The 59,164-nt window shown below is 49.0% G+C and overlaps 2 protein-coding genes across 4 annotated transcripts; both read right to left on the reverse strand.

Moving 5' to 3' along the window:
• Positions 1 to 23,827: 23,827 nt before the first annotated feature.
• On the reverse strand, positions 23,828 to 35,624 carry TMEM268 (transmembrane protein 268). 3 transcript variants are annotated; one of them, XM_061476550.1, is made up of 9 exons: positions 34,709 to 35,621; positions 32,318 to 32,640; positions 30,635 to 30,744; positions 30,014 to 30,121; positions 28,214 to 28,363; positions 27,215 to 27,325; positions 25,984 to 26,064; positions 24,929 to 25,114; positions 23,828 to 24,157 (listed from the first exon to the last, which is right to left on the reverse strand). In XM_061476550.1, exons 2-9 carry the CDS (start codon positions 32,421 to 32,423, stop codon positions 23,978 to 23,980), a joined length of 1,032 nt encoding a protein of 343 aa, XP_061332534.1. In that variant the 5' UTR covers positions 32,424 to 32,640; positions 34,709 to 35,621; the 3' UTR covers positions 23,828 to 23,977. The 3 variants fall into 3 exon arrangements, with proteins under 3 accessions (XP_061332534.1, XP_061332535.1, XP_061332536.1); XM_061476551.1 differs by lacking the exon at positions 34,709 to 35,621 and adding an exon at positions 34,190 to 34,209; XM_061476552.1 differs by lacking the exons at positions 25,984 to 26,064; positions 27,215 to 27,325 and having other exon boundaries at positions 34,709 to 35,624.
• Positions 35,625 to 42,715: 7,091 nt separating this feature from the next.
• ATP6V1G1 (ATPase H+ transporting V1 subunit G1) lies at positions 42,716 to 46,544 on the reverse strand. The gene is made up of 3 exons (XM_061476533.1): positions 46,390 to 46,544; positions 45,194 to 45,294; positions 42,716 to 43,468 (listed from the first exon to the last, which is right to left on the reverse strand). The coding sequence occupies exons 1-3, from the start codon at positions 46,469 to 46,471 to the stop codon at positions 43,295 to 43,297; spliced, it is 357 nt and encodes a 118-aa protein (XP_061332517.1). The 5' UTR covers positions 46,472 to 46,544; the 3' UTR covers positions 42,716 to 43,294.
• Between the last annotated feature and the right edge of the window lie 12,620 nt (positions 46,545 to 59,164).

Genomic DNA, 59,164 nt, shown 5'->3' on the forward strand with positions numbered 1-59,164 from the left:
GCCCTGGGGCAGCTTGAGGCCGTTTCCTCTTGTCCCATCCCTTGTTCCTTGGGAGCAGAGCCCAGCCCCTCCTGGCTCCATCCCCCTCTTGGGCACTTGTAGGCAGCGATCAGGTCCCCCCTGAGCCTTCTCTTCTCCAGACTGAACCCCCAGGTCCCTCAGCCCTTCCCCATCACACTTGGGCTCCAGGCCCTGCACCAGCTCCGCTGTCCATCTCTGGACCTGCTCCAGCACCCATAGTAGTAAGGGGCCCAGAACTAAACACAGAACATAGCCCGAGGGTTTGCAAACACCTTCAGATCATCCAGTTCCAACCCACTGCCAGGCTCTGATCAGCCTGACCTTGAACACTGCTAAGGATGGCACGTTTACCACTTCTCTGGGCAACCCTGCAAGACACAGGCAGCAAGTCCCTTGCTACAGAGCCTTTGGGCTTGCTGAGGTACCAAAGGCTGCACTGCTCTCACTTCATCGTTGGTCATCAGCTGGAAGACAGTCAAAAAACACCTGTGGATGACCCCTGTTTGACTTGCATCACCCTTCTTTTGCTTTAGTTTAAGTGAATGTCATTGAACCCCAGTTAAACCAATCAAAACCAAGGAAGCTATAAGCCAGTTTGAAATGGGAGCTGGGAACTGACTCCAGAGAAGCAGCTGGAAATTGCAGATGCCTGGAAACTTTCAGAGCACCAATAAAGGTGGCTCTGGGGCTGGTTAACAGTGTTCATCTAAAGCAGTTCACAGGGACATGCTGAGTGGGATTCAAGAGAAGGCAATAGCAACTGCTGAGTGAAATCCCACACTAGGTGTGCAGGACAGCTACAGGACTGTCCCAAGGGAAAAAGAGTAAATGTTCCTTACCAAAGTGATGCTGTCTAGCTTCCATTCCCACCTTTAAAGGAATTAATCTGAACACAGATGCACTCTGTCAGCCACATGGGGCTATTCCTTCCCATGATGATTTGCAGTGGTGCTTCTGGTGCTTGCTCCTGGCTACTGTGAGATGAAGTTAGTTAGATCAGACCTGTGCCAGTCCAAATATCCCTCCTTTTTTTCCCAAGCCATTGCCAAGCTCTCCCGAAGTTGCTCAAGACAAGACAGCAATAGGAGCGCTCCAGGCCTTGCATCTGCTCAGCCTCCTTCTAAAAGCACGATCTTAGATGAAAGACTGATCCTTATCACCAGGATGTCTGATAACAGATAGGAAACGAACCAGAGCCGGATTTTCTCCAGGGAAGAGTGATGGGGATAGCCTGAGCGCATTCCATCCACATTGCTATGGTGGATGTATGCAGGCACGAGGAATGCATTCAGGTGAGATATGCCTGAATTTATACCAGTTTTACTCTCTGCAAACACTCTAGGGGCAGCTGTTTGGCCAGGTCTGTTTAATGCAGGACAGTGTGCTGCATGAAGAATCCCCCAGTCATCCTTGCTAACCATTCACAAGGCATTCAGTCTGATTTTCTCAAACTTAGCTTTGGATTTTACATCTATTTATAATATAAATTAAATACATCATATGGCATAAAGGAGGTAAATACCCTCAGTTAACTGCTGTCTACTTTGAGAGTAAATCTGTGTTCTTAATTGAAACTTCCATATTGTTATCAGCAATGGTATCTCTCCTATCTCAACAGTTCTAGCACTAACTTTTGTTTTCCAGCATGACACATCTCACAAGCTCACCTTAAAAAGTCTTTTCAAAGAGACTATAATTTATTACTTGCTCATCTCCCCAGTGTCTTGGGGGAAGAAAACCCTTCCTGCTCCTGCTTAGACAATCAAAGAAGTCTGGCTCACAGTCCAAAGCCAGAATTCGGATGCAAAGACCAGCTTGCAGAGATCAAACACTGACCGGACACCCTGGAAAATTATCTTCACACCTTTGTTTAAGCTGACGAACCCAAACCCAGAGCACCTAGAACCGGTGCTCACACTGGCTGAGAAGGGAAAACGAAGTTGTTAATGGAAGCAACCAAGCAGTGGCCTCAGGAGCTCACGCTCAGGGACCTGCTGCTGTGTGAATAATACCCACAGAGCAAGAAACCACAGAGCAAACCTCTCCCAAGCCTGACCGAGAGCCTTGCTTGGTTTACTACCATCGTTTCATGCACCACTGGTTGAGTCACCAGGAGTTGGGATGCTCCGTGAGAAGACAGCTCAGCTCATTTACCAGCCTGGAGGGAGAAATGGAGATAACCTCTGAAGAAACATCTTTAGAAAGGAAGGCAAGATGCTGAAGGTGAATTACATACACAGAGATCAAGTCCTGAAAGCTTCACTCGGTCTGCACAACACCAGGAGAAGCTGTGTGAGGAGACAGTAGTGGTATTTCTGTTCTAACTATGGGATTTTGGAAGCAGGGCTGGCTAAACATTTTACTTTCAAGAGCTGGTTTTGCACCTCTGCATAGCCTTCAGAAGAAATGCATCTTTGCAAAACCAGTGTGAATTGATACCAAATTAGAGCTTTCCACTTCCACTGGTAGAAATGCATTCACTTTCTGCTGGTACCATTCATAGCAGACAGGAACTTAATTCAGACTTAATTTTCACTTTGGTAACGATAATTCACCTCCAGATCTGTCTAGATCTCAGCTAGCCTATTCCAAATGCATACCTACTATTTGGGTTGTGTGGATGACTGTATGAGTAAGTGTTTCTGCTCCCTGAATATGTGATGGAAAGCATGTAAGGAAGCTACACTGAAATAGATGAGAGGATGGTAATTTATGCTAATGTTTGTAAAGTATTTCCAATCTGCAAAGAGCACATCGCTGTGCTGCACAAATACATATTGCCTATCACAGAAAAATGCCGGTTTAGTTTGTGGAGTTTGAGTATTGCATTTTCCTTCTAATCATAGAAAGAAGACAGGTGTGAGACACAAGAAAAATCACTGTTCTTGAATCTACACTATTCTGTGTATTTCAAGGAAAGGCATTAGCAAACTTTCCTTCCACCCTCCTGGTCAACAGCTTGGGCATAGCAAGGTGTGAGCTATTCCCTGCAACTCTTTGAAGGAGCTTTCTTCCCTTTAGAAGAAAATTGGAATATATTTCTAAATATCATTGAGAGAAAGAACAACCAGTGAGGAGAAACAGAGATGGCTTTCCTTGCACATATATAGGTGTATTCCAGGAAATCAAAACAATAAAAACAGGGAATCTTGCAAAAGCAGGTATTGGAACTAGATGATCTTCCAGTCCTAATCATTGCAGTTTTATACTTTGCTTCCACTGAAAACAGCATTTGCAAATGGTTAAAATATGGCTGAAGGCAGCAGCAACACTGGGGTTTACAGCTGAAAAGGTTGGCAGAAGGGGAACAATCAGAATAAAGGTTAGCCAAAGTTCAAAATAAAGAAGCTGAATATTAGTCTGGGAGCTTTATCCCAGCACAACCCCAGTTCCCTTTCTGACGGTCATGACAGGTAACGCAGGAATATAACTGGTCACTGTGGAGCCATAGAGCAAAAAAAGCAGCATCTTGCCCACTGGAAGCTCCACCGGCATGTGGAGGAGGGTGCCCACAGGACAGTCAGCACTGAAGATGGAAGAAGCTGTTAATCTTGCAGAAACATTCATGGTAGGGGGAAAAAAGCAAGAGAACAACAGGTTTGAGCTGCTTCTGATGGGTTTGGTTTAAAGGAGGGACAGGTTCATGGTGCAAGAGCAGTAGAAGAAGCTCTAAATCATGGTAGACATCATAAAAACATATATGAAGAAAAAATGGTACAAAAGCTAAAGAAAAAATTTTCAGACTCCTTAGGATGGGTTTTTCCATTTTCATCCTGCTGTATGGTACCACCTGGATCATCAGAGCTAAAGAGGCAGTCGTTTGTAGGGATGCTCACCTGCAAAGAGCATCCAAACTGACATTTCACTGCTCGCAGCCTCTGGGCATCTTAGCTCCAAAGTTAAACAGCTCAGTTGAAGTGCAAAGTGGGGCACGGCCATTAAGAGAGTTATGAGTCAAGTGAATGGTGGATGCATCTTGTAATGGAAAGTGTATTGCTCTAATTGAGTTTCCTGGCTTTGATGTTACTGGGAGAAGTATTTCTCTATGTGTCAGCTTTACTGTCAAGCTGCAGCTGCATGTTCATTGTAAAGGCTCAAACTTGTCTTTGCACAGTAAGATTGACAGCTATTTCTAGCTGGCATTCACACAGCACCACTCCCACAGTACCTGCTCCTACATCCTCCATCAGGGATGGAGGGACAAAGTGGTTAACCTCTTGTCCTAACCATGGTAAATTAGTTATCCCCATGCCAGCCACTTAAATCCCAAATGACTGCCTTAGCTTTTCGAGTCTATTTGCTGTGGTTTAAGGTAGACAGAAGTGATGGGAAATAATAAAGAGGTGCTAAGGTTGGGGCAGTTGCATGCTTCCTTGAGCAACAGAATCTTCTAGACCTTTCGAGTCTGGAAATTGCTCAGTTACAACATTTCTTCTTGCTTTCTACTTCCAGTCAGGCTAAAATCAAAGTCTTGTGACAGGCTCCTTTCTGCTGTAACTGTGCTCATTTCATCAGAGTTAAATGGGGTCAAGGATGGGCCACTACCATGTTGGTTTTCAGCAGTATAACTTCCAGTTACAAGCAGAAGAGGGAAATGGAGGGAAATGGAAACCAGCATCACTCTATTGTGCTGCTCACTGCCAGGTCTCCACATCCTCAAAACTCACCCTCAGCATCAATTCCAAGGTGTCTCCAAGGCAGCTATTAGCAAGACCCAGCTCAACCCCATTCCTATAAGGTCCCAGCTTTCTCTTTAGTCAGGGGCTGCATGCAGCTTAAGGAGGTTTCAAGCTGTCTTGGTTTTGAAGGGCTCTGTCCTGTCCTTCCCTGTCTTCTACAAAATCAGCATATTATTCTGCTCTTGTTTGCTTGGACATGATTCATTTCTACTGGAAATGGTGTATGTGGTGCAGGGCTTCTGTCTGCATGATCTTTTTCCAGGTATTTCTCCATTCCAATAAAATGAGCCCTCCCACAGTGGTATTTTTAGCATCTATGGTACCCGTCCCAGTAACCTCCATCATCAGAGCTCAGGGGAAAGCCCACAGTGTGGGGATGGTTTGCTGCAGCAAATAGTGATAAGAAGGAGACCTCCCACTCTACCTTCTAACACAAGCAGCACAGGGAAAGATGAGCTCTCCAGTTTGGAAGCTGTGTACATTAACAGAAGCCACAAAAGGCCCTTAAATACCTCCTAAAAGAGGTTTCTGTTTTGCTGAGAGCTTGCTGCATCACTGCTTGCTCTTGTGAGACCTCACCTGGAGTACTGTGTGCAGTTCTGGTGTCCTCAACATAAAAAGGGCATGGAAATGTTGGAACAAGTCCAGAGGAGGCCATGAGGATGATCAGGGGACTGGAGCACCTCCTGTATGAAGACAGGCTGAGGAAGTTGGGGTTGTTCAGCCTGGAGAAGAGAAGCTGTGTGGAGACCTCAGAGCAGCTTCCAGTATCTGAAGGGGGCTACAAGGATGCAGGAGAGGGACTCTTTGCCAGGGACTGGAGTGATGGGACAAGGGGTGATGGGTTCAAACTTAAACAGGGGAAGTTTAGATTGGATATAAGGAGGAAATTCTTTCCTGTTAGGGTGGTGAGGCACTGGAATGGGTTGCCCAGGGAGGTTGTGAATGCTCCATCCCTGGCAGTGTTCAAGGCCAGGTTGGACAGAGCCTTGGGTGCCATGGTTTAGTGTGAGGTGTCCCTGCCCATGGCAGGGGGGTTGGAACTGGATGATCTTAAGCTCCTTTCCAACCCAAACTGTTCTATGATTCTATGATGGAAGAGGAGAAAGGAACAGGTCCCAGCTTGGGTGTTTAAGAAACCGGTGAGTCAAGTACCTTTGCTGAGCTGCTTGGGTATGGCCATAATCCAGGATATGGCTTTTCACCTGGAGCATTTGGTGAGTTCCTTCCTAACCCCACACTGCCTCCCCATCCTTCAGGCATTTTCCTGTACATCTGAGGAATGTCAGAGAGCTACACTCAAACACAAACCCTTACAGACATACTCAAGACACTCCCTTTGGGGCCTTCTTGCATGCAGGAGAAGATGCTCCCATGGAGAAGCCACACCACTCCAGCCTCATTTGACATCCGCAGCACACCTCCACTCACAGAAACAACCTTTACCATAGCAAAAGTGAAACCTCTACCAGCATAAACAGCACTCCAGCCTGTTTTGAATTGAATCCTCGCCACCCTCCACCAGGTGATGGATGGCTTCAGCCAAATGGAGGTGGTTTTGGTCTCTCTTTCCCAGCTATCCATGTCAGCATGGACCTGCACAGGAAAGATGCACGCTGAGCTTTTCCCTGTGGCCAAGGGCTAAAGTCGAATGTGAATTAGTCAAGCAAAAGACATCAGCAGTTGACAGTTTCTGACCTAGTGAAACCTATCACTGTAAACCTTAAATAATTGCCACCTAAACCTCATCCAGTTTGGTAGAGGCAACTGTTTTCCTTCTGCTTTTAAAATAATGTGAAACCACCAACATCTGGTATTGAAGTCAAGCTCAGAAATAAGAGTAGCCCCACCAGACCAGCCTGATTTAGATTAGATATTTGGAAGTTCTGTTCTGTGAGGGTGCTGAGGCGCTGGCACAGGGTGCCCAGAGAAGCTGTGGCTGCCCCATCCCTGGCAGTGTTCAAGGCCAGGTTGGACACAGGGGCTTGGAGCAAGCTGCTCTAGTGGAAGGGGTCCCTGTCCGTGGCAGGGGTTGGAGCTGGAGGAGCTTTAAGGTCCCTTCCAACACAAACCATTCCATGACTATGACTCAACATACCCTAATTTCTCTTTCGAATGTGGACTTTCTGCTCTAAGCTTAGACCAAACAAGAGAGATGTGCTGAAACAGGACTGACCTTTCACTCTTTAACAAGCATTTTGCCAGGATTTTATGGCTCTGCACTCTGTGACAGCAGAGCAAGACCTGAGTCAATTAAGTGGCAAGCAAATTCCTAACAAATAAATGGGAAGAAGCCTACATGGGCTGTGTTGTCAGCACAGGAAGGAGATAAGGCTCAGCTCCTTCGTGCAGGGATTTCATGAGAATTGATGATTTTAAACCCTGGCAATGTCTAGCAGCAGTAATTACATTTCACACCTTAGATGAATAGAAAATATCCTGCAGTATCACCTGGTTTCTCTGACAGGGTGAATATGGAGCCCTGCATTCCCCTGGGAAAGGACATGCAGATCAGCAGGAAGAGAAAATATCAGTTTAGAATGCACGCAGGAGCTGAAATATCTCCACATTTTACCTATTTTTCTAAACAGTTCTGAGCTGGACAAATAAAAAATAAAAATTATAATAAACAAAAATCAATCCTTTCAAGCCATGGCTGGGAAACGTTCCAAAATATAAGCAGAAACCCTTGGATCTGATCTTGTCCTTGTGCACTTTCCTGCAGACAGCCCCGTGCACTTCAACTGGGCAATGATTTCTAAGCTGCACCACAGGTATCAGTGGACACTCCATCATCAGGACATCAGAAGGACACTTCGCTTATGCATCCCAAACATCAGCGTCAGGACCTTGGGACATAAAGGGCCAGTTTCTCAGTCTGCTGGCTCTTTCTTGTTTACTGCAAATGACTTCAGCAGCCACCTATTAAATCATTTCAGAAACGCATGGAAATATTACGCAACCAAAAAGCATTCCACATGCATAAGTAAACACAGACAAACACATTTGGGGCTGAACGTCATTTGTACCCTTGCGTTCCTGGTAAAAGTCGCCTGTTATGTCTTCGGCTGCAAGTTCCCAGGGAACAGGTAGAGGGGCCAAAGCTTAATGAGGAAATCAGAGATTGGGTAGGAGGGAAATGCAACAAACAAGGTTTGTTCTGAGGTTAGGTTCATCACCCAGCCTTGGGACCGCTTCCCAGCACATCGCGCCACTGTGACCTTCAAGACAACCACACGAGAAAGGGCTTTTCAGCCCTCTGAATCCTGAAATGACTGACTGCCTACCCAGGCAGCAGCCTCCTGGGCACATTACTCACTTTGTCACTCCTGGTTTCTTTGCAGTCTCTCTGCAGCGTGGCACCAGAAGGCACCTCTGGGTCAGGCCCATCTTCAATGCCATCGTGTTGCTGTCTGCTCAAAGGGCATGTTAGTCACTCGGGTACAGGAAGGATTAAGATCGAGACTCTGCAGGACAGATTTGTGCACACCGGAGTGCTTTTGCTCGTACAGGGGTTTTCTTTAATGATGCTTTGTTTTCCTGGCTATCCTTAGCAATTTGCACCCATCCATCCTTTCCCAGAAATCCACCTACTACTAAATTTATCTCTTCTGCACCTCTGTAAAGTGCCAGGGTCTCAAAGAGCAGGAATAAGCATTTTACCAGATATGCCATCCAGCCCATCTGCGGCATTGATGCTAAAGCACTTCGTGGATCTCAGCTGGGACCCCCAATGACACTGCAGGGAGTATTCCTACTGCAGTATGAAGTGGACCCGCAACTGTTTGCACAACTGGATTTTGACACAGATGTTTCTTTCATGCAACTGGGAACCTCAGAGCTTCAGTGCATGGATATCTCCAGCTTGACAGGGACAAGGAGCCTCCTGCCACCAAGCTCCATCACCATAGGAGACTGCAGTGCTGAGCCTTGCCCTGGTACAGTCTGTGCTCTGCTGGCCTATCCCTAGAGACCTTCCCCTTCTCCTGACACCTCTCTTCTGCACGGCCCCGGAATGCTTCCAGCTGGCATCTTTGTTCCTGGAAGGTGGGCAATAGATACCAATTAACCAACTTCATTAATCATAGAATCATAGAATAGTTTGGGTTGGAAAGGACCTTAAGATCATCCAATGATCTAAATGATTATCCATTTAAAAAGAGCTGGGATGAAGCTTTTCTGTGAGTTCTTGTGCTCCCTCCTGTCACTGCTCTGCCATGACTATCTTGTTATCACCTTGCTGGCACTAATATCACATAAAAAACTATCAGCTTGCACCAAACTCATTAAATCTCCCTTGAACTTTGACTTTCTTCATGGTATCTTTCACAACCAAGGTTGAAGGGGGTGACCTGCATAAAATCTGTCCATTCACGCTCAGCAGCAGCCACAGAAAGCTTGTGCTCACTTCCCTCTTTAAGGTGTCACAGTTTTGCAAGTACAGAGGGCTTGTCAGGTGATGTAGTTAGTTAAGATTGGCAGCCTGATTTTCCTAATTGTCCTGAGATTTGGAACCACCCCAAGGAAGCTGATGGCGTTTTGGTTTGGCTCTCAGTACTGGCTCAGATGCTCTAATGCTTTAACATGAAGCAGAGGTGGCTGAATGTTTACGCATGCGGAACCTGAAAGGTTCATACATGAACAATTACTAATCTCAAGAGATAAATCACGATGGGATGTATCAACACACAGCAACTCTGTTCATCAGCAGATCAATGATGCTAACAATGCTCATAAATCTTTCCTGTGACTCGTGTAACACGTTGATGTGCAAGACCATTCATCTTGTATGAACTCAGGTGGAGCGATTAAACCTGATTTTGAGCTTTTAGCTGATATAAAACATGGATTATTCCACCCAAAATTGTTTTCATTGTTTTGCCTTTCTTTTCTTTGCGTGGCATGTGCCAGGAGTGAATTGCTCCCATCACCACAGTGAGCGTACACCGCTCACTCTTGGTATGTTTTACATTACACTCAGCTGCGAGAAGGAGGTGACATATTCTCACTTTGGTGACTCACTGTGATGAACTCTCCTTGGGAGGGACTTCTGCTTGCTGATAGGGCACTGCAGACTCATCCAACCCAGCCTGGGACCTCCATGCCTGTGCTGGGGAGCACTGTTGCCCATGTGCCCTCCCGACCCATAGGAACTCTCTTTACCTCCAGTGAGAGAACAAGGTTGCATTGGACCAAACTCATTCCACACTCTGCCCCAAACCCCAATAAGAATACGGTCCTGTCTTTGAGCTCCCTGTTAGCACAAGGTTCATGACTGTGGAAAAAAGGAAAGATCAGCCCGGACAAAGGAAAGGCCCTGCTAATGGTGTAATTGAAGCTGATCGATTGACTTATAAACAAAAAGTGCTTGAGGAGAAAGCAGGCTGAGTTGAGGCTGGTTCAGTCAGCATCACCAAAACAGCTCATGGGAGATAGAGTAACTGCAGTGCCCAGAGAGCAGGAGCAGTCAGGGGCACTGGGTCTCCCTGGAGAGACCTGGAGAACATAGAAGTGCCTCTTAGAGAAAGAGCTTTCCTGCAACTGGAGTACATAGAATCACAGAACAGTTTGGGTTGGAAAGGACCTTAAGATCATCCAGTTCCAACCCCCCTGCCACGGGCAGAGACACCTCACATTAAACCATGGCACCTGAGGCTCTGTCCAACCTGATCTTGAACACCGCCAGGGATGGAGCATTCACAGCTTCCCTGGGTAAACCATTCCGGTGCCTCATCACCCTTACAGTAAAGAACTTCCTCCTTGTATCCGATCATATATTACATCCCAGCAGCTATACTTAACAGAGAGGGTGTCAAATGGCTGTTTGGAAGTGCTGGTCATTATGAAGTAAATATCACCAGCACCACCAGGCAGCCCTTGCGCTGAGATTCAAAAGTAACCCCCTGGGATGGAGACAAGTCTCTGCTCTTAACTGTACCCTTCCAGGTCCACATCTGCCACTTTGCTAGGAGTGCTTTGCAGCAACATTCCGAAGGTTTGATAGGATCCGTTGACACCCTGTACTGGTGATAGATTGTGTGAGATCTTTGCACAGAGCTGATGCCATTCTCACACTGCACCAACAGCACCTTGGAGCAAGCTGCTCTAGTGGAAGGTGTCCCTGCCCATGGCAGGGGTTGGAACTGGGTGAGCTTTAAGGTCCCTTCCAACTCTAGCCATGCTGTGATTGTGTGATTCTCCAACCTCAGCTTTATCAACACTGCCTTAAAGTAGTCCTCAAAGCAGGACATGCTTAAAGGAGCAGATCTGGAGCAGACCTCTGTTCCCACAGCACTCAGTTTGCCTTCTCCAGCCCTCTGCCCTGGTTGTGCTGTTAATTTGGGATTTCCACTAAAGCATAGAGCTACACAAAACCAGATTGTTTGCTTTCCAGCTTAATAAATGAACCCCTTTTCCAAGACTGCTGTTTTGATTTGCCAAGTGGAAGCTGCTGTTTGAACAGTATGATGACTATCTGAAAACACAAAGTTCTTGAATAAACCATTCCAAGAGTGCCGAGGTCAGATCCGGTAGCCGGGGCTATCTTTAAGTCTTAGTTTTAATTAACACAGCTGAATTTCCATGTTAGCCCAGAAACACAGTGCTAAGTCTGGGGTATAAATAGAAACTAATCTAGCTGCAAAAACAAACCAGTTTGAGATGCTTGGTTCTGGCTATCTACTGGAACCTGGACAAGGAGCCAGCCAGGAGGAAGGGCCTGAACAGCACGGCTAATGTGACCAACTGCTAAGCAAGCCAGCTAGGATGGTTACCTCTCTGTAAGGGGAAAATGCTTTACCCAGACCAGAAAGAGGATTGGAAACTCATCCTGCACATAGTTTGGCACTCTCTTTGGAGAGAAAAGGCCCATGCATACCCCAAAGTTTGCTCCATTTCTGCTGCAAGCTTCTTTGGGTTTGGGAAGATAAAGTTAAAAAGTAGTTAAGAATAATACAATATTTTCTTCCCCGTGCTTGGCATCAGGCTTTGGATTTTCATTTTTTCCTGTGTACCCATGGCTTGAGGACTTTCAGCACCCAGAGGTGCCCAGTGCCTTTCATTGAGGTATTGAAAAAGCATACAATCATGGAATGGTTTGGGTTGGAAGGCAGCTTCAAAGCTCATTCACTCCAACCCCCTACAATGAGCAGGGACATCTTCAACTGGATCAGGTTGCCCAGGATGACATCCAGCCTGGCCTTGAATGTCTCCAGGGATGGTACATCCACCACTTCTCTGGGCTAATTGATTTCTTCCTCGCATCTAGAAGTTTGCAGCAGAAATGGAGCAGACTTTGCTGTAAGCACGGGCCTTGTCACCCAAAGAGAGTGCCAAGCTACGTGGAGGTGTGTTTCCAATCCTCTCTTTGATGTGGGTAATACATTTGTTCCTTATAAAGAAGAGACCTCACCCTAGTCACTGCCATAAACGCTTCATGGTGGGATACCGTGGTGGAGGCAGAAGCCATGCTTCCATTCAGAGGCAGTAAGTGGAGAACAAGCAGTTGTACTCATGACCCTCTAATCATCACGGGCAGAATCCCCAAGCCCCAGCTCCCATACAGTCCCAAAACACAGGCTCATAGACAAGTGCTAAAGCCTGGATGGAGCCCAAATTGCCCAATGAAATCCCTACAAGCCACAAGACTGTGCACTCCCTGACATCAGCAGCTTGAGATCTGCAGAGGAACCACGTTGATGAGTTCTTTTTGCCTTCCAAGCATGTGCAGTATCTTCTTGCCTCAGTAATTTGTAATACAGCTTTCAGTCCTATCTCGGAGTTAATTCAACCCTGTCTCCAGTGCCAGTGGACATGATACAGCAGAGCTGCTGGGATGGATGGATTAGGTACAGAGGTTTTTACCCACAGACACATGGAAGAATGCAAATGTATAAAACCCTCTATCCAGCAGCTTGTCATAGGAAATGAATTCTAAGCATCCTTCAGCAAACAACAGTATTGGCAAAACTCATCAGAATAACATTTAATCTCCTTGGTACTTTGTCATTTCTTTTATCCCATTTCTCAATTTGCTTGCTGTGGTTTTCTTACATAATAAGAATGATAATAAGGTGGCCAAGGACAAAAAAAGGTAGCTGGGATTATTTCTATGAACAGCTATAGTAATGGGCTCGAACATTGAGTGAAAGCAGACGACACCACAATTCTTAACTGCTATAGATTTAGTAATCCAAAGTCTACTGGGAGATGATTATTTGTCCTTGTAGGGAATTATTTATAAAGATTTATACCAATGAGGAAATAATACCCTCCTGAAATTGATGTTTCTCTACTAGTATGCTGAAAAAATGAATGAAAATCATAACCTTTGAGGCCTCTCTGTGACAAAATCTGTACCAACACAAGTTAACTCCCGGACGTGCCCTTTTTCCCTCTCCCATCCGAGTCCTGCTGACACCCAGGACCTGGGCAAGGTGTTGCAGCAGCAGCACTTTAGGGCCTTTGAGCTGCTGGTGCTGGGGATCCTGCACGAATCGGGTTGGAGACCTGCAGCAGGGTCCATGCCATAGGGCAGTGTGAGCCCTGGGAGTGAGCTGCTTCTCGCACAACGCGGTGTGGGTATTTTTACCCCATCAGTTTCTCTCACAGGCAATGCTTCACCCAAACAAAACAGAGCACTGCTCCTGCCCAGAAAAACATCTCAGCTCATCAGATGTGAAGGAAATGGGGAAGTGAAGCTGCTTGTGTAAGAGCACAGCGAGAGCAGAGCCAGGATAGGAGCTGGTGTCTCTTGCCCTGCTCCTGGAACCCGACTGTTGTGGAAACCTTCCACACGATCTGTCACACCCTCCAGGTCTGGTTTGCCTCATGAAGAAGGAGAAGAGCAAGAATTAGAAAGGAGGGCTGTGTCTGCAGGGTGCTGAGTGGATCCACATGGATACAGCTGAGCACGTTTGGCAGGGCGGCCTCAGGGTACCAGCAGAGCATCGGCCTTGCACCAACTTGTGCATCAGTAGACCGTGCCAAATAGGAGAGGCCTTTGGGGATTTCTATACCCCAGGAGACACCATCTGTTCCTTTTAGGGAAGATCTGAAGATCTTCCTGAATTCAGGGATAGCAGATCTCCTAAAGAGCTGTTATCCCTGAATTCCCTCACTCCTGGATGGGGAAGCTGGTCCTAGAGACATTATCTTTGACATAAGGCCAGGTTGGATGGGGCTTGGAGCAAACTGCTCTAGCCGAAGGTGGCCCTTCCCATGGCAGGGGGTTGGAACTGGGTGAGCTTTAAGGTACTTTTAATTGGCTCCAAACCATTCTATCATTCTATGAGTCTGTGAGGTGGAAATCAGATAGCAGAGAGGAGAGGCTGGGTGTAAAACCTTGGTTGAGAAGCTAAATGTGTAGGCAGCAAGAGGTGTTACCTAGTGATGATAAAATACAGACTTGGGGAGACCAAGTGCAGCCCAGTCTCAAACTGAACAACACAGACACCTCTCACAACACAGATCTCAGTCTTTTCACTCATCACAGTCAACTCCAGTGGTGAGACTCTTTGTAGAATCTCACTTAGGGAGACAGCACCTGCTGTGCAGACGGGAATCTCTTGATTTCTTCTTGATTAATAGTTGTTAATATTAATAGCTATTAATCCATTTTTCCTAGGAACACTTGACTCAGAGATGCTGGGATACGTTTCAGGTTCAGGCAGCAAGTCCTGGCTCTATCACCCTGCCAGAAACTGCTGCAGAAGCAGGACAGGCACCATCAAGTGCTGCTGCCTGAAAAGGAACTTTTCAAAGGGAGAGCAAGAGCATGAGCAAGAGCATGAGCAAGAGCAAGAGCAAGAGCTCGAGCTGGCCCATGCTGCAACAGCAGCTTTGACTCAGCCTCTGTTTCTCAGTGATCATGAACAACATCCCTGTGTTCCCTGTACTCTTCAGCAGGCATGCCCGGTGCATGTCTTGGGGTTGCACTTAATCCTGATTTCCTGCCAAATTTCCTGATCTTCCCAATTTTTCTCACATATAAATGAAACAGCGTGATTTCTCAGGCATCTCACGCCGCAAAGCTTTAGCTGAGTCAAGCATCACAAGCCGTTTTCCCTGCCCATGCCAGGGGGATGGAACTAGGTGACCTTAAAGTCCTCTACAACCCAAACCATTCTGTCATTCTATGGTTCTGACCCCCCCTTTTTGCAAGCCCCATCATTACCTCCATTGCACAGCACTGCACTCCTAGTGTCCACCAAGAGACAAGTGACTGCATGCAGCAGGCAAGCACCAGGTCTCATCTCCATGGTCACGCTCAGCATCATCACTGCTTATCTGGAGTCTACCTGAAATATCTGCAAAGCCTCCGAGTTTGTCACAGATTTTCTGCACTTCCCAGTTGTGGTTGGGTAGAATTATGTGATGAGAAGCACCTGATGGGGGCAACGGCACTGAGATTCCTCTGTGGTGCAACAGGCACTCGGCTGGGAGCAGCGTCTGCTCCATGGACCGCTTTACCCACAGACCCGCTTCCTATTGCCATGTCCCTGTGTGAGAATGACCTTAACCTCCTCATCTAAGGGAGTCACTTGAAACCAGGTTGTCTTAGTCAGGCCTTTGCTGGGGTTTTCAAAGGCTCACAACCCACAACATGGGGATGCTGGAGGTGTGCTAGGTGGGTCTGAAAACCCCACTGTCACTCTGCTCTGGGATGCCAGCATTGCAGAAGCTTTGGCTGGCTGGGCTCTTCACAAATCCACCAATTTCACCTTCTCATAGGAAAAGAAAACTTGATTTTAGCCCCATTTACAAAGCTGCAAAACCAGGCTAAGCATGTTAAGGTCAAGGGAGCTGACTCTGGAGACTGAGAATGACTGAGTAGAAGTCACATCAGGCCCATGCAGTAAACAGCCTGGCCTACAGCCACCCTGGGGTTTGTACAGCAGCCCAGAGAGGTTTTTCCCTTAACGTTCCATTAACAGCCACGTTCCTGGCCTGCTCTAAAACACTCTCCCTCATTTAAGGCAGTATCAATCATTCTTACTTCATTTGCTCTCAAAGCTGACAGACCACACCATCAGTGCTTGCAAGCTGATGTAGTTCCCCTGAAGTCAATCAAATATAGAATCATAAGTATCAGGGGTCTAGACAGAACCATAGCTAAGGATCTTCTTTCAAACTATGGGACAAAATCTGATCAGAAACCACCAAAGATTTCAGTTCTATGAATTCTACCGTGATTTTTCACCCAGTAAAACCTCACTCAGTGGAAAACTTCCCATGAGTTCTGATGGGTTATTTCCCCCCACAAGAAATTACTTTTGAGGCTTTCTAGGTATTCTCCCCCCACAAGAAAGTGGTGGGAGCCACATAAGTAAAGCCTTTAAGTAAAACACACCCTGAGGCTGACACATCAGTCCTTGGATTACGCCCAGTACATGAGAGATGCTGGGCAACATTCACCCAATGGATGGCTTATGATTGAGCTAAAATCAGCAAGTGAGCCAGCCGCCGAGCGCAGCCCTGGCCCATACTGCACGTAATAAATCCTTTGGCATTGATTTCCCACAGCTCTTTGTGATGGTGAAGCAGAGCTCAGCAAGGCTGGAACTTTCTCCAGTTCCCTACTAAACACATCCCAAACCTTCTCTGGGCACCCTGTGCCAGCGCCTCAGCACCCTCACAGGGAAGAGCTTCTGCCTAAGAGCTCAGCTCAGTCTCCCCTCTGGCAGGTTAAAGCCATTCCCCTTGGCCTGTCCCTACACCCCTTGTCCCAAGCCCCTCTCCAGGTTTCCTGCAGCCCCTTCAGGCACTGGAGCTGCTCTCAGGTCTCCCCTTCAGGAGCCTTCTCTTCTCCAGGCTGACCCAGCCCAGCTCTCTCAGCCTGGCTCCAGAGCAGAGCTGCTCCAGCCCTCGCAGCATCTCCATGGCCTCCTCTGGGCTCACTCCAGCAGCTCCATGACCCCCTTGTGGAGGAGCATAACAAGAGACACTTCCCATCCTGCTACTGTAGTTTCTCATTACTGGAAGCTCTGCTGTGCTTTAGAAGCCATGGTTTATCATGGGAAAAGAATCTGCCGTCACAAAACCCCTCGGAATACTCAGTGTTGAGCCAAAACTCCTATGCTCATTTGGCTGCCCTGCAGCACTGTAACATGATTGAATCACAGAGGCGCTTCTTTCCTAAGGGAAGTGCACCACATGAGATGGGTTGCGGACATAGTGGTAACAGGAAGGTTGTGGATAAATGCTTTCTGTTTGCCTATTAAAGGATACCAAAACTGATTTCTGTCAAAAACAGTTTCTCTCTTGAAGTCAGGAGCTCCAGTTCTTGGTGACAAGCAAATCCGGATGCTGGAAGGCTGGGTGGAAGAGCATCTTCATTGTGCTCTGCCGTGGTATGCTCCAGGCAGCCCCTGTCAACACAAAATCCACCCTAGGGACTGGTGTGTACTGGTGCGGTTGCACTGATGCCCACAGAGAGTGAAAAACAAAACCACAGCTTCCAGAGAGCAGGCAAATTTCTGCTTCTAAGATTGCTCCAGGTCATGTGAAGGGGCAGTTTTAGTTTCAGTTCATGACGTGAACGGGCTGAAAATCTGAAACCAGAAAGCAAGCAAAGAGAAGCAGGAGAGTGGGCAGCTCGGCAAAGAGAAGACACACTACCAAACCCTCCCCGTGCAGAAGAATAGACATTGTTAAGAAGCACCAGCACAGCAACAGATATACAGCAAAACATGAGGAATGTATACATCAAAACAAAATGCATCTAATATTTGGTAGTGCTGGAAACACTGGTATCTAACGGGTGAAAGACTGGAGTTCCAGCAGCCATCCCAAAATCTCCTTGAAGAGACCATGATCTGGGCATCAGAAAGGCAAAGCGGAGCACAGGTGCAACGTTAAGCCCTGTGATGACAGCTCAATTACAAGAGAGCCAAATAGCATTTGCCAAGAGCAAACTGGGTCACATAAGAACAGGCATCTGGCTGTGTGGGTATGAAGGAAGCAGATATATCCAGTCTGAGCAGGGCTCTGAGCACTGTTTTATACAGCTGCCTGCTTTGCACAGGTTTTTAAGGCTGCCCTACGTGCCAGCAGGCTGCTGAGGAAGATGCAGACGGGTCTTTGCAGCTCTGACTTACGTGTTCACTCATTTATGTGCTTCCAGAGGCGATGCTGGGGAGTGATCTTGATCCTGTGGGCAAAGCACCTCAAAATACGCTTCCTTGCTAGCAATTAGCAAACAACAGGAGGTGAAATACACCCCAAGGGAGCTCCTCTGTTGGCTCTGCTACTGGTATTTGCTCAGAGTACCTGGGGATGAGCCAAGCCAGGCTGGCACCCATCTGCCCTGGGACAAACCACCCACTGCTCTCTCCCTGGGGCTCTTAAAGCTCCCCATCCTCCCGAAGCCCTTCCCATGTCACAGTTGTTGATTAACGAGAGGTGTCTCTTCCCTCTCAGCAAGGATATCACCTTGCCCGGCGTTGGGAATGGCACAGGGGAACACTTTGGGGGTGTTTTGCCATGAAATGCTTGCAGACACCTTCATCTACCCCCAGACTTGCAAATACCACAAGCAGTTATTCAGAAACAGGATTCTTACAGTGATCGCATCCAGGCTGGATGAGGGAGGAAGAGCAAAGAAAAGAAAAGAGCATCATGCCACTGCAAAGAGGTCAGGGAAGTGACAAGAACATTCCCACGTGAGGAATGCTTGATTCAACAGGACTTCCCCACTATTGATGCCAAAGTAAAGCCTCTGGAAAACATGATGACAGCTTTGGCTCCAAAAAAAGCTTTTCCCTGTGTTATTTATAGTCAAATATAATTGCCATTGCAAGCGACTCAGCAGCTCCTGCACACCAAGACCCCTCCATCCCTGCCTGCCAGACCTCTGGGGCAAAGCCATGTTTGGGCTTGCTCACATTTTGCTTACATCTTTACTACTCCTTTCACCAGCAAGGTTCTCCTTGTGGCAGCTCTACTTTCATTCACACTAAAGGTATCTTCAGGTCTGCCTGCAGAACACACAGGTCATGGATGTGGTTGCAGCAGAGATGCACTGAAACGGACCCTGATGACATGAGGTCCCTCAAGAGCTTCACAAGTCAATGTTGTGTGGTTATGGGCTATATCAGAGGTTTCAGCGGATAAGTTGCCTGCAGCCCAAGGGTTGACAACTCATTTTTAAGAGGTGTTTGCACTTCTTGAGAAGGAGAAGCAGGAACCTGAGGAGTCTCATCTTCAGAAAAGCTCAAGTCTCACATCAGCACTCAGGTACCTGCCCTCATCTTCCCAATGTCCCTGAGCACTGGGTGATGTGCTTTGCAGAAAACAAGTCCTGGAACAGGCTCATATAAATGGCAAAGTGCTGAGCACTTAGGACCATAATTTGCTGCTTAAAAGGGGACAGCTGTTCAGTCTGCTCAGCCCAGATTTGGGGTTTCAAACAGCAGAGAATCTGTCCCTGAGCTCTTAATCTAGCTTATAGGCTCCTCATGAATAGACCTGAGCCATTCTTGGAAGGAAACCTTGACAAAAGCAGCCTTTCACCACTCCGTCAGTAGAGACCATGTTCAAAGCTCAGGCCAATAAACCTGGATTGGAGAGTAATCAAAACCTGCAACAGCCTCTCTCCATACGGAGGGAAGGGTGATATCAGGGCAGCAGGAATGGCACAGACACCAAAACCCACTTGTCAGCTTGCTCTCTAGGTCAGGCACCTGGATGGGAGCTGAAAACTCCTTGGCTCCAGTTGAACCAAGGCTGCTTGTGCCAAAGAGCTGCCTCCTGCAGCCCTATGTGAAGCAGCAGGTTGTGCCTTAATGCCATCAGTGCTATGAGCATCTTTTCCTTCTGCAGACAAGGCACAGCGAGAGGAACTTAGTTGCCTCCCAGCAGCATTGTATCAGTATCATGCTACCGAGATGAGCAGAGCTGTTCTCTCCCTATGTATATTTAGTCAAAAGAAAAACAGACCTGAACGTGGCTATTCTTCTTGAAAATGCTCTCCTAACAATAGCTCTCTTTCAGTAGTTTATTTACTGCCCATCTGTGACTCCAAAGTAAAATCTGTTCAGCTGCTGATGTGGCAGACTTCTCCTTCATAGCTAATCCTCAATGATTCTTGCCATTCTGTGCCTGAATTCTCTCTCTGGGTTCGTCACATCAACAAATCATACATTATTTGTGCTTGAATTTGGTGAAGATTCTGGGTAATGACGCATGAGATAGGAGAGGACTCAGCTGATGCAGTAGCTGCAGTTGTTCGCAGTAAAACTGGATGAAGCAGAAAGAATAGTTAAGATAGACGTTTTGCCATCACAAAACAACTGGCCTGATGTAGTGCATGGACAGTGGCAGGTGCGTGGGTTAAAATCATGATGTGGTTATGGAATCTCCCACCAGCACTGGGAATGTGAAGTGGAAGAAGGGCCTGAGAAGTATTTGCTGCAAATAGACATGGTTTGCTCCATGGAAGCAGTGTAGAACTGCTTGGGTGCATCACTGAGAGCAAGCAGAGATGTTCTCCTAGCCCAGGAGACCTCAGGCAGTGCAAGACCTGCAGAGGCAGTGTCACAGGACAACCTCTCCCTCTCGCCACTGACTTTTCTCTTTAGCTTAGCACCATCTAGAGGGTTCCATCTGCAAACCCAAGGCGTCAGCTCCGCGTCGGCAAAGGATGGCACCCATCTGGAGCACCGGGTCTGGAGACAGGGGGAGCCAAACAACTGGAAGGAAAGCCTCCAAAGAGCCGTTTACTCCTCCAGATGCCTTCGCCATCTGTTAAAGCACAAGGCTGCGGTGGAATCATTGCTCTTGTCTTGGTGAGCTCTTGTGCGAAATGGAAAGATGGGGTCCTCCAGACAGGGTTGGGAGGGGATTTGGGGATGAGCTCTAGAGGGGGATGCTCAGGGTTTGGGGGTTATTTTCTTGAACTTAATTCTTTCTTAACACCCACACATCTTATGACACACACTCCTGCAGGCTCCAGTGACAAACCACGACGTGATGGGGAGCCCTCTGTGCTTTAGAGCAGACATCATTCTCCATGTCCATTCACAACTTTGCCTTTCACGCCCACCACAGGCAGCATGACAGGGCACCAGCACAACCAGAGGTTTCTATGCTGCATTTTACAGTTTCCAGCCCCGTGCATCAGAGCTCACTCAGATCTCCTGACATGGAACAGCAGAACAACACCAAGGGCTCCTCTCTGTATCATACACTGATCCTTCTCTTTCTTCTGCAGTGGCCCAGGCTGCTGCCTTTCAGTGCCAGCACAATCAACACCTGCTCTCCATCAACCACAGCTGACCACCCTTTCATAACCCCATAGCAAGGCCATCAAAACCAAAGTCCGATTTGGCTGAATCAGATAGTGTTGGGTTTGGAGCAGGAAGCACATTGTCCTTTTCAAAGCAGAAGCTTTCAGAATCCACCTAACATCAAGATCAATGGAATCAGCAAGCAGAAACCACAGCAAGGCTTTGCACAAAAATCTGCGTTTTGTGAGTAAATGGCTGCAGTGACCCTGAGGACAAAAGCAAGCAGTGCTCTGGAGATGGAATGGCAGAAGGACCCTGGAGAAACCAAGGCCAATGCTACTGCCTATGCCTATCTGCTAGGGGTATGTCAGCCTGCATACAATGGGACGTGGTACAAGAAGATTTGAAGGTCTGGCAGGGTAGGGAAGGACGTTCTCATCCCTGCAGAGCCCAGACAGAAACAGGAAAGGAGAGGGAATGTCCTTTTCTTCCCCTGCTCCACACAAAGTTCACACTGCAGGGACCTTCTCCAGCTCAGCTTAGAGATCACAGCACAAGGTTTAAGCCCCAACACCTCAAACCCAGGTTCTCCATCAGCCACAAAGCACCAAAGGCAGCTCCTCCAGCCAAGCCCAAGTCACATAACAGCACAGTGGGCTCAGCCCTCGGTGCTGCTGCCCAAAACCAATGCTCAGAGCGTTTCTCCATTCCTAGAGCCTCCTGTTTCCCCATGTGTGTCTAAGTGTTACTGGAGCAACATGCCTACGGGAGGGAAGGAAAGAGGAAGCTGCCTGTGAAGAAATAAACCCACCGCAGACATAAGAGAGAAGGAAGGGCTGACAGGAGAGAACGGCTTTGCTGCGCTGGGCAGAAAATGGTTTGAGTGGTTACCAGCAGTAAGGAAACCTCTTGTTTGAGGCAAGAGGTCTTGGGGGGATTTCTGCACAGTAAATACTGAGGCTGTTGTGTGGCCTTGGTGTGTGAAGGGGAAGAAAGGCTGGTGATGGAGTGGTCTGAAACACAGCCAGGACGCCAGCCACAGTAGCTAACTCTTTTTTAGCCCGTTAAATCCAGAGCTCTCTGTTTCCTCTGTTACTTTGGGACATAACCTGCCCTAGGTCCAGTGCAATCCCCAGCTGTTCCTCCTCTGTCACAGGGATCACATCACATCTCCCTGCCTAAAGGGGAGATGTGCTGGTCCCCATCCCTCTCTGCCTGTGCTCCAGCATCCACAGTCTCTCTTAGAGCAAAGGGACTGTAACAGGCAGAATCTGCTTTACCTTCTTCCCTTGCTGGGTTTTGCCTTTAAATGCTGTGGCTGCATCCCAGTCCCTGGCAGGGAGGATGAGCCTTTGGAAGGGAGGCCAGACTGACTCTGGGGCAGTCAGAGGGGTGGGTGAATGCCTTCTCCTAAAGCACCACTTCCCCAGAGCTATGTCTCACCGTGACACTCCTCTTTATTTCAGCACCCTGCTAAACACCAAACTTCATCACCACGCACCCAGCTGGCACTGAGGGATTGCTCTCCTTGCTGCCAACCTTCCCCAGCCTTTTCCTGGCCCATTTTAAACACACAAATCACTGCAAGTTTGCAGAACACTCATATGATACCCCCAAGAGCCGCTGCTCCTCCGGACCCTTCTGCTCCTCAGCCCTGCATCAGGCTGCTCCTGCATCACCCGTCCGTGCTGCTCAGGTGTTAGAACTGTCAAAACGGAATCATTTTGAGCAGCAGACAAAGGAACCTCAGCTCAGGACAGATCCGCCCCATCAATACCTTTGACTGGCTCAGCTGAGTCACTCCTGGATGCTCTGGTGCAAACATGCCCAGAGCTGCACCTTGGCACGAGCACAATGCTCGAGTCATGCCCTGTGGTCTCCTACCTCTGCCAGGGCACCCACAGGGCAGATGTAGGGCTGAGCCATTCCGTTTGGCTCACATGTGCTGTGTGCAAGGGGAGGAAAAGGAACTGCATGAATAAGGGGTCCTATAAAATCTCTGGAGTACCGCCTTTCCCCTAAAATAACAGGATCTGGCTCCTTAATGGGGGGATGTGGTGAGGGGAAAATGGATGTCTCCTTTCGCCAGTGCCTTAAGCAAGTGTTTATGAAGGTGAAGCAGAACCACAGCCATTGGCCTGCAGCAGGAGACCAGACTTTCAGAGGCCCCACATGGAAAGATCAGGGCAGGCACTTGTTTGTATTGGGGAGAGGAATCAGCTCCTTTGAACAAAGCAATTGAGCTCCTTCTCTGCAGTTAAGTGCTGGGTGTTTCATTGCAATAAGGGGAGCTGCCCCGTTGGCACTGGCAGAGGTTCTGACCAGCAGGCAGGATGGGCACACCGGCCCCTGAGCTGTGTTAAATGCAGGGGCTGCACTGGTACGAAGGGCAGTGGTGGTGCTCCTGGGTCCCCTGCTGCTGCCTTGAGCAGTGCTTGGCCTTCGGTACCAAAATCTTTCTGATACATCACACAAGAGGTAGATACTCGGTGGCAGGATGGGATGCACACAATGGAGGGATGCTGTAGTAGTGCACAAGCTCAGGAATTCCTGTGAGGCTTTGGCCTCTGTGCAAGGAGCTGGATGGTGAAGCACCCCTGACCATACCAGGAACTAAGGAGGCTAAGGAGGAGGAACTGACCAAACCAAGGACTCCTGGTCCCTGAGTAAGGTGGGAAGTGAGAGCAGAGACAATCAGTCACCCCTTGAGAGCCTTCCCTTGATCATAATCCAAGCGGAACGGTACCATTGGTACTGAGTTTTGAGACATTTCTAGGAATTATTAACTCAAGTTGTGGCCAGGATGGAGATTAATGACTAAATTCAATCACCTTGTGACCCTGTTAATAGTGGTCCAAAGTGAAGCCCTTTGAGCTCTACTGGACCACGGCGGGCACTGAATGTCTCGTATGGTTTATTAGAGTCCTACTTCCACTTGTTCATCCAGCTGAGTCCAGGATGGGCAATCGCAGCCGTTCTCTCTGCTCCACGACATCTTCACACTGCTGTGTATGGACAGCTTGCCTTTCTGCATACTGCAGCCCCCTCCGGTCACCGTGCCACGAACCAGCTCCGGTGGGCGTTGAGCACAGAGCTCTGGATGTACTGGCACAGACAGGGCACGCTGCTCTGCTCCAGGTGCCCCCCTGCCATGGCCCGGGGCAGCCGCCCGGTCACCAGGAGCCGGACATAGCATCCACTGAAGATGACCAGGAGCTGCTGGGCCATCACCTGGAACAAGCAATAAAGGAGTCGGAGGACAAGTAATGACACATTGAATGCCATTTGCTCCCTCATTCAAGGACTGTCCTTCTCTGAAAGGAACAGGACCGAAGCCAATGGCATACATAACTGTCCCAGATCCCTGTCTGGTCAGCAGCGCTGGCACACTGTCCCCATGGGGGTGTGACATGACCCCAACAGTGGGTGGCCAAGCAGCCAGACTGCTTGGGGACCTGCCTGCTCTGTCCTTGCCTCCGATTGCCTTGTTTTGCCTCTAGAGCTTCAACCTGCAGGGATGTCACCTGCACCAAATTCACTTAGTAACAGTGAGTGGAAAAATGTGAAATGAATCAAAATCATCCCATTTGAAGCTTCTTGCTGAGCAGGAATGAGGCCACGTTTGCTGCTCAGCATGGCACAAGTCTTTGAAAGCACATTCATAGAGGAGACAAAGGCTGGGCACATCCAAGCCTCGTCCCCAGCCTGAACAAAGACGCTGGGTCTCTGCACAGATGCCTGCCTTCCCAACAGGGACCCCTGGCCACCAGCAAGGCAAAGCCCAATCCTTTAATTCCTTAAGGATTAAGCACTAGCTGCTCAGTACTCATTAACTACTCAGCCCTGCTAGGGCTGGAGGCAGTGTGTATGGACCTCCAAGCTTCCAGTGATAAAGGAGGTGTCCTCCATGGCCAGGGGCTGCTGGGATGGGGTTTGGAATCAAAGGTGTCTGGAGATGCGATCTGGTACCTTTGCTCCTCGGGGTGGGATACTGGTTCTTACCTCTGGTGGGCCTTCAGGAACAAGGTGGAGCAGCTCATTGCATGTCACAGGCTCCTTATTTAGGTTCACCCCACTGGATAACAGAGGGGACTCCTCACGCGAAGCCTCCTCCTCCGTGCCCAGGTCAGGGGAAACCACTGCTTCCATAACCACACAGAGCTCATCCAGGCTGTGCCGCAGGGCCGGCTGGAAGAGAAACAGATTTTGGGGGCCTCCAGAGCCTGGAAGGCAGCGGTGCCTTGAGGACAGCCTTGATTTGCTCCTGCATGCTCTTAACTCCTAGGAGTTACCCCAAGAGTAAAACACAGCAGCACTGCCCACGGACCATGGCCAGCTCTTGGAGCTGAGCGCCTTCATCCCACATCCCTGCTGCCATCAGCTGCCTCTTCAGTGACTTCTCCCAGCACAATGGTCACAGCCTGGCATGGAAAAACCTGTCTTTAAAATAGTCTTTAAAATCCAGATGAGTTATATCAGCCAATTCCTGATGCGGTGTGTGATTGCCCACCTCCAACCTGCTTCTGCAGCCATCCACGGTGATGGATGAGCCGCCTTGAGATTCCCAGGCTGTTGTGCCCCCTTCACCTCTCATCCCACAACCTTCCAGTGCAGGAGAACACGGGGTTTGTGTATTTATACAACCAAATGGAGGAAACAGTCCCTGAAGGCTGAGAGGACATCATTTTCATACAGTAAACCCAGCTCTTACTCCTCAGGCTATCTCGTTCATTTCAGGAGGACAGCTCAAGGCATTACTTATTTCAAGTTGTGACACGTGCTTTCCAGATTTGCCCTTGATTCTTGATGCCTTTCCTTCATTAAAGTCACACAGTTCATTACCCAGACACATACAGCACCTAAACAAATTCCTGCTGAACTGAGCACCAACAAATGCAGCTGATCCAGCTCCCAGCCTGCCCAGCTCCCAGTTCACAGCAGGGGATGCCCAGGAGGACACTCAGACACTTGGTCCACTTTGCCCAGCTCCATCCCACCCAAGCTGGGGCATCAGAGTGCCCTGCACAGGTCACCATGAGAGCTCGAGCATCATTTACCTCCCGGGTCCTCTGCAGGTCCCTGATGTGGGCTGATAAGGACTGGAGGCAGCGCTCTGGGCTGAAGTGCACAAACCACAGCTGGGATGGGTTGGTTAAGGAAGGAGTCTTTCCATGCTTCCCCCTCTGCAGCTCTCCCTGCGGATCAAGGTATGGATGGAACCGAGGCAGCTGGTGCTTGCGGGATGCCCAGGATACGCCCAGGAGCCACATAACATCACTGGGCCAATTTTAAGCTAAGCTAAAGGGGAAGGGCAGAGAAGGGGGAACATTGCCCCACATGGCAGCCAGTCCTCACACACCTTCTGCAGCCTAGTGCTGACACTGGGATAAACCAGGGCATTGCCCATCACTCATCTCAAAGGCCTTACATCTAAATATAGTGTCATGTTGACTTAGCTCCCCTAACCCCCTTCCTGATTTCTTTCCTTTCGTTCTAGGGGTTAATCCCATTTATTTTTATCAAAATCAACTGAATCCTCGGGCTGTTTTCTGCTTTCAGGCAGCTCTGGGACTGGTAGGTGAAGGTTCATTGGATTAGACCTCACTTACAGCGTACAACTATGGTGGTCAATAAAAACCATGAAATTCAGGTTCTTTTCTTGTTCCCTCCCCATTCTGCACAAGTTCACTCCCACCAGCCCTCCTGCAGCATTCCCTGTTCCCATTTCTGATCATGTGTTTCAGCCCTGGTCCCCCCTCCATTCATGCCTCTCTGTATACACAGGGTGGTGTGAAGTCCACCAGCATCTCTCACCTTCCTTTAACACTTCCATGCTGTCTTGAAACTCTTCTTTCCCCTAAGCCTTTTTCTAGTGCAGAAAAGGTATCTCTGAAAAGCACCAAATGAGCCCAGGGATGGAGACTTCAGTTTGCTCTGTGTTGGTTTCTTGTTGTTGGGGTTTTTTTGCCATCGGCACATTGCTGTCACTCTGCTCATCTTAAGCATCATCACTGTCATGTGAGTATAATACACTTTCAGGAATAATTGTCTTGCCCAAAGGACTAATCCCACTTCAATCTTTTAATCGTATTATTCTCAATTACCCCTGGGCATAGCTTAATCCCCATTTATAGAACAGAAAACCCCAATTTCTCATGCCATCCAATGGGAGAACAAATCCTAGACATCCCACCCCTTGGAAATCCTCATGGATCATAATAAGAACAAATAGCTCCATATCATCAGCTCCCCAGCAGGGACACGAACAATTCCCTACAGAAAGGATACTTGTAGGATGCTGTGTGGCCCATCCAGGACATCTGTAATGCCCAGAATTAAACTGTGTTTGATAAAGACTTCATTGACAGCGGCCAGCCTCACGTCTGTGTTCACATTTATCTGTTAAAGAATGCAAGAGAAGTTAACATGCTCTGCAGCAGAAGTTGGGCCAGACCTCCAGAACCGTGTTCTCACTTCCATGCCACAGCAGTGCCCAAATAAAGGACTCCTGTCCTGCACCTCTGTGCACTCACACATTTGCCAGGTTTCCCCTTAGAGGAATCATTGCAGAGCTGTCAATTAGAGGCTTGCTCCAAAATCCATTCAGATCAGTGCAGAGACCCCTCTGAATTTTGGATCAAGCCTTCCCAATATTATTCTTCAGCTCACTCCTTAGAAATCTCCATACCCCTGTGATTCCTATGAACAAACGTTGACACTGACCAAGCAGTAGATGCTGCAGGCTGGTTGCCTCTCGTGCTAGCAGCATCTCCTCTTTTCCTTCTGCTGCCCAGTCTACCTTGGGTTAATGACTTGTATTGCATCTCCTATGGGTTAGGAGCTGCCTGTTTGTTCTAGACCTGCTGCAGGGCAGTGTGGTGGGGTCTGGACCACGACCCCGTGGCTCCAGCAGCACAAGTGAATGAAGCTCTTAATGGCAACAGGAAGCCAAGAGCCACCACGAGAAGCAGGGCAGGAGCCAGCTCTGCTGGTGAGCTCCCGTGGCTTCCCACCAGCCGTGGGAGCATGAACCATGCCCTGCAACGGCTGCTTTATCTCCAAGAAGGAGTGATTTAGGCCATCCTACCCAGCTCCCACACCTACGTTTAGGTATTACAACACCTATCGTGGCTGCAAAACCTGATCTCCGAGTCTGCTGTAAAGTTGTGCCTTCCTTCCTCACATAACTATGCTCTTAGTACGTATCTAGCTGACAACCCGTGTCCCAGCACTCTGATGGGAGTAAGTCCTGCTCCCTGTGCCTGCACACAAGCAGCACCCTCTCACCTTCCTCTGGCGATGGTCAATAACCAGGATCACAACCACAGTGACTGCTACAGCAGCCAGGGTCACCAGCACGCTGGCCTCCCAGTAGCGTCCGAAGGAGCACAGCTGGACTGTGGTGTAAATGTTTGTCCAGAGAGACATGTAGAAAACCTGTGAAAACCCAGAGAAACAGACACGAACCATGATTGAGAAAAGTCACAGAACCATGGAATGGTTTGTGTTGGAAGGGACCTTAAAGCTCCTCCAGCTCCAACCCCTGCCACGGGCAGGGACACCTTCCACTAGAGCAGCTTGCTCCAAGCCCCTGGGTCCAACCTGGCCTTGAACACTGCCAGGGATGGGGCAGCCACAGCTTCTCTGGGCACCCTGTGCCAGCGCCTCAGCACCCTCACAGGGAAGAGCTTCTGCCTAAGAGCTCAGCTCAGTCTCCCCTCTGGCAGGTTAAAGCCATTCCCCTTGGCCTGTCCCTACATCCCTTGTCCCAAGCCCCTCTCCAGCTTTCCTGCAGCCCCTTCAGGCACTGGAGCTGCTCTCAGGTCTCCCCTTCAGGAGCCTTCTCTTCTCCAGGCTGCCCCAGCCCAGCTCTCTCAGCCTGGCTCCAGAGCAGAGCTGCTCCAGCCCTCGCAGCATCTCCATGGCCTCCTCTAGGGTTCTCTTCCCTCCTCATGGGAAGAAGAAAAATCCACCAGTCCCTTCTCATAGGGCAATAGCTTGCCATAAATTGTCACATGAGATCTTCAGAGGGTGAAAAGGACAGAGTTGTGGGCTTTTTTTCCATTAATAGAGAAAAGAAAGGACTAGAAGGACTCTGCGCCCTAGTTTATTATAAAGAATTACCAGTCATCACAGAGTGAATTGTTAAGGATGATTCATACCTAGGAAGGATTTCACCTGAGTTATTCCATTCAGATAAGAAACACACTCACCAAGGCATATTGATAATACATCTAACAGTCCTTTCATTTAGAAAGCTCCTGTGTCAAAACACTCTAGGAGGTGCAGACACCACTCGATCACAGTAAATGGTGATGCTGACACTGGGGTCAAGGACTATGTTAAGGACTGACAAACCTGGCCTTTGCACAAAGGCAGGCAGAATTGAATTCAATTGGCCTTTACTTCAGAGAACATGTATTTGGGCAGGAGATTGCCTAGAAGCAAATACGACGTACAGAGCACAGCATGTCACAGCATCACCGTGTTACAGCATCATCCTGCACTAATGTAATGTGTTTACACTAAACGGGTACTAAACCCACCAAAACACTGAGCACCAGTTCCTGCAATATTAGGGGAAGGAGGAGAAGACATTTATAATGGCTATCCCAAAAAAATCAATGCAGCTAAACAAAGGAGTCAGACTTTATCACATTATCAGCAGGCTGCAAAGTATCAGCCTTCTGGTAGGTGCTAATGGCTGGGGTCTCTGGAGGAGCTTTTCTCACCAGAAGAAGACTAGACAAACCCCTCAGGAATCAAAAGGTTTACTGGTCCTTTGGTTTGAATTAGCATCAGGACCAGAATCTCTACAGATGTTTAAGATCAAGTTAAAAAACAGCCTGTTATAGGTACAACTACCTCGGTATAGGCTGGTTATTCAGCCATCCCTTGGGGAGACTACCAGCAAGGGGTTGGAGATGGTGCCTTAACCTCCATCCACAGGAAATCTGTGCACTGAGGTTTCCAAAGGAGTCCATTATAGTGTGAAAACCAGCACCTCCTCTCCACCTAGGCTTCTCTCCTTCCTTGGGCACAAGAACCCCAGCTGCAGGTCTTGAGAACCCCCCCCCTTGTACTTACCACAGCAATGGCTATCTGGAATGCCCTGGAGTTGTAGAACATGTACCGTCTCACCTCAGGCTTCAGAACAGCATCCTGGATCAACCTTCTCCACTGCTCCGCCGCCACCTGCTCAGGGAGCAAGCAGAAAACTGGACCCACACCATAGTTTTGGGCTCCAAATCCCATCAAATCCTAGCCTGGGCAGTCATTATGGGCCAGGCTTCACTGCAGCTCAAACTGTGTCCCAGAGCACACCTCCAATCTCACCCATACAGCTACCACAGACCAAAACCTTGTGTTCTTGCTTCATTTGCAGTATTACCTCCCTGGAAAGTGCAGGGAAGGTCACAAGAGAAACCAGCTTTTCATGGCAAAGGATAGATCGTCCCAGGGATGCTCCAGCCCCTCAGAGTGACTTTCAAGCAGCTCAGTGTTGAATGGGTTTCTTCATGGTAGTTTAACCAAGATTACAGCTGATTAGCAGCCCATGGGAACAGACTGAAGTGGAATTGAAACAAGTGACTGTCAGAAGAACTAAGGCAGAGCTGTCTGTGATGTGGGTGCAGATGCAAATGATGCTGATCCCACTTGCGTTCACTCCTACAGGGTTCCCAGGGGGATAACACATGAGGAGCTTACCTGAACCCCAAGGGACTGGAGTTTCTCTGCACAAAGCTCCATATCAAAGGAGGTGGCTGAGCAGCTGTTGTCCATGCTGAGCACCATGAGCACCTGCCCATTGAGGGGTTCTGCAAGAGCCCAAAGGAGGCATGAGCATAGCTCTGGCATGGGTTTTGCTCCCAGCACAAGACAAAGAGAAGACTGAGGCGTTCAGACCACCCTGACCCAGAATCTCCCTTGGTCATCTCTAAGAACATCACAAGGAGCTTTGGAAGAAGCCTCATGTCCCCTGTAAAGAAACAGCCTACAGAAAGGGGGGACAACTCGAACACATTCAAGGAGCGAGGAGATAACTCTCTGATCATCAGCAGAGTAACACCTTGCCTCACTGATCCCTAACTGAAAGCACAATGGACACAAGCTGCTGGGTGTTCTGAGCTCCCTACCTCTTAGAGAGGTCCCCCATTGCCTGCCCACCCCATCCATCACAAGCCTGAGCAACCAAAGTGCTTCTCAACCATCACATTGGCAGGGATGTGGCTCACACTGAGCTCCCTCTAACATCCAGCTCCCTGCCCCAGCAGTGCTCCTGGGCAGCCTGGCTCTGCTCAAGGCTCTCAGCTCTGGTCTCAGCTCGGGCTGAGATCAGGGATGTGCTCTAGAGACCCAGGGTGCAGTCAGGAGCCTGGGATGAGTGAGGACAACCCGTCCTAGATTTGAAGAGCAGGTTGCTGGGAGCTGAGGCAGAGCCACCTCGGAGCAGCACGGGAGGGCTGTGATCTCCGGGCATCCCATCTGGCACACAGAGTTAACACGAGCAGTGCTGCACCAAGAGGAAGGGATGAGGGCTAAGGAAGTGCTTGCTCAGCCGAGCTCCTGTTTCACTGACGTTTCACCCAGCTTCACTTCCCCTTTGCAGATCCGGGGTCAGATCTGCAATGTGTCCCCTGGGGCTGCTCCTGCTGCTCTCCCTGATGCTGCGCCGGCTAAAACACAATGTGTGCTCTCCTTTCCTTTCTCTCTCTCACATGTCCTTCATTCTCATCCTTTCTTCACTGCTCAGGAACAGGAGATGCCAGGTGAAACAAGGCAATTACATTACAATGGGGGTGTGACTGCATCGAGTCAAGATGAGAAGGGCAGATGCATCTGACACCTCCAGGATAACAAGGTCCTGTGTGCCTGCTGAGGTTTATTTCATCCGAGCAGTGGAGGCAGTGAGTATAAAGCAAGAATAAAAACAAATGGCCTCAGCCCTGGGCTTGACTGTCCTGTCCTCCTTTGGTCAGGATGCTCAGCACAAAAGTCTAGCAAGTTGGGTGCCAAACTGAGATACCCCAGTTCCAAAGAGGGGTTCAGCTCTTTGGTCTCTGCTGGAAAGACAAAAGCTGCTTCACCCCTGCAAAACCTGGGCACTAAGGAGGTGCCATGCACCCAGCAAGCAGAAAGGGTGCCCTGAATGGTGCAGGGAGGTGTCTGCGAGAACAGGCATTCACAGAGCTGCCTCCTGCCTCTGCACAGCACCTCAGGAGGCTTTGGAAGCAGTGCTGCAAGGAAAGAGCAAATTGCTATGGGCAAAAGGAGCCACTTGGAAAGCACAAGTGATGTTTCCCAAAGGTTTCTAGGGAAGAGGGCTTCCAGGATGCCGGGTTTCTATAGGTGGATGTCCATTCATTCCTGCATCTCGAGTTCCTCACTTACCTTTCACCCATTGCAGGGATCCTTCCTTTAAATCACTCTTACAGTAGAGGATGGAGGGCAGTGACCCGTTTTTCTCAGTTCCACCAGTTTGGCTTGCATGGGCCATGCTGAAGGTGCCTCTCCTGTGGGGACGGGGCTGCACTGTCACAAATCCAGCACTTTGTCTGTCTCTTATCTTCCACGGCTAAGAAACACGGCGTCAGCCCCAGGGCAGGTGGTTTGTTCTCCTGGCTGGGGAGCAGATTGTGAAATCCTCATTCGCACTCCCACTGATGGCTTCCTTGAGATCCTGCTTTCCATGGGCAACAAGGCATCTTCCAGCCCTGGAAAAGGGAAAAAGAACATCCCAGACCTTGCAGAGACAGCAGGGAAAGGGTAACAGCACACACCGCTTGGGTGTATGCTGCTCTTTGGACACCGCTCCCATGGGATGTTATCACCAGGGAGGTGTTGGCCAGCCATGAGTGCAGTATGCACAGCCTCACCTTTTGCTGCAATTACCTTTATGTTTTGTTAATGGGTAGAAAAGTTATCCTCAAATGTGGCTTGTTATCCCAACATCCTTACATATTCCTATTTTGTAAACAGCCAAGGAATAGGCAGGATTTCTCCTTGTGAATCACAGAATCCCAGACTGGTTTGTGTTGGAAGGCACCTTAAAGCTGATCCAGTTCCAACCCCTGCCACGGGCAGGGACACCTTCCACTAGGGCAGCTTGCTCCAAGCCCCTGTGTCCAACCTGGCCTTGAACACTGCCAGGGACAGGGCATAATGATGAAGCCAAGAGGCTTTTTGCTCTTGCTTTCGGCAGGCACTTTCAGAAGAAGCAGAGCCAGTGTAAATGCCCCATGCACCCACACTGGAGGGTGATTCCCCACCACACACAGGACACAGTGCAGACCAGGAAGACAAACGCACCCACTGAAGGCAGAGGCAAGCAGGAGCCCTCACCCAGCAGCAGCAAAGCCCTCGCGGGTCTCTGCTTTCCTTTCCCCCCTCCTCTCCACCACGGGCAGTGTCAGGAGCTGATGTTCACACGCAGCAGGCACGGTGCCCGTGGGCTTTCCAGGCAAACGCTGCTGACACAGCCTTGAACCTCCTTTAACAACCACCTGTGGGTGGTTATTAAGGCAAATGCTTGGAGGACTCTGAGGTTTATTCTTCAATTACCCAATTCCCATGGCTCTCCAAAACTAGCATTTACATTTCAACCTCCGCTCACCCTTACTTTAGCACCAGGAGCCTGCTGCTGTCTCTTGGTGCAAAGGTCCCTTGCAATGCTCTTGCACTCTCCTTCCAAAGGGGATTACTTTCGTTTTGGCTGCTGCTTGTCTTGGTTGGCTTAAATCAGGATAGGCACTGGTTGAAGGACTGTCAGAAGGGAAATAGAGGCAAGGGAACCATGGAATAGTTTGGGTTGGAAGGGACCTTAAAGCCCATCCAGTTCCAAGCCCTTGCCATGGGCAGGGACACCTTCCACCAGAGCAGGTTGACAACACAAAAGATCCCTCTGATTGGAGAAAAACCCTGCAGAGGGCTGCAAACACACTTAAATGAATCAACCAAAATCAACCAAGGTGCACATCGCACAAGGGGTGTGCGAGTGAGTGTGTGCACACAGGATGGGCACAGCTCTCATTCTACACCGTAGAGGTGAGATTTCCCTTGCAGAGCATGGGCAGCCACGTTACAGAGCATCAAAAGGGGGAATTCAGTGAATTTTCCCACTCCTTTCCCCTTTTTGCCTTCAATCCCCTCAGGTTAGCATCAATTGGAAGGGAAAATGCAAAACAGGGCAGAAATCCCCATACAGAGCAGCAAAGAAGGGAGTGAAAAAACAAGGGAGACAAAGGGAAAACTAATTAAACCTACCACGTCGTGCTGCTGTCAGGTTACCTTCGAGATGAATCAAGGTGCTCTGGCTTAGACATTGGAAGTGTTATTGAGTCTCTGAAGGCAGTCCCAGGAAGCAAGAGCAGGATCAGGGCTCAGCCTGAAGGATGCAGCAGGGACAGGGCTCAGCCCTCCCCAGCCCACAGGAGCGGAGCAGCCTTCCCCAGCCAGGACAAGCTCATCAGGAAAAGCAGCTTTGCTTTCACCTCTTCGTGCAGCACAGACCTCGGTTGGCCTTGTGCTGCAGAACAACCACCCATGTGTGGAAATGGGTCTGCCCCACATCCTCCCCTGTGCTAACACGAGGGGCATCCTCTCATCTCCTGCACTCTATTTCTATACCTCTTGTTATCCTTTATGCAATGCCAACATCTCTGGTGACTTTGCCTCCTTCAGGCCACGGGTCTCCTTTATAGGACCCCTCCAAGCCCCAGCTAAACAGCAGAGAAGCATTCAGCAAGTCCTGCTCCACTTCCAGAACAACCGGTGCAGGCTTACCTGATCCAGCTCAGCTCTTGCTGCCGGGGAGCGAGCTCAGCTCCCTCCTCCTCCTCCTCACTGTCCTTTATCTGCTGCCATTCCCCTCTGCCCCATGCGGGGTCTCCAGCCCCACAGCCCCAGCCTGTGCTCTGGGTCAGTCTCCTCTCTGCATCTCCTGGGCACCAGGGGCTAACCAGGCAGGGCTCAGCCAAGGCAAGGAGCCTGCACCTCCGCACTGCCTCTTATGAGCTGCAAGCACCAACTTGCAACGTCTCCCTCGTGCATGTGACTTCTGCCCTGGGCTGGTTTCACAAGTGTGGTTTCATGCTTTACAGCGCTCCCCCACCAAAGACACAGCCATGGGAGCAGATCCTGCCATAGGAGTTATCCTCATCTCCGCAGGGTTGGGGGCCAGAGCTGCACCCTAAAGGCAGTGAAGAGCTGAAGTGGCACAGGCAGAAGGCTTCTCCTCCTCCTCCATCAGCTGGGCAGGACTCTGAAGGTTGCATCAGGTTGGTTGCTGCCAATAGAGCTAAAGCCAAGCATCAGCGCAAGGGCTGGAGAAATGAGGAGAGGTGAACAAAGACCTCAAGGCTGAGAACGGGTCACTGCGTACCCAGCAATAGGAGAGGTTAAAGCACAGAGAAGCAGGAATAGCACAGGGGGTCAGAACTGCACCCTCCTCAAGCAGTTGGCTGTGCTGGTGCAGAGGATGGGTGCGAGTTTCCTCTCTGGATGCTGGACTCAGAATAGAAGCAGCAGGGTCAGGCAGAGCCCCCAGGACAGCTTCACGTGCTGGAGGAGTCATTTGTGTCCATGTGAAGAGACAACACTGAGAGACACCGCAGGGAAAAGGGCCCATCAGCCTGTGAATTCTGGTTTCATGGCTTGCCAAAAGCCAGAGGATCCGTGGAGGCTGGGAATGGACGGAATTGATGATCCTGGTGACTGCCGGCCTTGGCAAACGGCTTAACAAGAAAAGAAAGCAGCTGCTTGCGGTGCCTGTGTTCACTTCCCCGAGGAAACACGGTTCTCCTCTTGCAGGGGTGGATTTCAGACATTGCTGAGCCACGCGTTCATTGCACCAGGAATGGGAATAGAACTGGCTCCAAAGCCATTTAACCCACATGGGATCTCGTTACACTGGAAACTGGCACCTTGCATAGTACCATGGTCCAGGTACCAGGAAAATCAGATAAAGCTTCCTGCTGCTGCCTCCAGCTCAAATCCCCGCCCATGCAAAACCACAGGTTCTGTTGCAAACGCTCCTTGTGAAAAGCTTTGGCTTCGGCTCCTCCCGTTCTCACCCACACAAAGATCCTGGCAGAGGGAGAATGAGGACCAAAGTGCTTCGAAAGAGCCCTGTCAGCTCGCTGCCAAGAAAGGCCCGAGGCAAAGCTCTGTGGGGGCAATAAACTTGAAAGCCACATTCATAACCTCCCGCAGCGTGTACAGTGCACACCTCTGGCTCAGCAAGGCATGCGTGGATGGGCTGATCTCGGCACCCACACCTCACCCCATAGCACAGGCAGAAGGATCCTGCTCCATTGAGATGGGTGTTGGGGGGATAAAACTTACTCCGAGTTTAAAGCAATCCCTGTTTTGCTGCTCTGAAGCACCAAGAAGTCCACACTATTGAAGCTTTAGAAAGCTTTAGACTGACAGGCTTTGTCTCTGATGGTTTTCAAAGCATCTGCTTCACACCTATCCATGTAAGAAAGGAGGAAGCTCCACGGCAGCTAAACCCACCCTGCATGGACAGCAAGGGTTTCCAGTCGTTCTTCTGAGATGGTTTTCCACCTAAGCACCTCCCTGAACTCGCAGCTCTGCCCCAAAGGAGATGATGGGTCTGCAGGTTGGGCCCTAAGGAGCCAAGGTCTCCCAGCTTGACTCTCCCTGAGCTCAGCAGTCATGAAGCCTCATGCTTAGGAACCTTTGCCACGTGTTTTCTGATCATCTTATTTGGGGCATAATCCTGATGCTTTTTTTTGTTAGGTGAGATCCTACCAGGTTCCTTCTCAATCCAAGCAGTTATCCGGTAGCCACAGGTCCCACAGATCACTCAATAAAATATCCATTGGTTGATACATAACAATGAACACACATTTTAGACTTGGGGTGGACAATGAGCTGCTATTGTATTTGCACATATGCCTTTTCCTGTGTCTGTAACACTCCTAAGCCACCTGTTAATGCCCCTACCAAAACTTCAGCATAACAAATTTAACTCTCTTAAAGCCGAGAGACAGAACTGTAATCAACAGCAAATACGAAGTCAAACAGTAAATGACAAAGGGTGGAGAGTGAGGTGAATGCTCACAAGAATAAGGACCAATCTGATGGCAAAACAGAGGGATGATGCTGGCAGGATCCCAGCACAGACTGGAAATGCTTGTTTGACAGAGCCCATAGAATCAGTCTGGTTTGGGTTGAAGGGACCTTAAAGCTCCTCCAGCTCCAACCCCTGCCACGGGCAGGGACACCTTCCACTAGAGCAGCTTGCTCCAAGCCCCTGTGTCCAACCTGGCCTTGAACACTGCCAGGGATGGGGCAGCCACAGCTTCTCTGGGCACCCTGTGCCAGCGCCTCAGCACCCTCACAGGGAAGAGCTTCTGCCTAAGAGCTCATCTCAGTCTCCCCTCTGGCAGGTTAAAGCCATTCCCCTTGGCCGGTCCCTACAGGCCCTAGGCCAAAGCCCCTCTCCAGGTTTACCGCCCTTTTAGGTATTAGAAGGCTGCTATAAGGTGTTCCCTGTTCAAAAAAGATGGTCTGCGAATGAATGCTTCCCAAAACCAAAATGAGAATCAATTAAATGAGGGTGAATGAAAACGCAGACTTCTGCACTCCAGGAAGCGTTGTGTGAGCTGTACACGCAGCTTGTGCTGGCTGGGGATTTGTGTTACACAAATCAGAGCCAAGGCAGCTTGAGGTTCGCATTGAGCTTCACCCCCTGGTTCCTATGAAGCATGTCCTGACTTCCATTAACACGTGGCAAAGCCATTTGCAAAGTCTCCTTCCCTTTCCTCGCTTGCCTGTTTTCTGCTTGACCCTCTGATAATGAAGGGATGAGCTCCCACTGCAGCCCTCTCATGAGGGGACACTTCCACCTTCCCGTCAAATGAGAGCTTCCCCTTCCCTCCAACACAACTCAGCTGCCAGAGCCAATAGTTATCAGGGGACAAAACCCAACCACACGGCCTTCATTCTCAGCTCCATCTCAAGCAGGACCCTTGTACCAATACATTGCACAGAAATGACTTCATTTCCAACCCAAAACACCTTGAGTCCGGGGGAGTTCACCCTGGTTTCAGAGTTTCTGCACTGGATATCGATTCCTTGGGTTTGGTTTCACCTTTCTTAGTTCATTGTTACACTTCCCTTCAGGGAGTCTTTTGCTGTTGGCTTCAGATCATTTCTTCTCCCACTTATCAAGATCATTTTGAATTGTGATTCAGTCCTCTGTACTGTTTGTATCCCTTCCCAGCTTGCTGCTCTGGACACACGTTGTAACTGTACTCCGCATTCCATCGTGCTGCATTAATTAATATATTACACAGAACCTGATTCCAAGGAAAAATACATCTGCCACTTGAATTGCTTTCCCAGAGTGACAGTGACCCCCCGATGCCTCCTGTCCTCAGGGATAACCTCATCCTCTATCACCTTATCAAGGGGGTTGGAACTGGATGATCTTAAGGGCTTTTCCAACCCAAACCATGTATACTGCTATGTATCCTCTCTAGTCTGCTCCTAAGACCATAATCTCTGTATGTACTACACGGGTTGATAGACTTCACTGGCTTGCAGTACTGGAAAGGCTGGTAACACATCCCTTAGTCCTGCTTTATTCTGCAGGTGGCTGCAGTTTCTCCCTGCTCACGTCCTGTCTGCGGCTCAGCAGCAGCCAGCACAGGCAGATCTCCTTTTGTTTTGATGAAACTGCATTTTCAGTGGGGAACAGCTCCATCACCTTCTAAATACCCTTCCCCAGTGAGCTTTAATTAGGAGAACAAAGTGGGTGAAAGCCTTGTCTTGCCCTTCCCATCTCTTCCTGCACTCCACATCTCATGTCACACACTCTAGGTTAGGGTTTGTCAGACAGCTCAGCAACCCTGACAGATAAGACAGTCATTAAATATAAAACATTTCCCAATATCCCTAAATTACACGTTTCAAATGAAAAATGACATTTGCTTAAGGCATAAAGTAAGGGGCTTGGGGTTCTTTTCCCTTTACTTCTGCCTTTCTCCTGTGAAGACTTAAAGTATTCTTCATTATGGTAATGTAAAAAGCTCCTTCTTGCATCTCAAATGAGAAGAGGGGAAGCTTGCTATGTGCCTCAGCTATTGATCCAGAAGATGCTTTATTAGATTGAGACAGCCAAATGTAATTTAATAGCTATTTATTTTCTATTCCTATGTCAGTCAGAGATACAATCTTTTCTGCATGAAATTAATACTTTCTCCTTTCAACCTCAGAGAAAGATTACACTGCACCTTTCCTGGATTAGGCTGGGGAGCTTGTTCAACAAAACACTGATCTTGAGGGGTCTGGATCATCTCTTAATACTTTGAAGCCAAAATCTCAGCTGGGATCAGTGGATTCTAGGCTCGTCTTTCTTATTAATGCAAGAACTAGTGATGTCAGGTAAAAGGGGAAAAGATTCCAGATGAGGAAAATAGAGTTTAAAATGAGCAGGTTTCATACAGGCAGAGGGAAGAAGAATCCTTTTACATAGTTACCTGTAACCTACAGATGGGACTGCACGATGCTACAGCAGAATGGCCAAGAGAGCATCTCCAGTAAAGATCATAAGGAATTGTGTAGGGACCTCAAAGGCAGGAGAATGAGGAATTTAAGGTTGCCCAATTTGGACTTACACACTGGAACACCTTCACAGTCTCATTTACATATGGTCTAGCAGCCTGCCACCACAAGGCAGAACAAGGAATGGTTCCTTGACCTTCAGCAGCAGCCACAGCCCTGGGTAAACGTAGGGTCCCCTCTTGTGGTCCTGACACTGTCCAAATGGAGTTGCCAGGGGAGTTCCTGATGAAGCCCTGCAGTCACAACTGCTCCCCAGTTAAGGAAGAATTTCCCAAACTCCTGGACTCCACACCTGGGGTTGTGAGTGATCCCCCACCTTTATTCCTCTGGACCCTGGAAATGAGGAAGGGAAAAGGGCGCACGGGTATCTAATTTAGAGTGCAAAATTACTCTCTGAAAGCAACAAACCCAAATCAAACACCACACAAAATGCTTCTATAAAAATAATTGATGAATGATTGTTCTTAGGTCATAGGCAGTCCCATGAATCAAAGGCAGAAGAAAACATGCCCCCTTGTCATCGCACACAGAATAAATCTTCCAGCAGCAGCACTGCCTTGCTCCTCACAGGGGCACCCAGGCTGTGAGTGACAGGGGAGGGACTTCCCCGCCATCACTGCACACACATTTCATCCCTCCTGCTCATCACCAGCCCTTTCTTTCATGTTTTTGCATTAAACTACAACAAATGCTCAGGGGATCAAACCCATACTGGCTCTGAACTGACCAAAAGTTATCAAGCATCATCAGGCAGAGCAGAGACGCTGAATCTAACAGAGATCAGAGGCCATGATTTCCCCTCACACTGCTTCCCAAAGGGGTCCTGAGCTCTTTAACTGCTCTTCACCTCCTTGATTCCACAGACAAGAGTGAGGAGATGCTGGCCTTCAGCCCAGAGGCGAGTGGGGATCAAGCCCTGTCAGCAGAGACAAGCCTTAGAAACTGACCTGTGGCTCCAAGCAGCACGGGAGTGTGTCCTAATTGTACCCCGTGCTGCCTGTTAAGCCATCCAGATGACACTCATGTTCTGGTGTCAATAAGCCATTTGTCCATCTGGTGCTGGTACGGATGACACACCTGCCCAGTGGTATTCTAAAAGTGAGCAGTATTAACTCTATAAATACATAGATAATGTCTGTATCTATATATTTACTCCACAGAAATCAAGTCCAAACTGCTGCTGCTGAACATGGACGTGACTGGAGCTGAACACCACTGTGCAAATCCCAATCTGCCCCCAGATCCCCGGAAAGTGCTTATTCACAAGCAGTTTTAGTCAGGAGAAACCAGCATTAGCAGCCACTCACTAGACAAGGTACAAACAAGACAAGATAGGAGTCCTGAGTGCTTCTTACCTCCATACATCCCCAGGACTCTTGAGCATCCTGGCAGTCAGCTGCTATTTCCAGGGATGAGAGCTCACATTCAGGGAATCAGACAGCAGTACCTGTGCCCAAAGCAGCTTCTGGCCCTTTTGGAGGTACAGAGCAAGCTATGGCTTGGGTACATGGGCCACATCTACAAGGGATTATGGAGGCAGATCAGTAGCAGGACAATTCAGAGTCAGATTTGTACCTGGGGCTTACTCAAGGTTTTACTCTTACCGCAGCAAATCAGATTTCAGAGGCAAAAAGCCCCATGTCCAACTCCACACCTCTGTCAGTAGAGGACTATTCCCTGCTGCATGTTTCTCTGGCCTAGTCTGGCTTATGCATGAAGGAGGAGCAGGTCCCCCTTTCCCAGAGCATCACGGTGTAATATGAAAGAATCTGAATTTAAAATAGAACACCTACACTGCAAAGAAAGCCTTCCTGGACAGCAGTAACTGAAACAGTTCAGTTCGGACTTACAAAGCCAGGTAGCTCTTGACAGTTCAGTTTCAGGGAAGTTATTACAGAGAACTGATACTCTTGCAACACACTGAAACTTGTGCATCTCCTAAAGGGAGCATCTTCATTCACAACACCTTTGGCAAGAGGAAATCATCAGGGAAGGTTTTTTTCCTTTAAGGATTGAAAGACCTCATTAAATGGAAACTTAGGAACCAATATGAGAAAGTGGGGCACACACTGTGCTCTTTCTGGACAGTAACGTCTTCAAACAGGAAGAATCTGCCAATTACAGCCTGGAGCCAGGAGGACTTCTTGAGGAGCATCATGCTGGAGCCTGAGCACCTGCTCTCAACAGGAATCAATGTTTCTTCTTCAAAGGACAGACTAGATTTAGCAGGGCTGCAACCCTTCATGAGGCCACATCACCTCTCCATTAGATTAGACTGATTAAAACAGCTTTGATCCTGTTCTCTTTGTACTGACCTAGCTTTATTTTCCCCCCAGTCTGGAATTTTTGACTTTGCAGGAGGCTTTTGCTTCGATTTTACAACCCATCTAATAGTCTGAATTCCTGAAGTGATCCTTCCAGGACTACATTAAACTAATGTATTACAAGAGGAGATGCCATAGCAGTCTGTTATTCCACCACCCTGTGTGACTGCAGGCAGACATTGGTTTCTGTGGTATGACATTCACCCATCCTGCTCTCCTCCCTCCCCAGCACAATCCTGGAGATCTGGGGGCTTTGTGGTACTATACTACCAGCCGGTGGGCAGACAGGATGTCCTGTCCAAGGAGCAGCATCAGGAAGGTTTCTTGCATAGATCCTGAGCTGCACAACTTTGGTCTGATCAGGTGCCCACTGAGGTCTCTTTCCTGCAAAAAGCCTTAAATTGGTCTTAAAAAAGCAAACCTGCATTTAATATTCTGCAGGTGAGAGGGAGGATGAAACTGCTGAAAAATGAAACTTCTGCTGTATAGCAGGATGCTGCAGGGTATGGTATGACCTTGGTATAACAAGCAATGACCGGTGTTTGATCAATGGAAGGGTAATTACTGCACAGTGCCTGGCTATCAAACTATCCCAGTGAACTGGCAGCATTTATTTCCCCTAATGGACACAAGAACATTTGCTCCTGAAGGTTTTCAGAATGAGCTGGCAGGTAAAGCATCAGACTGAAGCCAAGAGGAGGAGGCTCTGTAATGGGTTTTTAACTTACCTGCTGCGACCAAAAGACATTTGCGGTGTCTCTTACTCTTTCTTTTATCAACACTTGAGAGGCATGCTGCAGAGTCCTCAGTCCCATGAAACACAAAGACTCTTGAAACAAGTTAGCAGGAACAAGACTGACGAGAGACTTTGGAGTTAAGTGCGTGGTTTTACTTTCAAGTGTCATGGTATCAGACTCGTGACTCAAGCTTAACAGTAGAATATATAGAAGATAGTCAAAACAGAGAAATTCAAGCACCTGAAAATTATCAGCCAGCACTGCACAGCCAGAGAATTATTCTGAACAAGGTTTAACCCCTCTACAAAGGTTCACACCACACTGAGAAATGCATTTTGGTCAACAAGAAAACAGTTACACAGGTCAAATGGTTACTGACACCGGCTCTCCATTTAAACCTGGCCAGCATCTCTCTCCCCTCTCTGTTTGCAGAACAGAACCTCTCACTGAATGCTACCCAGATCAAAAGGGAGCTTTAATATGCCAACTCAAATATATATGTAACAACTTAGCACAGATTTGAGACGTGGCCATTTAATGTTTGATTAAGCTCTAAACCAGTGTCAAGAGAGAAATTAACAGAACTCCAACAACGCACTGAAATAACTTAACACATTTACAAGAACAGTTAAGGTATGGCTAAAAGCTGTACATTCCACCTGAAGCTCAGCTGTTACCACCAGCCTTTCCCAGGATGCTTACTCCTTCTCCCACATCTACCCGTTGATGCGGTAATTCACATGGATTTCAGGTTTGATGTCACACACAAGAGACAAGAGCTGGGAGAGGACCACCTCCCGGTTCTTCTGGAAGTTCTGCTGGATGACACTCATCTTTTCCTGGGTCTCTTTCTCAACTTCAGTGGTGCAGCTGCCATGAGATCCAAGTGCCTACAAAATAGCAAAGATAAAGAGAAAGCTCACATGTGAGTAATGTAACACGGAGAACATTACGCTTAGCTCTGTATTTTGCTGACTGCCTCAGTGGTGCATCTCAACCATTCATCTTTGCTGAGGGAAGAACTACACTGAAAAAACAGCAACCAAAAAAGTACTGTTGGATTCTCTGCACAAATTTCTCACTCAACTTGTCCAAGCTTGTGTTTTACACGGAGCCCATGCCTTTTGTCCTCTTTTATTCATTATCTGTCAGTTTAGAGCATGAGCTTCTGTAGAATACCTGAAATAAAAGGTCCTGCTGTACTGGTGCCTGGAACTAGGAACCCCTGGGCACTGCTGTACTGGAGAGCTCCAGGAAAGCTCCCATGATTTAGTTCAGGTGCAGCCTTCACATTATCCCATTGCTTCTACCCCAAAAGAGCCTTTATAAAAAGCTCTCCCTTCCTAACAGGACTGTGGGCCAGTAATACACACAGCAAAGAGACTCTCACAGCTTACAACGCTCTTCTTGACCCATAAGCAAAGTCAGAAAAGCAAATTCCCTTTATAAGTGGGGGGGAAAATAGGCACAGAAGAAGCATGCTGAGAACAGCACCCTGGGACTGGCATTCAAAGAGCTCCCCTCTCTGAAGAGGGATACATAAAACCAAACCAGCTGACAAGCAGTGAAGTCCACATTATTAGCCTGGAACTGCCTGGTATCATGTGCCTAATTGGGCACTATTGGGCCTATAAGGATGCTAGGGAGGGACTCTTCATTAGGGACTGTAGAGAAAGGACAAGGCACAACGGGTTAAAACTTAAACAGGGGAAGTTCAGACTGGATATAAGGAAGAAGTTCTTTACTGTGAGGGTGGTGAGGCACTGGAATGGGTTGCCCAGGGAAGCTGTGAATGCTCCATCCCTGGCAGTGTTCAAGGCCAGGCTGGACAGAGCCTTGGGTGACATGGTTTAGTGTGAGGTGTCCCTGCCCATAGCAGTGGGGGTGGAACTGGATGATCTTAAGGTCCTTTCCAACCCTAATTATTCTATGATTCTATGATGAACTCAGCTAACAAGGGATTGTCAGAGATTAGTCTTGACCTCCTGCATGAAGGCAGAAGAACAGAGGAGGTGGGACTGTGCTGACCAGAACATGGACAGAGGGGACACTGTCAGGGCATTTTCCAACAACTTCAGTATTTACAGGGGTACACAGGCAATGGAAACCACCTCAGTTAGTAAAGGGTATCAGTTCCCACCTTCCAGGAATGCCTTCACTTGCCCAGAAGGAAAACGCACCTCTTGGGACACAGCAGGGAACTGTGCTGAGCAGAATACAAGCCTTGCATCTGCCTCACCAGGAGGGCAGCATCTGCGATGCTAGTGTTGTAAAAGACAGCCTGTCACGGGAAACTGAGCTCGGTCTTTTTGGATGCTGCTACATACAGCAGGTTTGGGGAGGCTGCCACCCATCAGGGCACCAGACAGTACATGAGCTTATGAAGCTAACTCCCTGCCAGTCACCAGCTCTGGCTGTTGAGATGTAACACACCACGTTCTGATTCATTCCCACTGGTTTTTCCATGGCACGTGGCAGTGCATCAGAGGAAGGCAGTTAGGGAAGTACTCCTCCAGCACCATGCTTCACCCTGAGGGCTCCTCTCAGGGCAAGTAACTTCAAACACAAGACTAAAGGGGCTGGGTAGATAACAGTGAATGAGGCAGAAAACAAACCGCTGCTTCCTTGGCCTTGAACTCCTTCTCCCTCTGCAGGCGGTACTGCTCAATCTCTGCCTGGGCTTCTTCTTTGGCCTGCTTCAGCCTCCGATTCTTTCCTGTTTGCAAAGAACATGCCAAATGAAATACAGAAGAGAAAGTATGGAGCATATTCCTCCTCCCAGTGCACAGCAACCATGAGAGCATTTGCTATTCCAACAGCTCCTTCTGCAGGAGGCATTATCAACCTCGGGTTACCCCATGTGCCAACAAGCCATCTCCAAGCTCACCATGCAACAAGCTTCAACCAGTGAGTGGGTCTATGGGCCAGTGGATGCATTGGACAACGGCAGGTCTGGCCTTGCTCATGTGAGCATGCAACCCCTCTGAGTTGCAAAGAGGACAGCAGAAAGAACATTAAGTCCTAAGCTTTGCCTCCGGCCAATTGTGTGACTCACAGAAGAACTGGCCACGGCATCAACTTCCCCTCTAGGACTTTCCACCCCATTCTCCCCTTCAAAGCTACCATTAGAGTAAGCTACAACAATCTACTCCTTGCAACGCTGTCAGGGACAGAGCTGCAAGGCAGGGGAGCTTCATTAAACCAAACAAATACGGGTTTGAACCAGGAAACGTTTGTAAAGGTGGGATCTTTGTCACCTGAACTTCTCTCACTCAGCAGAGAAAGCGAACTTGGATCCCCATGGAAAAGCTCGCTCAGCTCTATAAAATCTCTAATTACCAACAGGAAAACACACTGTATTCCTCAAGAAGGAACAAAAAGCGGTTAAAAGGAAGGGCAGCCGCCGATAAGCACAAGCACACCGAAAGGCAGGCCCCGCTGCCATGCAGGACGGGTTCCCATGCTGGTCTCCTGCCAGGGAGGCCCCACGGGGCCAGGAGCCGCCGAGCCCGCACAGACCGCTCCAGCCGGGCACGGAGGCTCCTCACAGCCGCCGGACTCCTGCCTCACACCGGGCACGAGCACCCGGAGCCCGCGGCACCCACCACGGCCCGGCGCTGCCCTCGGGCCCCGCTCCACCGCCGCACCCCCTCCCCACAGCGGCCCTGCACCCACTGCCCCCGGGCCGGGCCGGGCCGCGCCGAGACCTCCCCGCTCCGCGACAGGCCCGAGACGGCCGCGCTGCGCTAGGCCCGGCCGGGCTCCACCCCACCCTCAGCTCCGGCGCCGGGCCGGGCCGGGCCGTACTCACGCTTGCGGGCCTCGGCCACCTTCTCTGCGGCGCGTTTCTCGGCCTGCAGCAGCTGCTGGATGCCCTGAGACTGGCTCGCCATGGCGGCACCTTCCCGGCCTGCCCTGCCCCGCCGCAACACAGCTGTGTCAGGCGCGGCCCCGCCTCCGCCGCACGGCCCCGGCCCGGCCCGGCCCGGCCCCGCCTCCTCCGGCCTGGTTGCGGGGGGGATCCCCGGCGGCGGAAGCTCAAGGAGTTTGTGATCCTTTGGGGGGGGAAAACGGGATGAAAATAGGGAGGGAACATCCATGAGATCCCTGCGGGGAGGCAGTGAGGAAATAAGGGGCTGCAGGAAAGCTGGAGAGGGGCTTGGGACAAGGGCCTGTAGGGACAGGCCAAGGGGAATGGCTTTAACCTGCCCGAGGGGAGACTGAGATGAGCTCTTAGGCAGAAGCTCTTCCCTGGGAGGGTGCTGAGGCGCTGGCACAGGGTGCCCAGAGAAGCTGTGGCTGCCCCATCCCTGGCAGTGTTCAAGGCCAGGTTGGACACAGGGGCTTGGAGCAAGCTGCTCTAGTGGAAGGTGTCCCTGCCCGTGGCAGGGGTTGGAGCTGGAGGAGCTTTAAGGTCCTTTCAACACAAACCAGGCTGGGGTTCTATTACTTTGTTTCATGTTTTCAGTCGCTGGCCTCACAGCACACACACAACTCAGGCTGCTGCTGGCACCATGGGAAGCTTTGCTCCCCTCTGGGCAGCACCACCTCCCAACTGCCCAGGATATGGGGTCTCACCCCCAAGCACAGAGGAACAGATCATTGTCCAGCAGTACTCACTGTAGGGGCTCCCAAGACCCCAGCTCCACACACACACCCCCCCATACTTCACCCTGACCCCGCTCCAGCGCAACCCCTGGCCACCACATCCCAGGGGCTGATTTAAGGCTGGATGGGCTGATTTAAAGCCCAGGACATGGCTCCCCCAACACTTTAAGGCTATAAATTAGAGTTATTGATGAATAACATTGCACTGCTGAAGCACCAGAGCTGGGACAGGGCCTCACACTGCTGCAGGGAGGGATGGGATGGGGGCTGCTGTCCTCTTCCATCCCCCCGTGATGGAACATGGAGACAGTGATTCAAATGTGTATTTATAGTGTGGAATAGGAATTATGAGTGTTTGCCAGGGTGACCTTCATCCAGACCCAGTGATTAACTAAATGGGCTTAGCAGGCCTGGCCATAGAGTGTCAGATTTGCTTCAGTGAAGAAAGGATGGGGAGAAGAGCTCATAAATCTGAGGACCGAAGCATGGGCACAAAGGGGGCACATTCAGCCAAGGGGATGAGGTTTCTGTTTCGGTATACACCACAGCTAGAAACACCCAGTGGGGCTCAGCTGGGCCAGGTCCAGGCTGCTTTACAACAGTAACACCCAGATACGAGCATCTTCTCATCACACTCCAAAGCTGAAGAGCCCCTGTCCTCACCTCAGACCTCTGCAAAAACCACAGCATTCAGGTTTCCCACTGCCCCCTGCAGCCCTCAAATGGTGCCCCTCTGTCCTGTTCCCATCTAGAAACCCACGGTCGTCATCATCCCCCCATCCTCATCAGCTGCTGCTGGTTTGCATCTGCTACTAAATAAAGCACTTGGGCTGAACCCACAAGCAACCCTGCACAGGATGCTCTGAAGATTAAGCAGAGTTTGCAGCAAAGGGACTGAAACAGGCCCAGCTTTCCCATGTACTAACCCCGAGAGGGTTATTTTTCTCCTGGGTGATTCTGATTTTCAGGCTTGCTGCTTCTGGCTGATAACACTGCCCGTTTCACATGGGGTTGGAACTGAGTGAGCTTTAAGGTCCCTTCCAACCCAAACCACTCTGGGATTCTATGATTTAAAGCAATATTTTGTTTGGCTGCGTTGCCTTTCAGCTTCAGGTTGCTCAAAAGCTAATTGAAACCTCCTGGCATGTGTCATGTGAAGCACACGTGGCTCTAAAGGCTTTTTGAGCAACTTCTCAATTCATTTCAGTTCTCTTTCCAGAAAGGAACAAGCATCCTCCAGAGCTCAGTGGGAATAAACCGTTGTCTTTGGCTGCTTCTGCAGGTCACAGTAATGCAAATGAAATGAAACGGATTTCTTCGTTTTCTTCCTTTCCCCCTCCCCAAAAGCTTTTTTATCTCCTTGCAAGCCCTGAACACTGATTTTCACTTCAGAGTCATATCTTTCATTTCTCTGTGTTTATTCCACACGGGGTCATAACTCTAAGCTTGTGATACACCGGTCTCTGAAACATCAGATGTTTCCAGAATCAGGAAGGAAAAATACAGATTGTCTGGTGTTTCTTTGGGTTCCAAGCACAGAATATAGGCCAGGTCTTCTGGTCCTGCAGTCTTTAAGGATTCCAAGCCAGATCTTGTAAGAATGAGGTTTTAAACATTGTGTCTGGCTTCTTTTCAGGCCAGGTAATTACATTTTTCCTCTCTAAATTCCTCTGCACTCTCAGTTGGGTACATTATTAATCTTTATGCTCTGACTTAGAATGCTGTGCGATTGCCTGCTCCTTTAAGCAGGTTTTGTGTGTGGAATGCCTGGGACCCGAACTGGTTTCTCTCTTCTGAGGTTTAATTCATTAACACAAATCACTTCGAGGCACTGAGATGGGGCAGATGTTGGGTACTGATAAATGATCGTTGAAAGACTACCAGTGAATAATTATTAATTAGAATCCAGAGCCTGGAGGTTTCCTGAGCTTCACCCCCGAGGAGGGTCCTCCCTCCCTGCCACAGCCACATCTGCATTGCACTGAGTTGTGCTGCAGCCCTTTCTGCTGGGCTCTCACAGACCAATACAGCTGGTGAACAGGTTCCTCCAGCACTAAGCAGCTGCTTTTGGAGCTTGGTCCCAAGGTCATGGCTGTGCCAGAGCCCTGCTGCAAGGTAGCTTCTCCAGTAGGGCCCCATCCCTGGTACCCATCACACGTTTCCCTCACCACCTAAAGCAACAGAGGTCTCACTGTCAGATGAATCAGTGCTGAGGCACTGGCATAGGGTGCCCAGAGAAGCTGTGGCTGCCCCATCCCTGGCAGTGTTCAAGGCCAGGTTGCACACAGGGGCTTGGAGCAAGCTGCTCTAGTGGAAGGTGTGGAGCTGGAGGAGCTGTAAGGTCCCTTCCAACACAAACCAGACTGGGGTTCTATGATTTTCCATTGGAGTCAGGGAAGGTGGCTGTTTATGTATTCTCCTGTTGTGATGACATTTCAGCGGACCTTAGTAATTCCTCAGGTACCAAAAGAAATCTCCAATCCTATTTCCTCAACATCTACTGGTGTCCATTCCCAAACAGGGGTCAAGTGTCCTTTGCAAGGGATGTGTCTGGGAAGTTTAATCCCTTGTTTGATGAGTGACTGAACACTGCTGGGATGTCCAATGACATTAAGCTACTAGGGGTCCCTGCATTAGGGGACACAGCTGTCGTGGACACAGCCACATCTGCACAGCATACAGGCAGTCTGGGCCTCTCTGTATCTTTTAGATACAACAGGAGAACAAAGCAGGTCCTGTTATGCACTAATAAGTAGCTTCTTCTACAATGGGTCTCACCAAAGCTTTGACTGCTGATGGCAACTACCAGTTCTTCCATCAGCTTCTGCAAGAAGACCATTCCTCCTGCTCTATCTGGAAGAAACACAGCCCATTATTTTCCCTATCATAAAAGATTTCTTGGCTTTTCAGTTCAGCTTTCTCTGCCCCGAACCACTGTGTAATGGCACAGTACAGCCACTGCTTTCAAGTGGCTGAATTTCAGTGATGAAATAATCCCTGCGTACATAGATTGTTTGGTGCTTTGGAAGATGTTTAAATAAATAATACACTGCAGTATCAGACTCATTATTAATGTTGTTTGGAGATATGAAAACTTGTCTGAGGCCTCCAGTTAATTTGGAGGCTTATCACAGGCTCTAGAGGAATGGAAAGATGTGACAATAAAACACTGCAGCGGTGTTGCCAACCAGCAGTGGAGAGCTGATGTGTTCCTAGGCCATGAAGGAAGATGTGGGTGCTGGGGGATCCTTTTCAAGCACTTACACAAAAGCAACACTGAAAGCATCCAAGTGACAGCATCTGGGGCTCTAGCAAATACCCTGCTCACCTCTGGGGCTCCGTGTGATGTGCAACAAGAGTTACTGATGTGCAGGTTCCTCACGGGGCTCCTCCTGTCAGTCAGCTACAGGATTCCTGCCTGCTAAATGAATCGGTTTCTCCATAAAGAGTCAGTGGAGCAACAGAGCCTTCACTGCAAAAGCTCAACCAAATGCTCTGAATCGCCACCAGGAAGGGGAACTTTTCCTCACCACCAGCACAGAGTTTGAAGTCAGACAACAAATAGCTCCTCGAGTAAAGTTTCAGAAGTACATAAGCACCTACACATGCAAACAGCTACCTAGTGGAACTAATTTGTTTACAGCTTGCATGGATAAAGCTTAATAACTACTTCTGTATTTAGTCTAAATGCCTTTGGAAAATCTGAGTTTGTCATCCCTGTGGTTCCTGGCCCCATCCACTCACGTGGGGCTATGGGAAAAGGCTGACAATAAACTGACAACCAGCACAACCCTGATGCTTCTGACAAACAAGACCCAAAGGCTGCTGCTCTGCTTTGCAATGCCATATGCCCATTTTTAACTTGGTTGTCAAAGGCACAGTTCACTGCAGAATCAAGTGTACCCAGTTTACCTGAATTGCCCCCTCACTGCTCTTTCGTCCCCAGATCAAACCCCTGCTCCATCCTGCCCGTTTCCACTGTGATTTGCCAGACAGCTTGTAGCTGCAGGGGGAAAGCAAATCAATCTCTTTTTCCACCACCTCATCCATCAGCTTCACGCTTCACCCAGTATCAAGCCTTCTGTTGCCAAGATGAGTTCTCCAGCAGCTGGCCACCACCAAACAAGCCTTGGGCCATTTGGTTTGCCCCATGCACAGAGCTGCTAGAGCAGAGGCTGCACTCATCTGCCTGGCTGTGTTCTGGACAGGGCTACAGGAGCAAAGGGTGGGTTCTGTGTAATGATATGGAAGTTCAGGGGGTTTCAGAACATTAATAGTGTGATTAACCTGAAGCAGCCATGGTAACAAAGGGATTATCAAGAACAATAAGTCATCTTCTTACAGAGGTAGCCTGGGGAGGGGGGTTTGCATTGAAAGCAGTGAGTGCCTACAGGACCAGAACTCCCAGCACAGAGCAGTACCCAGGAAAAAGCCAGACAGCACTTGGTTGTGGGGATGGAGAAGATGGGGGAAAAGGCTGCTGGCTGTTCCATCTTTAAGATTTGGACACAGGTAATGTCACTTGTGTCCAGATCTTAAAGCCTTCACCCCAATTTCCTGCTCCTCCTCACCTCCATTTACTTGCCAGCCCTTTCCAGAAGGCTTTGGGGTTTTTTTACAGGGCCTGGAGCCAGGCTGAGGTGTGGCTGCTCTGGGCAGGAAGGACATAGGCAGGAGTGTGGCTCCTCCGGCACTGAGCAATCCAGAGCCTGCAAGACACACTGAGCTGCTGAGTGATGGGCTGGGCACTCACTGCATCCCAAAATCATAGAACCATAGAATAGCTAGGGTTGGAAAGGACCTTAAGATCATCCAGTTCCATGGACTTGCTGATGCAGGTTTTCATATCCAGCCCTTTGAAAGCAAACTCTGGGCTATTGCCAAAAGCTCAACCCAGCTGTGTCCAGCTGCCTTCCCACCAGCAGAAATAGGGGTCCAACAAGGATCACCATGTTTGAAGAGCCATAAAGCATCAGATAACCAAATCTCACTCACTGTAAGCCACAGCTGGAAACTGAGCTCTCATTTCCTCTGAGGCACAAGGAAACAGCTCCTTTGCATAGAATACAAATGGAATTCTTTGGACACACACAGGGAGGATGAGTTATTGTCTTGCTTTGGTGATTGCACCTTTTGTCCAGAGACCTTCATTAACCATCTGCTGGTGCATTACAGTGCTCATACCCACATCCAAGGAGCTAGAGAGGAGTATGGCTATGAGGGGAACATGTGTGCCTTAGCCTCTGATCCAGGCTGCATTCCCTCTGATCAAGGAACATTTCAGGGGGTAATTTGCAAGTGCTGTCCACAGGCCCAGAAACAGCAGCAGAGAAACAGACGTTTGTTTTGGGGTTAGCACCCAGAGACCTCTGCAACACCCAGACACCATCCACATGCAGGGGGGCATTGGCAGGACTTACATGACACCAGCCCCAGGGCAGACCAGGACTTACTTCACTTCCAGGTGTCTCCTGAATGCTCTTAAGCATAGCACATCTGTAGGAGAGTGGTCAGGTATTGCTATAGCTCAGAACCCCTTTGTCCTATGCCCCTTCCATCACCTCTAATCTGCACTGGGAACAGAAGGTTACAGACCCTTGTGTAGCCCTTCTGCCCTGGCAGGTTCTTCAGACCATAAGGAGTTACACAGCTTCTCGGTGCTCCTTGTACCAAGGCTAAGAGTTAAGCAGGAGTCTTCATATAGACAGATGGGACAAGAAGTACCAGGTGCTGCTGTTAATAAATCAAAGCAAGTCTGCCATTAAGTGCAGTGGCTGGGCCACAACTCACTGCTTTAGCTGCAGAGAAATACACAGCCAGTGACAAAAATCAGATCCAAGCCAAGGAGATCACTAAGACATCCAGAGGCTGAGCCAGGGGAAGTTGGTACCACGCTGTCTGTTGACCTGTATTAATAGTGGCATCAGAGGAATGACAGCCTATGACTTACTTGGGCTTTAAGAACCATTGGGAACTGCAACAGGGCTCCCCTGCACCCAGCTCACTACCTCCTTCTTCCCAGAGGAGACAGTTGAGAGCCAGGGGAATCCAGAGGTTGGCAGATTGGGAATCTCAAAGCCTGTCACACATTGTGGTGGTGGAGTCAGGACATGGAAAGACTGAGACAGCATGTGGGAGAACTTGCCCTGCTCCCAGAGGTGAGACTCAGCTCTGGAAGGACCAACCACTCCTTCCCAAAGCATCTTCTAGTGGCATTACTTCCAGTTCCTTAACAACTCAGCTCTGCTGCCATCTCTAGAGGCACTGAGTCACTGCAGCACTCTTCGCCCATCAGTGAGCTTGCAGGTTATATGGACGTAGAATCACCGAATGGACATAATGGCTTGCTGCTTCTTGGACACACGTAATGTAAAGGCCATAACCTTAGCTCCAGTTTACCCTGCCCTGGCAGCCCTTCCCAACAGACAGAGCTCCCTGCTCCTCACTTTGCCACTGGGAAGAGAGGATTCAAGAGGGAGCTGTTGTTTTAGTTTGCCAGTGCTGAGGCGTAGGATCCCAAGAGAGACACTACAAATTCATCCTGCAGATAACATGATATATGAACCCAGGCAATTACTTTGAGCAGGGTGCAATCCATTAGAGCAACACCAGCCCGTTGGCATGACAAGCAGAATCCTTGGAGCTGCAATGTAGTTCTGTAGTCACCTCAACCTGATCCACACCCCCTCAGCATGGATCAACAAAACCTACTGATTTCAGGGAGTGTTCATGTGTAATCCCGAGGCAGAACCATGCTCATATAAAAACTTCTTTGCTTACTGAGGGCTTTAAAAGCATCACTTGGGTTTTGCCAGGATGCGCGAGCTTGCCCTTACCCCGTGTAAAGCTCTTCTGTTGGATGGATCTTGTCACTCCTTTTGACATCAGTATATCTAGGCTTAGAAAGAAGCTAGGGATGGGGTTCAGTGCCTAGCTGTGATGACAGTGCTGGAATACTGCTGTTTGAGTGGGAGACCCTCTTAAACCCATTGAAACTCCCACTCCACAAACACTTGGGATCTGTTCACAAACAGAAGTGGATACAAACCAAAGGGCTTCAATAGTATTAGATGCCTTTGATAATCCCACGTTGTCTTCACAAGTAGGTGCTGCAGTAGTCAAACAATGCAAGACCAAGCTTTTAAAACCATTTGCACATCTATAAGTGACACTAAGTGCCACTTGGTGAGAATCCCACTTCTGGGGATCTCAGAATAAAGTTCCTAACTCCTATTCACATACAAAGAGGTGAGAGCCAAACCCCCTTTGGCCTTGCCCATACTCCAGAGCTGCAGACTTGACTGTGCCTAAATCAACACCCACTCTTAGTGGTACAGACACAGCTGAGATTGCTTATTCTGAAACAGGGAAGGGAATAAGGCATCTTTATTCAAGGAAAACCACATTCACTCAAGAATTACACCCTGTATCAGCATCACTAAAACAATCAGGTGGTGGACACATGAAGTGAACCTGGAGGCGCAGAACTGCATCAACTGCCTACAGGTGAGGACGTTGTGCCTGGGCACACAGAGACAGGCACAAGGAAGTGCAGTTGATTCATCCAGGGCTGATTTTGCCGCTCCTTCTGAAAGGATCCATCATTCTTAGACTTGCACGACACCTGCAGCATTGTGAAGTGGCGAGAGCTTGCTTAGAGCATGGATTAACATGTGGCAGGGTGACATCTCTATACAAGCAAAACCTGAAACACCTTGTACCTTGCCAAAAATCAGCCTTCGCAGCCTTTTACTTCTGGCCTTAGTAACCTTTATGCTCCAGACAACATTGATGAGTTGGCAGTGTGACAAGGCAGAAGACTCAGCATGGGTAGGACTTGTATTATTAGGCAAAGATGGATGGTGGGGTTATCTGCTTCTGATTTAATGGGAGCTTCTGGGTGATGTACGTACCAAAGTAGCACAACCCAGGGGAGGTCAGGCATACATAAAAGCAGAACTTCTTCCCGAGTTTTTCAATGCATACATGAAGCATTAAGGACCAATCTCCCACCAGGATCTTTGGATGCTGCTGCAGTTTTAACAGGTAAAGTTAGTTACTTGCGGCACCTGACTGCAACTTTTACATAGTAATTCTCATAAGGCTTCCATAGATCCATTTGCGTACCCAGAAAATGTTCACTGCATCTAGCACTGCTAGAACTGACATCCTTTAGGTCTCCCTGCCCATGCCACTTCCCTTCCTATTCCCACAACACACTAAACACTGGACTGATCCATGTCCAATGATCCATCCAGCTGCATCCTTCAGTCCTTATTCCCCACCTTGCTGGGAAGCAGCAAGCATCAGATACCAGTGGACAAAACTCTGCTTCCTAGGGTCACGCAATTGGTAATTCAGCCTGGGCAGTAGATTAGTTCCATGCTGCCAGTTCTTCACTGCAGAGCCATAGCCCAGACCAAAGCCTGAGCAAGCCTTGAGTGGTACTGGAGCCTGGAATTGCCTCCTGGTGATACACAGAGACCCATCAACAGCCTGTGCTCTGTCTCTTTATATCCAAATCACATTGATTTCATGACCCATCTCTTTACATAGCTTACAGGAGTCCCTTTGGAGCAGCATACACCTGGCACAACCAGCACAGTAGTGCTTGCTCAGCTAGTGGTTCTGGCCAGTATGAAATACAATAAAGTGATTTCACAATAAAAAAGGGAGGAGAAACCTCCAAACCATGAGGAGATTCTCTTTGCAATGCCATTCTGCTCCTGGCAAAGACCAAACACCAGCTCCATTTCAGCCAGGCCAGCAAAGGGGATTAGATCAGTGTTTTCCTTGTTCCTCCCACAGACACCCTGTCTATAGCTCCTGTATACCTAGTGTTGCTCCTGGCTAAAACCACCCCTTCAGTTCTGGGCCAAGTTTATTGCTATAGGAGGCCTAAATCCTGGGGTTTTGACCAGAGGAATGTAGCCTGTCTGTCTGCAGTGCTCCAGCAGGTAAGATTCACAGTGGCAGGTACACCCCTATCTCCTATACATCCACTTTAATCATGGGTATCCTGAACTCCCTGGTGGCCATCATTCCAAGTGGAAGCACAGGAGGAAGGAATAGCTCCCAGTTGTGTTTTCTGGGTGATCTCTGGGTAATTTACCTTTAATAAAAATTCTTGTCAAACCCAACTATTTCCTATATAGAAGGTATATATACACATACATCCCTACCCTCCTCTCCCTCTAATTTAGAGGGTATGCATAATCTGGGGCTGACACTGAACGAACTGCACCCAGCAGAGCGAGATGCCTTCTGCTCTTTACAACAATCAGGCTTCCCTGGTTCAGTCCCTTTCCCGTGACTGATGACTGGCACTTAAACGAGCACACACAGTGCTTCTGAAAGCATTTTATCCACTTTAATTAAAACCTAACATTTATAGAGCGAGGCAGATGTGCTATACACCAAAAGAAAAGAACAGGCCCTCCTGGGTGGCTGGTGCTGGTCTGCAGTAACAGGCAGACAATCACTGTTAAACTGGAATAAGTACTATTGATTGTTGTCTCTAATAGAGCATATGATTTTAAGGAACTTGCAGCACTGGCCTGTTCAAGCTCACTGTGCTTATTGATTGAGACTACAAAGACTAATCACATGTGAAAACACAAGGTTATTCATCATATACTGGCTGTTCAAAATGAGGATCCAGTACTGCCTGAATGAAATAAAGTACAGGTGCTGCTGGGGAAGGATTTTGTCACCATCCCATGACTACAGACTGGAGAATCCATGTGCTGCTTCAGGCATTATCATCACCAGGCAGAGCTCTTCTGGGAAAAGGAGGGAAAAACAAAAGGGAAAGTCCATGCTTCCCACTAGAAACAGGAGGGAAGGGCAGAAGAGACCGAGATGAGCTCTTAGGCAGAAGCTCTTCCCTGTGAGGGTGCTGAGGCGCTGGCACAGGGTGCCCAGAGAAGCTGTGGCTGCCCCATCCCTGGCAGTGTTCAAGGCCAGGTTGGACACAGGGGCTTGGAGCAAGCTGCTCTAGTGGAAGGGGTCCCTGCCCGTGGCAGGGGTTGGAGCTGGAGGAGCTTTAAGGTCCTTTCCAGCACAAACCAGGCTGGGATTCTGTGTCTTCTGGTGCTTGTGTAGATGTACAACAAAGCACCAGTCTCAGCTAACAGGTTGCTGTGTAGTATTTTATCCAGTTTCAAAGGGACAGAGTTTCCTCTTCAGCACTGAGTCTGGCTGTGGAACTGACTGCAGGCAAACACTGGGAACACAGGCTTCACATTAGGATAAGAGGAAATTTATGGAGCATCACCTCATTTCTTCTATACAGTCTTTTAACTCCCTTTGTCTAGTAGCTACTACCATTATTCTAGCCCAGCCTCCAGAGTCTTCCGTACAACACCACAGTTCATTGGTAACATCTCATTACTTTCTTTGCTGTATCATATTGCATCCATGACCAGGGAAACTGCCCACAGCATCACAGAATTAAGGCTGCTGCTATAGTAGCAACTGGTAGGGAACAGCAAACGAGGGCTGCTGGGCAAGGGAAGAGGAAGCATCCTTACCAAGGAGGACACAGTACCTGCGCAATAGAAGCTCCAGGCTGGCAGTGATCCAAAGCTCTCTAGCCAAGTCCAGAAGGCAAACAGTCAAGGAACCAACTCACAAACCCATCACATATAAGACTGAATGGAGTAAAGGGTTGAGCTTAAGTACCTGTCCTGAGCCAATGGGTGAAAGGCAGTGGCTGGAGAGCCCAGATGGGGCTGCTCATGGCAAATCAGAGCCACATGGAGTACAGGGAGGAGAGTACTACAGTGAGGGAAGACCCTTCATCTGCACAGCCCCATACTTTGCCAGAGTAATGGAGGAGTTATTAAGCAAAATCAGCCCTTAAAGGGACCCCACTCCTGTGCTCCTTGCAATGAGGAGCATCAGTGACCCTTTGTCAGTGACCGTTGCCATCTCTTTCATCAGATCCTCTTTAGTTTTCTCTTTGTCACTGTTTTCTTCCACTTCACTGACAATTTCCCACCACAGCCTCATTGCAGATGCTTTTACTGAAGAGCACCTGCGTGATTTAATGCCTTTCTGGTGCCTATTGAACCAAGCATCCTCCTTAAAGCAGCACTAAATTAGCCTTGCATGTTCCTTGTCACATCATTAGCCATGTTGACGTTTATGCCTTTTTGATGCTATATAGCAAATAAAAGAGCCACTTTGCTGTGCTGGTGCCACAATGCCATAGTGCTAGAGATTCCCTGCTGCAATGTCCTGAAGGGACAACTTGGAGGTGAGCTCCTGCCTGCTGTGGGTTACTGCTTATAGCAACACCAAGAGAAAGAGGTGGTAAGAGTCTCGTGCTTTGGGAAACCAGAAGCTCTGTGGTGCAACTCTGAGGTTGGTAGTTCAATGTGCAACACTACAGCTAATTTGGGGGATGTGTTCCTGATCCATATGACCCAACTCAGGTTCTTGGAAGGCCAGAGGAAGTTCAATGGTGTTTGCAATGATGGTTTTGACAAAAGTACTCCTCTACAACTTGCTGCTGGCTCACAGTCACCCATGTGAGAACAAGGCACACACAGCTCTGGCAGCGTGAAAGGTTTCTTTTTGCCTTTCTGTTTCCAGCATCTCTTGTTATAATCCTTGCAAAGTTCCCTGTCTGCAGCAAAACAGTTCAGAACCTACACGCTTGACATGCTACATCCTCCTGGCCTGTTTGTCTGTGGTTTTAGATGTATCCCAAAGGGATCTAAGTGACCACTTAAATGCTGTAGTTTGTACAAGGAAAGGGAAGGCATATCCTGAGCCAGCAAGGCTATGGACATGACAGGAAGCAAGCAGGAGCAGTGGGAAGCCAAGGTGGGACGGGGCACTCTGCACTTCTATGTCCCTAATGGCTCAGAAAGCCCATCTGTGAGCTGCAGATGGGGAGCAGCCCATCTGAGGCGCCCTTGCAGCTCTAAGAGCTGCTTCTGAGCTGAAGGAGCAAAGGGAACAAGGATACA

The sequence above is a fragment of the Pezoporus flaviventris genome, unplaced genomic scaffold (assembly GCF_033815535.1).
Source record: "Pezoporus flaviventris isolate CSIRO_AGI_PZ_B2104156 unplaced genomic scaffold, CSIRO_AGI_Pfla_v1 ptg000097l, whole genome shotgun sequence".
In the NCBI taxonomy this organism is placed as follows: Eukaryota; Metazoa; Chordata; class Aves; order Psittaciformes; family Psittacidae; genus Pezoporus; species Pezoporus flaviventris.

Coding starts and splice junctions, on each gene's coding strand:
- TMEM268 (XM_061476550.1), bottom strand. CDS start 32,423: ATGGCCCATGCAAGCCAAACTGGTGGAACTGAGAAAAACGGGTCACTG. Junction 30,122..30,634: donor TCCAGTCCCTTGGGGTTCAG/GTAAGCTCCTCA, acceptor CTCCCTGAGCAG/GTGGCGGCGGAGCAGTGGAG. Junction 26,065..27,214: donor GGCCACACAGCATCCTACAA/GTATCCTTTCTG, acceptor AACCCATCCCAG/CTGTGGTTTGTGCACTTCAG.
- ATP6V1G1 (XM_061476533.1), bottom strand. CDS start 46,471: ATGGCGAGCCAGTCTCAGGGCATCCAGCAGCTGCTGCAGGCCGAGAAA. Junction 45,295..46,389: donor GGTGGCCGAGGCCCGCAAGC/GTGAGTACGGCC, acceptor CTTTGCAAACAG/GAAAGAATCGGAGGCTGAAG. Junction 43,469..45,193: donor TCAAGGCCAAGGAAGCAGCG/GTTTGTTTTCTG, acceptor GCTATTTTGTAG/GCACTTGGATCTCATGGCAG.